Raw genomic sequence first — 61,431 nt, 5'->3', positions numbered from 1 at the left:
AAAAAACCGTGAAATCGTCAAATCCGGTCATTTCTACGCGGTAAGAATTTTCACAATAATGCTTTACAAAATCATCTAATAACATAAACTAGTCTTTTTTAGCGTTTTGTTTTTCCAAAATAGCTGTTGTATCAATTTCCCCCTTACTTATATCAAATGAAACGTCGTACGAAAACGGTCCAAAACGACAAACTCAAGATCCCGAAACCTAAAACCACAGAACATAACCTTACTATGTTTTCTACTGGCTTCCAAATATCCAATCAAAAATTAGGATCATATTCCTACCTCGATTCTTGGGAAAACCCCGAACTCTTCTCCTGAAACGACATCCGATCCACTAAAAGTGTAGAGTTTCTCTTCTGATCCACGCAGTACCCTCCTTTTTGGAAACGTGATGAACGACCGGCGAAGTATTTAGAGAGAAGAGAGAGAGAGAAAATGAGAGAAGGAGCGATAATCGAGATATATATAGATAGATAGAGATAGAAGAGAATGAAATAAATTAAGAGCATTATAGAATAAATCCCTTGATAGAATAGAGAAGAAGAGGAGATGAGATAGAGCGAATGAGAGAGGATAAGAGAATTTTTAGAATAAATCTTTACTTAGCCCTTGAGTATCTAAATAAATACTCCTCCATATATTTATATATAATATCTCAAATATCTTCTCCAAATATCTTCTTCCTTCTTTTTTTTTTTTTTTTTTTTTTTTTGTAGGCGTTAATACAAATCGACAATCCTTATAAGAATTCGTCCACGAATGCAACAAAATGATAACACAAACGTGACTCTACCTTAATCTTAGAGAACTACAGAAGAGTCGGCAGCCACCTCACAAAGCGCTCGCGCCTCGCCGAGAATGTTATTATTCTACCCTAGCCCCCATCGGCGGAGGAGATACAGGGTTACAATGTGATGCTCAGAAGATACACACCCAAAACTCTCCCGAGACCATACACACCTATACCTACTATAAATAATTACATACCTTCCGAAAATAACTGCGGGAACTTCTGGCTGTCCAATTCTGACTATACTCCATTGAACTTCCTCCACTGTATGGTACGCCATAATGACATTCCACTAGCGGTATTTCCCTCGTCCGTAACTGCGAACGTTTACGACCCCCTAATAATCCAGTATGGTACATAACTCATATTGTAAAGTCTATTGATCTCTAGGAGGTTGTAACTCAGTACATGTTGATTTGGATTGGTATTACTCTCAATAAAGGACACGTGTGAAATAAAATCAAACTGCGCATAAGCTGGATCGGCTAAAGCCACTAGCTAAGCCAAACGAACCATCCTTTCAAGGATGTCCAAAAGGCCCCCGACCATACCGAGACTAGCTTCCCCTTCTTCCCGAATCTCATCACCCCTTTCATCGGAGCGGTTCTCAAGAATACCATATCTCCTATTTCAAATTCCAACTCTCGCCGACGAGTATCAGCATAACTCTTTTGTCGACTCTGAGCTGCTTTAATTCTTTCCCTGATCAATGCAACCTTTGCAGAGGTCTGCTGAATCAGTTCTGGACCTAGTATCTGCCGCTCACCTACCTGATCCCAGTACAACGGAGATCGACACCGACGACCGTACAAAGCCTCATAAGGTGCCATCTCTATGCTCGCCTGGTAACTGTTGTTATATGCAAATTCAACAAGCGGTAGATATCGTATCCAAATATTACCAAAATCTAGTATACAAGCCCGCAACATATCTTCTAACGTTTGAATAGTTCTCTCCGACTGTCCATCCGTTTGTGGGTGAAAAGACGTACTGAACATCAATCGCGATCCCAAGGCATCCTGTAAACTTTTCCAAAAACGAGATGTAAAACGCGGATCTCGATCTGAAACAATAGATATAGGAACACCATGGAGTCGTATCACCTCCTGCACATAAAGTTCTGCCAGCTTATTCAAAGAGTAGTTGACTCTGATTGGAATGAAGTGTGCAGTCTTCGTCAATCGATCTACTATAACCCATATGGCATTCTGCCCATGCATCGCCGCAGGTAAACCCGTCACAAATCCATTGAGACATGTTCCCACTTCCACTCAGGGACGTCGAGTGGTTGAAGTGGTCCTGCCGGCTTCTGATGTTCTGCTTTAATCTGCTGACATGTCAGGCACTGTTCTACAAATTGGGCGATCTCTCTTTTCATATTAGACCACCAGAAAGATTCCCTCAAATCCCGGTACATTTTCGTACTACCAGGATATACAGTGTAGAGCGAACGGTGTGCCTCCTCTAGAATAACCCGTTTAATCACGGCATCATTCGGAACGCAAACCCTGCTGCGGAATCTCAGTATCCCATCACCAGAAATACTGAAGTCTGGCTTTAAACCATTCCGAACTCCTTCTATAACCTCAACTAACTTTGGATCCTCTTTTTGCGCTACACGGATCCTCTCTTGTAAGGTCGGTTGCACCACCAAGCTGGCAAGGACAGCCTGATGATTTTCTTCTACCACTTCCAAGCCCAACCTTTCCAAGTCCATACAAATTTGGTGCTGAACTCTAATCGCTGAAACAGACGCATCAACAGACTTCCGACTCAGAGCATCAGCTACCACATTAGCCTTTCCTGGGTGATAGCTAATAACACAGTCGTAGTCTTTAATCAACTCTAGCCACCTGCGTTGTCTCATGTTCAGCTCCTTCTGGGTGAAAAAGTATTTAAGACTTTTATGGTCAGTAAAAATCTCGCACTTTTCACCATACAAGTAATGCCTCCAAATTTTTAATGCAAATACTACCGCTGCTAATTCCATATCATGTGTCGGGTAGTTCTTCTCGTACTCTTTAAGTTGCCGAGAAGCGTAAGCAATTACTCTGCTCTGCTGCATTAGAACACAACCAAGACCCTTCTTAGAGGCGTCACTATAAATAACGAATCCACCATCCCCTGAAGGAATGGTCAGGATTGGAGCAGTAACCAGTCGCCGTTTCAGCTCCTGGAAACTCAACTCACATTCCTCAGTCCAAACGTACCTCACGTTCTTCCTCGTGAGTCGCGTCAAAGGACCTGCTAAACTGGAGAACCCTTCTACAAAACGACGGTAGTAACCTGCAAGACCTAAAAAGCTTCTTACTTCCTGAACATTCTTCGGTCTCGCCCAGTTCACTACTGCTTCAATCTTACTCGGGTCCACAGATACACCTTCCTTGGACACGACGTGACCAAGAAACGTAATCTGCTCTAGCCAGAACTCACACTTCTTTAATTTAGCATACAATTTCTTATTCCTAAGCATTTGCAAGACAAGCCTCAAATGCCCCTCATGCTCTGCAGCGCTCCTAGAATACACTAGGATGTCGTCGATAAATACCACGACGAACCGGTCTAAATATTCGTGAAAGACCCTGTTCATCAAATCCATAAACGCTGCAGGTGCATTAGTCAAACCAAAAGGCATAACCATAAATTCATAATGGCCATACCGAGTTCGAAATGCCGTCTTAGGAATGTCTTCCACTTTCACCTTCAGCTGGTGATACCCAGATTGTAGATCAATCTTAGAGTAGATCTGCGTGCCTTGAAGCTGGTCAAACAGATCATCGATTCGAGGTAGCGGATATTTATTCTTTATCGTCACCTTGTTCAGTTCTCTGTAGTCGACGCACATCCTCATCGATCCATCCTTCTTCTTAACAAACAAAACGGGAGCTCCCCAAGGAGAAATACTAGGACGAATGTACCCTTTGTCTAGGAGCTCCTGAAGTTGTTCCTTCAGTTCTTTCAATTCAGCTGGAGCCATACGGTACGGAGCTTTCGATATCGGCGCCGTACCTGGAACTAGCTCTATCGCGAATTCCACTTCCCTATCCGGAGGTAACCCTGGCAAGTCCTCTGGAAACACGTCAGGGAACTCGCACACTACAGCAATTGTTTCCAACTTATTTTTTTTCAACCGGCGTATCTTTCACAAACGCCAGATACCCTTGGCAGCCATCTAGGAGTAGCCTCCTAGCTTGCAAAGCTGAAAGAATTCGTGGTGTAGAACGCACACACGACCCCTGGAATTTGAATTCCTGCTCCCCTGGTGGTTTAAACAACACCTCTCGCCTGCGGCAATCAATACTAGCATAACTGGCCGACAACCAGTCCATCCCAAGGATGATATCAAAACCATGCATGTCATAGACCACTAGGTTAACTGGTAGTATTCTTCCCTGAATTTCCACAGGGAAGTTATGGACTAACTTACTACACCCGACTGCAGACCCAGACGGCGTAGTCACTACCAATTCATAATCCAACAGTTGCACCTCCAAACCACATAATTTAACAAAATTACGGGAAATAAAAGAATGCGTAGCTCCAGAATCAAAAAGTACTATAGCTTCATGAAAAAACACATAAATAGTACCTGTGACCACGTCACCAGCGTTCTCAACGTCACCAGGAGTCAGAGAATATACCCTAGCCTGGGCAGTACCCCCCTGCTGACCACCACGCTGTGTCGGAGCATTCCCTCTGTATTGCTTCTGTGTGACTCCATCATTCCTCTGCCTCGGACAGTCTCTCATCTGATGTCCTTGTCTACCACACCGCATACAGGCTCCCGTAGACAACCAACACTGCCCCTGGTGTTTCTTACCACATAAAGAGCAATGTGGAACACTTGCGGCATTCTGGGACGTGCCACTACTATTTTTCTTCCATTTACTCTGTCCTGCCCCCGATGAATAATTAGGAGGCGCTGGCCTCTTCTTCGTAACCTAAACCTCTGCATCCTCTAGTAAACACTCCTCTGCTACCGTGGCTTTATCAACCAACGTAGCAAAATCCTGTAACTGCAGAATCGCCGTCTGCTTACGGATCTCGCTCCTCAGACCCCTCTGAAACTTCCAAGCCTTCTTTGCTTCATCAGGAATCACGAATGGAGCAAATCGAGACAGCTCCTGGAACTTGGCAGCGTACTGCTGCACTGTCAGTGAACCCTGCGTCAAATTCATAAATTCCTCCATTTTCGCATTTCTCATTGTGGCCGGAAAATAACGTTCAAAGAAGAGCTCTTTGAATCGGGCCCATGTCAACACTATCGGTATCGGTCGGTGCTCCTCCATCTGCTTTACCGACCCCCACCATCTCTCAGCCTCCCCTGCCAACTTGAACGTGGCGAAGGTGACTTTCTGCTTTTCAGTGCAGTTTAACACACCTAAGATCTTCTCGATCTCCTGGATCCAATTCTCAGCACGAACTGGATCTGTACCGCCCACAAAAGCAGAGGGCTTCAATCTGGTGAACTGCTCAATAGAGCAACCCAACTCAGTCATAGGACGATCCTGCCCTCTATTCGTACGCACTACCTCAGCCATAAGCTGCTGTGCGAATTCACGTAACACACTAGTAGAGTCGTTACCAGCCTCGGGGCCGGCACCCTCACTACTACTGCCACCTATATTGGCAGTGATATCCCTGGATTCCATCCTGAAAACATTTACGAGAATTCATTAGAAGGTAATAGCCTAAGCATCAACTAACACTATCATACTATAGACTCAGTTCCTTAAATCCACATCCTGAATATCGATGTACTCCATTAATTTAACATCATCATTCTAACTCAAGTTCTGCTCTTCCACTTGGAAACAACACCATCAATAGATTGCCATGATTTTCTGAACCCTTCGAATGATCCAGAAAAACACAGAAGTCTGCCAATTGTTTTCATCTCCAGGTATACAAAACAAAACTCAAGGTCATATCCATGTCCTATACCCTGGTATATTCTAGACTGTAACAACTAGCAACTTCTTAGTTTAGCACATATCCCTAACCAGGCAGCATGAATCAAATCATACTTCCGACTGGCTACGGGCTCTGATACCAACTGTAACGACCCGGCCCTTTACACGGACTCAGGTGTCACTCACATACATCAAATACCTATACCTGTTCAAGATATGGAAACAACCCGCCCTAAACAGGGACATACGGGTGTAAAACATACATAATCATGATGTAAATGTCGCGGAAAAACATAAACATCCATTGGGATTACTACTAGCCTTATACCAGAGTTCACTAATACATCCATAATTTACATACATTCGGACTTAGAGTAATCGTCATATTACAACCCTCCAAAAAGGACTTTCATCAAGTTTAGTACAAAAATTTAGATGCTTACGTAAGCTAACCAAAATAACCTCCCTAGTCCTTTTATCTACTAGGACCGACGCACGGATGGACCTGAAAACAAAGGTTGTAAGATAGGGTGAGACACCTCTCAGTAAGGAAGAAGGAGTTACAACAGTGTGTGACTGCATACATGCATATTTTCATTCAACATCTGGAATATAAATCAAATATTTTCAATACAGTAATGCATCAGGTATATCATTATTCATATTACAAAATTCCCACATCTGTCTTTCGACCATTTAATGATTTATCAGATGACCAACAGCAAAATATCCCTATAACCAGTTTTACCCCGTGGCTCGGGTTGTGCACTGGTACTCGTCCAATGCCCTGTTCGTGCAGACACTGCCGAGTACCTACATACGATCCGACTGCCTCCATTGGCCCAATATCAGCCAATGGTTTCACCCTGCTAGCCGACCATCTTGGTACCCACATCGTTTAGTACGTGTGGTTGCACGTGTACATCTAGCTACGATATCGTGCCGTATCATATAACAGTAGTTTATTTCAACTCTGCAAAGAAAGTATTTTTCAACCCTCCCGGGACTCTCAAGCTGTGGTTCCGTGTATCATAAATTCAATTTATACAAATATGATTTTATCTCCCATAATCTATATCAATAGTATAGAAATAATTCCAGCGGGTTCAAATCGGCGTCTTTGCACCTGGTTTACCCCTCTTTGTTTACTGATGCGGCTCGGTGTATCACCAGCCTCTGTTTATCACATTGTCAGTATAACAAATTGAAATTTCATTCCCATATTCTATATCAGTAGTATAGAAAATACATTCATTTTCATTTCAACATATATCACACAAGTTTAATACAAAAACCCGCTAAATGATAGAAATTCAATATACATAGTTTAACTAAATAAATAAAGGAATCGAGCCTCTCCTACTATAGTATAAACACAAATAACGATGTTTGTAAAATTTGGAGATCATACGTCGAAATTCTCGTTTTTACCAAAAACCGTGAAATCGTCAAATCGGCATTTCTACGCGGTAGAATTTCACAAATAAGCATTTAAATCATACATAATAACATAAACTAGTTTTTTAGCGGTTTAGTTTTCCAAAATAGCTGTTGTAATCAAGTTCCCCTTACCTTATATTCAAAATGAAACTTCGTACGAAAACGGTCCAAAACGACAACTCAAGATCCCGAAAACCTAAAACCACAGAACATAACCTTACTATGTTTTCTACTGCTATCCAAATATCCAATCAAAATTAGGATCAGATTCCTACCTCGATTCTTGGGAAAACCCGAAACTCTCCGAAACGACGATCCGATCCACTAAAAGTGTAGAGTTTTCTCTTCTGATCCACGCAGTACCCTCCGTTTTTGGAAACGGATGACGAACGGCGAAGGATCTTAGAGAGAGAGAGAGAGAGAAAATGAGAGAGAGAGAGAGAGAGAGAATGAAAGAGAATAAGAGAATTTATAGAATAAATCCTTGAGAGAGAGAGAGAGAGAGAGAGAGAATGAGAGAATGAGAGAGGATAAGAGAATTTATAGAATAAATCTTTACTTAGCCCTTAAGTAATCTAAATAAATATCTCCTCCAAGATATTTATATATAAATATCTCAAAATATCTTCTCCAAAATATCTTCTTCTTTTTTTTTTTTTTTTTTTTTTTTTTGTGTCAGGTTACTACAGTCATTTTTCTAGCCATCGAGTGTTGGTGGATCTCTATTTGTGATGCATGATCTCATTCATGATTTGGCACGATATCGTGCAGGAAAACTGCATTGTAATCTAACTTCGGACACAATATCATTGGAACATAACGAGTTGTGGAGGTGTCTCGTGATGGAGGGTTGCATGGAAAGAAGGTCCGCAAACACTTCGCTTCATAAAGGAGCTCGAATTTCTTCTTCCCATTATATTCCTCAGGAGTGTATCAAAAATGGCGAGCCTTATTTATCTCACTTTCCTCATCACCTTCTAGATTACAATGCAGTTTTCCTGCACCATATCGTGTCAAATAATGAATGAAATCATGCATCACAAATAGAGATCCACCAACAATCGATGGTTGGAAAAATGACCTTGACCACAATTCATGAAAATATTAACTACCGACATCTTCTATTTGTTTCCCTGGTTTTGGAGAAATGTAACCATGAGCCATCCACAAAAGGACTATCTCCCTCTCCTCAAATTCATAATCCTTCGTGAATAATGAACAATATTCAAAGCAGGTTTTCAAATGTCCAGGGAGATGATAATAATCAATCTTAATGCTGGAACAATTATATTATTCTCCTCAGATAAATCTCATATTTCACTGTTCAATACATCCTCCCATTCGCCATCATTCAATTTATTGTGCAAAAGGGCACCAAGCAATTTTGCCACCAAAGGCAAGCCTTTGCACTTCTTTGAAATTTTCTTACCAATTTATGAGTTACCGGATTGAATTGGTGATTTGAAGCATCTACGATACCTTAACATTTTTAATACTTATATTAGGGAGATGACCAAATTAGTAAGCGCACTATGCAATCTACAAACATTGATATTGAGAGACTGTTTGTACTTTCGGAGATTTCCGAAAGAGATGTGGAAGTTAATCAACTTGCGTCATCTTGACACTAGTGGTGCAATGAGAATTGAAGGCATGCCTTTTTGGGTTGGTGAATTGACGAGCTTGCGAATATTATCAGATTTTATTGTCGGGGAAAAATATAGTGAGTGTGCGGGGATAAGAGAGTTGAAGAAATTATTGCATCTTAACAGATAATATAAAACTTAAGAAGGGAGGAGTCGGGAGCCATCCCATCCCCTGCCACCCACTCTAACTCCTCACAAAAAAATATCAGTAATCCCTTAAGGGAGCTTGGAAGCGTGTCACTGGATGAGATGCACGTGAGAGATGGACACTTCCAAATGATCAAGTATTTAAGAGAAGGTGGCAGCTGACCGCGGGATGAGATACATGTGAGAGATGGACAGTTCACAATTTTCAAGGATAAGAGACGAGGGTGTAGCTGACCGCAGGATGAGATGTATGCGAGAGATGGACATTGACGAACGTCCAAGAACTCGAGTGTCTTCACCTCACCTAGAAAAATGCACCTCAAAGCTGCACAATTATAAATGTGAAGTCGTGTGAGAGTGGGGGTAAACCTGTGTCTGGAAAAGAAACCAAACTTTGACACTTAGAAATCGACAGATATTCAACAAAGGTGAAGGTGTGCAACGATAGTGGCACAGGCAACCCCTGTTGATTCTCTCCTCTTCTTTCCAAGGGAACAAATTCGAAAGTATCATGTATCTCCAAACCTCAAAGGGTATTGAGATGATGGTGTAGTTGTTATTGCTCCATATTAATCTTCTTATATCCTTCGCCATTAACACACAAGAATTCAAGCTTAGGTAAACCAGTGACACTTGAAAAAAATTGTGCAGAGACATCTACTTCTCGAACTTTGTCCGCAACTATTGAGACAAGGGAGTTGAAGCAAACCTTCTCTGTTATCACCATTTTGTCACATCCACGAATAAAAATTGAACAGAGTGAAGGAAAAGTACCTTCAGAAAAGGAAACCACCAATTGACCACACTTTTTAACTGAAAGTACCTCAAGTAAAGGAGAAATATTCTTATTAATGGGTAATTCTCTCACAAGTTTGGGACAGCGCTTAACAATAAGCGATCGGAGTTGAGGCATTACTGCATTCCCTTCCCAAACCTCCCATTCTCCTATACCCTCAAAAATCAACGCCTCCAGTGACTGAAAGGCTGCCATGGATGAGCATGAGGAGGAACTACATGACCGCTGCCCCCAGTAGAATTTTGACCCAACTTTCTTTGCTGCATTCATCCCTACAATGGTAAGTTCCTTGAGCACCGATAGTTTCCCCAGTGAAGGCAACAATGCATAGTTTTGACAATTCTCTAATCTTACTACCCTCATATTTGAGAATACATCATTCATCCAATCTGAAAATCCATCACCCCCATATCCCTCGAAGGTTAATCCTTCCAGCGTTTTAAGAGGCCGCAGCGCCTCCAATATGTCAAGTTCAACACTTGAGTCTAGTGATTCACTGTTAGTATTCCACTATAGCTTTAATGTAGATAAGCCCTCCATATTAACTAAACTGGCCTCCCTTGCTTCCTCAACATTTGTTACATTCCTTAACCTAGATATACAAAGTTCTCCCTTAAGATGCAATAATTTCTTCAACTCTCTTATCCCTGCACACTCACTATATTTTTCCCCAACAATAAAATCTGATAATGTTCGCAGGCTCGTCAATTCACCAACCCAAAAAGACATGCCCTCAATTCTCTTTGCACCACTAGTGTCAAGATGACGCAAGTTCATTAACTTCCACATCTCTTTCAAAAATCTTTGAAAGTACAAACAGTCTCTCAGTATCAATGTTTGTAGATTACAAAGTGCGCTTACTAATTTGGGCATCTCCCTAATATAAGTGTTAGAAATGTTAAGGTACCGTAGATGCTTAAAATCACCAATTCGATCCAGTAACTCATAAATTGGTAAGAAAATTTCGAAGTGCAAAGGCTTGCCTTTGACTGCAAAATCGCTTGGTGGCCTTTTGCGCAATAAATTGAATGAGGGCGAATGGGAGGTTGTATTGAAAAACGAAATATGGGATTTATCTGAGGAGAATAATATAATTGTTCCAGCATTAAGATTGAGTTATTATCATCTCCCTACACATTTGAAAACCTGCTTTGAATATTGTTCAATATTCCTAAAGGATTATGAATTTGAGGAGAGGGAGATAGTCTTTTTTGTGAATGGCTCAGGGTTACATTTCTCCAAAACCAAGGAAACAAATAGAAGATGTCGGCAGTCAATATTTTCATGAATTGTGGTCAAGATCATTTTCCAACCATGGAGTGCTGGTGGATCTCTATTTGTGATGCATGATCTCATTCATGATATAGCACGATATAGTGCAGAAAAACTGCATTATAATCTAGAAGGTGATGAGGAAAGTGAGATAAATAACGTTCCAAATTAGAGAGGTATGCTTCTTCCATAGTCTGAAATGTATGTTGCTTAAACACATACCAACAATCATCATCAGATAAATGGTTCAACAAAAAATGACATCGTCCCATTGCTAATGCAACATCATGGATGCGGGATGTCACTATGATTTTACTTCCTTGTAGTCCAGATTCGAAGGGAGACAACAACTTATTGCAATCCTCATACTTACCATACTTACCATTCCATACATCATCTAAAACAAGTAAAAATTTCTTTTTAGTTAATGCTTCAGTCACTTCAGCTTGAAGTTTATTCAACTCCTTCAAACTAGAGGTAGAGGATTTGGAAGTGAATGACTCAAGAATTGCCTTTGCAATCCTCTTCACATCATAGTCATATGATACACAAACCCATGCTTTGGAATGAAAATGTGCGCAAACCTTTTCATGATTGAAGACATGTGGAGCCAAGGTTGTCTTCCCAATCCCTCCCATCCCAACGATGGGAATTACACCAAATGCCTCACCTCTTTCATTATCGGCTAAGATCGATTCAACTAGCTGGTTTATTTCCTCCTCCCTGCCATAAATATGACGATCAATCTCACAAGATGTGGTATGTTGACTCTTCAAAGCTTCTGGAAACGTTTGATGTTCAATCCTCTCCAAATCAAATAGATTCTTTTGTTCGCAAATATTTTTCAATCGACCATCAATCTCTTTTATCTTTAAAATCATCCGAATTTGGAACGAAATAATACTTGGATCCAAACAAGGAAAACAAGTAGGGGTGAGGGATCGCACCTCGCTGGTAGTAGCTTGGGGCTCGGCCATCAACTTACGCCGCAAAGCTTCAGTAGCGCACTCATCAAGTAGATCCTCCACATCGCAAGCGAAGTCTCTCAAATCTTCTAACTAGGTTTTGAGAGCATAACTTTTGATCTGTTTTTTTTGGCATCTTGGAGAACATCTCCAATCATCAGCGACTTTTTTTCTCATTCGACAATCCGAGAACGAAGTCCCTCTCAGTCTGCAAATTCCAACAACTCTCGGGAGGCAAGTCTGTCCAACAGCACTTTCAGGAACGCACCCAGAAACACCTCTCCCACCGGCATACTGTTAAATTTTCTTCAATCCAAAACGATGATGATCAAGAAGTACGTGTTACAGTGCATCTTCTCAAGGAGCAAGATGAAACTAAGTATTTTTGCTGTGTGAAATTAAGCAATGCGAATGAAATGCATGTGGTGTGGTAAATGATGAGGGGAATTACGGTCACTTCATTTTACTTTTCGAGGAAGATGCAGAAGGACCCAACTACCCTTCTTTTTCTCCCTCCTGGTTTTGATTTTGGCAAATGATGAGGGGCATTACGGTCACTGTGTTTTGTTATTTTCATATTTCCCGCGCTTGCTTGAATTCAGAAATTCTGAAAAGTTCATCCCTGACAAGGGTCTGGGAGGTGCACGGTACTGCCCATATCGTGATTCGAGGATCGCATTAATCGGGACCGTTCATTTTGCCTCGATGCAGGTGTTGGCTGTTACAACATTGCTTTTCATTGAGACGGGACAATTTATTGTTGGGACAACAGTTTTATATGGGGGAATCGAACATGTATGTGATTCCTTAGGATGCTGGTTTTAGACAATGCAGGAATAGTGCAGTGCTAGTATAGAATGGTGCAAGGCCGATAAAGATTTTGTAGTGATTGGCAGTTCTGATTTGTGCCAACTTCATGCTATAATAAAGACCATATTTTTCTCGGATGATCTGATTTGCATTCATTGTTCTCTAATTGTCTGTTAAATATTCTGTGCTTGCTACATTACCAAAAAAATACTTTACCAAGAAGTATTTCAAATCGATTTTTTTTTCCAGTGGAAAAATTAAAGAAAACAGGCATGCATTCCCATCGCCCAAAATGGGTTCGGAAGCCTGAGAAAAACAAGGCTAAAGGGTTGTCTAAATCTTGGTATTCCAAGTTATTCTTATCTTCCACAAATTTTTATTTTTATAAGGTCTCTCTCCTCTTAGTGTTTCTTGTTTCTGATTCTTTGTGCATAATTATGACTTGATGTTTGTCTGACACATCCCTGACTTGGATCAATATAAATTGCCTCAACTTGAATGATAGACCAAGTGAGCGTGGATTAAGATTATGGGTTAATGTTTAAAGCAGTTATCAATAACTTGTTATTTCTTAGGTATTGTTAGTTTACCTTAGTTATTATATATTTCTTGGTCTCTAAATTAAACTTAGATCAAGAAAACTTGTAGTTTTGGACTGCATAATCAGAGTATGGTTTTCCAGTATATATGGTTATATTAGGGGAAAGTATTAGTGCCCCCGTGACCCTATTTTAATGAATGGTACCTAATTTGCCTACGATTACATCTTAAACTTAATCAATCAAGATTTATGAGTCTTTCATATTTGTTTAATTGTCAAACTTATAATGTTGAGTAATCCTGACATTACAAATGCTACTCTCATCTCTCATATCCCTAAGGGACGTCATTGCTCCCATCCTCGAGTCCCATCATCAACTACTTAATGATATTTTTACAAACAAGTGAAAGGCACAACCTAATCACTATCCTCTCAAATATTCAAGAGAGATGGCATTTCCTCATCTCCAGCTACGTTTTCCAATCCTAGGGACTAGGGGTGAGCATAATTCGGTGAAAACCGAATTAACCGGACGAAATTGGCCGGTTCGGTTCGGGTAAAAATTCTGATTCGGTCGGTTCAGTTATAATTCTACAAAATTTCGATTAATCGGTTTCGGTTTGGTTAAGGGTAAAAAAAATTTCGGTTAACCGATTAACCGAATTACTAATTAATTAGATTTAAAATATAATTTATGAATATAAATTTTGCTTATGCAAGCGCATTAAGTAGTTTAATTAACCTATTCGGATTCTTTGTTCTATGGTAAAATATTATTTTCGTTAATAAAATTAATGAATAAGGTATTTAATTAAGTTGGATTTGGTTTTAAAAAAAAATTTATAATTGTATTATATTTCTAGCAATTAATTTTAAATGATTTCGGTTAAAATCGGTTAACCGAATTACCCGAATGGGCAATTCGGTCGGAGTCAGTTCGGTGTCCTTCGTCAATTCGGTCGGTTCGGTTAATGGTATTATTTAACCGAATTTTTCGGTTAATTCGGTTAATTACCCGAATTTAACCAAACCGACCGTTTGCTCACCCCTACTAGGGACTACATGTGCATCAGTTTTTGCCCAATTTATTATTATTTTTAAAATATATTAAATAATATATTTTTTTTGGAAAAATAATTTTCGGAATGACACGTGGCAAATCTCGCTACTTGAGGTAGCAAGAAATAAATTCTTCTGCTTAATAAATTGGGAAATAAATTCTTTTAATATATATTTTTTTAAAATAATAAATCAGGAAATAAATTGTTCTGCATAAAAAATTCTTTTGTGTAACAAATCGGGAAATAAATTCTTTTATGGTAGCGAGATTTACCACGTGTCATTCTGGAAATTATTTTCTCAAAAAAATATTATTTAATATATATATTTTTTAAAATGATAAATCGGGAAATACATTTTTCTGCGTAATAAATCGGAAATAAATTTTTTTAATATATATTTTTTAAAAATAATAAATAGGGAAATAAATTATTCCGCGTAATAAATCGGAAAATAAATTCTTTTATGGTAGCGAGATTTGCCATGTGTCATTCCGAGAATTATTTTCTTCAAAAAGATATTATTAATATATATTTTTTAAAAAAATGATAAATCGAGAAATAAATTATTTTGCATAATAAATCGAGAAATAAATTCTTTTATGGTAATGATGAATTTGACAAGAGTAATAAATAGATAATAAATTCTTGTGCGTATTTTTTTTTATTTATTCTTTTGCTTTTGTTTTGAACATTAAAAAGTTACTCATTAGATCATGTAATGTAGAGAAAACTTTTATTTAAAACCTAGATCAAATCATACACATACAAATTTATTAATCATAATCAAATTATAATTAATTTATACATTAAATGACTTAGAATATATATATATAATATAAAACTTTTGTGATAGCTTTTTAAATACTTAACATTTTATCAAATTATAATTTTAAAAATTACTTAGTTATTATATTATGAAATAAACTATGATGGTAAAAAAAAAGTTTGAACTTAAAATGAGAATGAAATATTATCCATCATTTGTAATAAATTATTTTATTCAAATAATCATAAATTCGTTACTTAATTAAGTTTAATATGAGTTATAATTTCTTTATCTAATAATTTGTCTAAATTATTCTTGTAACTTCTATAAGGCCAGAGGAGGCGAGCGCATCAATAAGCAATCGAACAGCTCCGAAGGAAGATCGTATATATCCGGAAAAACATCATCACCTACAACCACAATATCAAAAACAAAAACACGAAAGAAAAATAATTCCATTGTATAACTGTAACGACCCGAAAAATAATGATATTTAAATAATAAAGATGGAGGAAAATGGAAACAGTAATAGAAGGAAGCGTTCGTCGACGACGTTGCACTTTGGATGTAATAATCCCAATAAATTTTTCCAGACCTCGTCGATAAACACAGGAATTTAAAGGTGGTGCATATTTACATGATTTACCAATTAAAGTTAATTGTTTAAAGGTTATAAATTCTGTTACACAAAAACTCATGTTGCCACACATTGACAATAATCTATTCCATCTTACTGAGAGGTGTCTCACTCTTATAATCTGTTAACATTTTAGGAAATGCAGGGAGCTGAGCTTAGAGAGCTCTAGGCAGAATTAGTTAGTGGAATTTGAAGATGGTGCTAGCGAGACACTAGTATGTATATGTATATGAATATGTTTTATATTACCTTAGGTTGTAGTATTATTTGGTTTTTGGGGAGACATGTGTATATATGACATGATGGTTCTAGAACTCTGGTATTGTATTTAGGGTTTATGTACATATTTCCACTGCATGTTTTATTTGAGATACGGATAGGGGGTTTGATTCCTAGTTGATGCATGCAGTTGATGCATTCAGTTTGATACAGTACGACTACGTCCTAGGGTACGTGTCCTGCGATATGTCTTAGGAAGCGAGTTGGCTGAAAGTCTAATCGGCTGAAAAAGATACCGTGACCGCATCCGGCCTTTACCTGAGTAAGCGAGACCTGGGGGAGGATGTTGCTCTGCGGGTTTGGTGCTGCACTGGGGGATTCTGAAAGGTTCGTCGGTAGCCGAAGTTCCCGTGATATCCAAAATAAAAAATAAAAATAAGTAAATCAAACAAATTTCAACTCAAAATATAATTACAATCATAGTAAAATTCAACCATCTAAAAAATTGCCTTCCGTGTAACACTCATATTTTTATATAACCCATAACACTCGTGATTTTAATGGTATCAAACTAAAGCACAATTTGAGATGATTACTTTTAGAAAATCTATTCCTGTAATGTTTTTTCTTTGAACATATGAATTTTAAATATATGACCTAAAAGTACAAGTCCATAAAAATTTCAAATCTCAGAAGTGTCATAAGAAAAATTTGCCTCATGCTTAATTTTTAATTTGCACCACCTAACCTATCCTAAATCAACTCAAAAGTTGTTTGCAAGAAAGATAAAGAAAAAAATAAATATTTTCTTCCTTTTCCTTTATTAGTATTATTATATGCTTTCTTTGACCTTATTTTTGGCGTAACAACTTGTTTTATTTTCACTTTTAACAATTTTTATATTTATAATTCAATCTTGAATCTTTAGTTAGCACTTTACCAATTATTTTTAAAATTTATATATTCAAAGACTAAGTTACTCTATTCTGTATGTTATCTAATTAGTATCCAAATATTAACATTAATTTTTTTTTTCAGTGATTACAATATTTGAATAATTAGTGCAATCAGGCAAAAACAAGTAAATAATTATATAAATTAAATTATTATGTTTGTTTACTAGTAAGAATAATGAGTTAATTAAATAGATGACTAGCATTTCTCTAACATTTTATTTAATTTATATAATTAAATGGAGTAAGAAAAAAATTAAATAAAATTTTACATAAAAATAAGATAAAATTAAGGAATAAATTTGATTATTTCTACTTATTTAATTAACTCAGGGGAAAAAAAAAAAAAGAGTAAACTGAGGTTAAATTGATTATTCAAAGCAAAGATCTGTATTTGTTTATCAGGTCATCGTTATAATACCAAAAAAGTCAAAAGCCTTTTAGAAATTTCAATACCGTGTCCCTAGGAAGAGTTTTTTCCCATTTTATTATTAATAATAAATAAAATATTAAATAATACTTTGATTGGGAAAAAATTTTCCAAAGTAATGCTCATGTAATCTCGCAGCTTGATGCTGCGAGATTTAAAGTGATGGGCCGCTGGAAAGACGACGTGTAGCAAGGAGAGAATCAAATCTCGCAGCTTGGAGCTGCGAGATTTAAAGAGAATAGCCAATGGGAAGTTAACACGAGGCGCATAAGGGGAGAAAATCTCGCAGCTCCAAGCTGCGAGATTTAAATAGAGAAGCCTCCCGCTGATTGAGTTGCAGGGAACTTAAATGGATGCTGTCGGAGGTGGGAGAAGGCTGGAATGCGACGACAATGACGGTGACGATGGTTGCCGAAGTTGTTTGCAGTTGTGTGGTGTCGTGGCCGGATTTGTTGGTTCGTCAGGTGAGGTGGTGAAGTTGCCGCAAGGGAGGCTGGGCGAGTGGAGCAGAGAGTGGCGGCGGCGGCTACTGTTGCTGCGAGTTGCTGAGAGGTGTGGGTCGTCATCGGAGTTGTAGAGGCTTGAACTGACGGCGAGGCTCGGCTCCTTTAAATCTCGCAGCTTGGTGCTGCGAGATTTTCTCCCCTCCGCCACATGTCACCTTCTCATTGCAGCGGTCAACGAGGTTGAGGTCGGGCTCGGCGATGAGGTGGTCGAAGAGGGTGAGGTTGAAGTTGCCGGGGACGGAGAAGACGTCGTTGACGCCGATTTCGACGAGGTGGCAACCGAGGGTGGCATCAGAGGATGCAATGACGGAGGGCGCTACGGAGCTGTGCATTGTAGTGGCGGAGCCGTTCGGTGGGTTGCCTACATCGCCATTGTTGGGATTGCAGGCGTCCAGCGCGCAGATCTTCGAGTCCATGGCCGACAAGAAATTTTTTCCACGCGTCACCCTAAATCTCGCAGCTCCGAGCTGCGAGTTTTGCTCCCTACCACGTGTCAGCTTTCCAGTGGCTACTTTCTTTAAATCTCGCAGCTTGGAGCTGCGAGATTTGGTTCTCTCCTTGTCACACGTCATCTTTTTAGTGGCCATCAATTTAAATTTCGCAGCATCAAGCTGCGAGATTACGTAAGCATTAATTTAGAAATTTTTTTCCCATTTAAAGTATTATTTAATATTTTATTTATCGTTAATAATAAAATGAAAAAAAACTCCCCCTAGAATTTCAAAAAGTCAGAATGTCGTGCACTCATGATTACCTGGTGCGTAGCGTAGGTGAAGGCGAGCCGCCCCTAGCAGCGGCGCCTTTTGGCGCCCCACTGCCAACATAATGCTCCAAGCGTTGATTTCAATGGAATCTTCCCTTCGCGGTTTTGACATCTTCTCCACACAGAAAAGTGTTTTGTTTTGGTTTTTTTTTTATCCCTGTGTTTTTTGGGTCTCTGTCTGCTCTCCTCTGCTTTGCAGCAGATGGGGAGATATATCATCACGGTTGTGTAAGCGGGAGTAGATATGTGGTGCGATAATGGCGGCGCTAGCGGGTGCAGCTTTGTGGGACGGCGTGGCGGCGCTGACGAAGGCAGCACAGGAAAAGGGCAGCGACCCTCGTGTCTGGGCTGCGCAGCTTTCTTCCACTCTCAGCTCCGCCGGCGTATCGCCGCCGTCCACGGAGGTCGCACACTTGCTTGTCTCACACATTTGCTGGGCCAATAACGTCCCCATTGCCTGGAAGTTCTTGGACATGGCTTTGACGGCCAACATCACGCCGCCAATGCTCGTCCTATCTCTTCTCTCCATCAGGTTTCATTTTCTGCTTCTTCCTCTTCTTAAATTTTATTTCGGGGCTTAATTCTCTGAGCGGGGGTTTAAAGGAGGACATTGGTTCTGTCTTCATGAGCGAACGCTGTGTTTTTCTCCTTCCTTTGCTTTGTTTTGTTTTGTTCAATTCATGGTTTTTGTTTTCAACGATAAAGCTCCCTTGAATTGTTCTTCATTCTACATCAATTCTGTTTAGGATTTCGAAAATTTTCTTGTCCCGGTTGCATAATCTGTAAAATGTTTAAAATATTGCATTTAGTTTATTATTTTTGCATTTAATTTATTCTTTTCTTGTTCAACGACCCTCGGTTTTTCCGTGAAATGGTGAAAGCAATTTCATAATTCTTAGTTTCATAATGGATTTTACTCACTAGGGTTACGTTTAATTCACAAAATATATATTGCTAATAGTAGAATAGAATAAGATGGAAATGAAATAAAAAATTTATGGGGATTTAATATTTTAAGAAAAAATACTCATGCAAAAGCTCGTGTTGTTTGGTTAGTCCATTCAAAATGGAATAAGATAGGAAAATGTCCTATTGTGAAAGTTAGGAAATAATCATTCTCTATCTATTTCATGTTATGCATTCATAAAATTTTTAGCGTTGTTATTTACAATATTATGAATCAAATCCACATATTATGTCTCTTCTATTCCTAGGACTAAAGATTCAGTGCACTATACGTAACCTTAGAAAGTCACCCTGGTTGACGGATTTATTTATTTATCTATAGGGTTATACCATGCCGGCAATACCATCCTGGGGCATACCGGCTTTTTATGGAACTCCTAAAGCGACATGCCTTTTCTTTTGCATCTCAAATAAATGGACCGAATTTCCAAAAGTAAGTTTCCCCATTACCTGCATTCCACCAAAACCCTCACCTTAGCCAAAAAAGGAAAAAAAAAAAAAACAAGAAAAGAGAAATGTTTCTCAAGGTAATTGATTTCTGTTGGTTATTTGTATCACATTATGGATTTCCTTGAACTTGCAATAATGTATTTTATGTTGTAGCTTTTGCAATTTAATATGCATTGCTTTAGAATATTTAAGGGAACTTTATTAGAACTATTGGCATCATATTTTGGATTCTAGTCATTACTGTTTACTAGTAAAGTTAGTGAGCTAAAGAATTATTAATATTCTTTTTTCCCATACTTCTTTCATCTAGTTACTTTGTGTTTTACCCTCTGGTTATTGAAGCGATCTTCCTTTTTGACTTCTTAGTTGAACCCCACCAAGGTTGACCTAAATCAACAAGGGAATTGCCATGTCAATGAGGTAAACTTGGCAAGCGTCAACATTAACAGAGAAATTATTAGGTTAGGGAGCATAATTATGTCACATTTTAGATAACCAATCATATCATTGGATTTTGAATGATTTTGAGTGATTTTAAGAAAAGTATAAATTAAATGATTAATTTTTGGTTCAAAATAGTTCGATCCAAGTATATGATTAGTTGTCTAAAATGTGATGTGGACCATGTGATTGGGATGCCTAACGTAATAACTTCTCACTAGGTGCCACATCAGAAAGGTCAGCCTAACTAGGTGCTGCATTAGAAAGGCCAATCTGACCAGAGACGATGTTAAGTAGGCCTAAGAGGCTAGATAAATAAACCTAGTCTCCCTTAAACAATAGGGGAAATGCCAATTGAATATAGCTAGCCTGGTCTTCGTATTAGAAAGCACAAATTGTTGACATTATTCACACTTTGCACATTCAATGGATGAGTTAATTCCAAAACGTCTCCATAAGCATAGGGTGTTACCAAAAATAAAATGGACACCTAACAAAAAGGTAGAAAACCCACCCTTGGCAAAGGTACTCTATCTAATCTAGGCTCCTCTACTCACAAGATCCTAAGATCTCCTGCTAACTTAGGCGTTGGAAGGCCATCACAGGAGCAACCTCCAACGTCGTTTTGTTTTGCAGGTCTTGGGAACAAACAAAGCAACGAGTCTTGTTCATCCATATTTATTTGCTCAGATTTTTGCAGCATCAATTGGCGCCATCTGTGGGAAACCTAGACAAAGTCTTAGGACAAAAACCATGGTGACCATACATGGCAACGTGCCAACTCTGAGAGGATTGCCTTCATGAAGAAGGGAAATGAAATCCTCTATAAACAAGAGACATTAACAAAGCCTTTTGTGCCTCTTGCCAATGGATGGTTGAGACATGAGCTCAAATGAACAAGCTATCTCAAATGAACAATAAGTAATGGAGAAGCCTCTCATCAGCCTTTAGTTTTTGTCTCCACAAGGGATCCACCCCCTCTGCACAATTTTCAGCCTCATAACCACCATATTAATGAAGGGAGAACTTGAAGATGCTTGGATATATTATAGTCTTTAAGGAGGTGAACATCAATGAAGATTGCCTAAAAGTTGGTGAGTAGCTTGGTGCTGGGATTTGCTAGAGAGGCAATTTTATCCCTAGGAAATTTCTCTTTACCAGTTACAGTTGGGGACTACCTTTGATAAATGAAGTTGTAAAACAAGGATTGACATACAATGTGATATTTGGCCAACCTAATTTGAACCAGATGAGAGCCGATACATCAACGTACTACATGCTGATGAAATTTCCCACAAGAATGGGATTGGGGAAATCGTAGTATCAAAACATTGCTCAACAATGCTATGTTGCCACTCTTGAAGAGAAAGCAGAAGTCCTGGTCATCAGCAACCCAGAATCTCAAGATTCATAACTGAGAAGAGCGTGACTAAAGTAGAGATCTTGATGGAAACTGATCTAAGTCTTGTGAGAAGGAATGAATGGTCCATATCAGATCCTTAAAGATCTGATTAGAACGAAGCTGATTGATTTTCTAAGGGCCAATGTCAATATATTCACATAGTCAGCATCCAATATGGCTAGCATTGACTTTTTAGTACTAGTACACATACTATCTACAACACTTGATTCCATGGTTTAAGATAGCAATAATGGTCAGCGAAACAGTAATGGGACAGCCATTGTGCATGTTATGTAATAGGCAATGGTTACCAGATCGCAAATTTGTTTTGTTTGCATTGGGAAACTTGTAGAAACACACATATTTGCATGATTTGGTCCCCTAGAACGTTAAATACTAATGTTTAAAATGATTTTTTGTAAATTTTAGTCAATCTACATGCAACATATTGCAGCAATTGAATGCTACCTTGGTTTTTTCGAGTTGCTATTTGTGAGAAAAGCCCTATATTGGCTAGTTTTCACGACTAATTTTTTTTATTTTTTATTATAAAGGTAAGAAATCATAAATATAATGAAAAAATAAACATCATAACACATTTATTGTTCATAATCCATAACTTCATACTTTGGGCATGCTTCAAGCTTTGTATTTTATATTACAGCCACATAAAAACATAAGCATGTAAACATAAACCAAGTAGCACATAAAACATGGTACGATCCCGTGAAAACATAAAATATGTTTCATTCTGGTCTCTTCTCTCTCTCTCTCTCTCTCTCTCTCTCTCTCTCTTACTTAAGTCCTAAAACATGACCATACAAAGAGTGTGTAGGATCCTTAGAACTTGCATCTCTCTTATTAGCATGAGTATTTTTAATGGTTATCTTAGTCATTTTGCATTATTGTGTGTTGATGGTATGTTATAAGTGAGAGTTAGTAAGGGTATTATGGTAATTGCAATGCACTTTTACATATATTATAAATGGAGGGAGAGATCTATCATCGTGATGAGGACTTCCATTTCACCCAATTATTTAACATGGTATCAGAGCATGATTGTGAGACCTAAACCCTAATTGTTACAGCCACCATCAAAATCAAAGCCTAAAACCCTAAATGCACTGCATGTATACTATGACAGAAGAATTTCCAGCAGCACTATAGCCCTAAAAAACAGCCAGCAGCTGCCGGAATCCAGAACAGTTGTCGGAAATTTCTTGGGTGGCACTGCCAGTTCAGGTAAACAAAATCCATTATAGAGTTTGCAAAACACAACACCATAGTCACCCACAAACACTGCCTATCTATCTCCATTGAAACTTTTCAGTAAAGTGGAAGTGGTAATCTTACATGGTATCAGAGCTGGCTAGGAGGTCTGGGTTCTGTCTTGTTGCCTGCATTTATTATGGGGCGTTTAAAAAAATTATTTAATTCCCCATAATGGGTATTATTTATTGTGTTTTTTTCTCTGCATGTGCTGCCAGGCTACTCGTGCAGGGAGTGTTAAAGGTTGATATACATTGTTGGTCCACAACCTAATAACTTAAGCTTTTAATAAAGTGGTTATCTAACAAGTATGAAAGCTACTATTAGGGCCACTTCCAACTCCTTCAAAGGGGCTTGGTGATCATTTTTTTAGTTGGGAGATTGTGTGTAGTTATAAGGAGGAAAGGCACTTTGGGATTGGTAATTTAGTGTCTAAAAATACGACCCTTTTGGGCAAATGGCTAGGGTTGTTTCCCTTTGATGAAAACTCCCCTTGGCACAAAGTGATTAAAAGTAAATTTGGTGATAGCTGAATGATTGGGTACTAATATGGGTCCTAGATGTTTCATTGGATTTCTTTGTAGACTTATATCGCAAGTTTACCCTTCTTTTATTACTTTGACTAAGTAGAAAGTTGGGGAAATGGTTCTCATGTACGTTTTTGGGTGGTTTGTTTGATTGTTTTTTTTTTTTTTTTTGGGGGGGGGGGGGGGGGGGGGGGGGGGGTTAAATATTTTTTCTCGTCTCTTAGTGTCTTTCATCTGTTTGTGACACCTTCACTTCTTCTTCTTCTTTTGACTCGTGACTTTAGAGTTTATTGGGATTTTTATTTTAGAAGAGGTCAATGATCGGGAGTTGGAGTAGCTTGCTTATTTTACTGTGTGTTAGAGGGAGGTCAGGTTTCTGATAGGAGGGATGCTAGGGAGAGGGTTCTGGATTCTTTGGATGAATTCTCTTCTGAGTCCTTTTTTTGGCCATCTTATCATGTCCAATGTGCTTTCTATAATTCCATCCTTCATTGCTGTATTTGGGAGTCAAAATTCCCTTCTAAGTTCAAATATTTTGTTTGGTTGGTGGCCCTTAATAGATTTAACACCAACAATCTGTTGCAGATTAAGGGTCCTTTTGAGGCATTGTTGCTAGATGTGTGTATATTGTGTTTTAACAGTTCAGAGACCGTACCTCATCTATTTCTGCACTGTCCATTTTCTTGGGGCATGTGGAGAAGAGTGTTTTGGTGCCATCTTCAGAAGATGGTGGATGAGGTTTTGATTGTTTCTTTTATTGGATTTGAGAAGAGGACGGCTGCTACAACTATGTAGAAGTGTGTGCTCTTTGCAAATATGTGGGGATTTGGTTGGAGCAAAACTCATGAGTTTTTAATGGGAGGAAGCAGTCTCCAAATCTGCTTTGGATAGGATTTGGCATCCCTTTTGGCATTTTGTGCTGGCTGTTTTAAAGGTATATGTTTTGAAGATCTTCAGTGGGACCATAAGGCTTTATTGTTTTGATTCTTCATTTCTCATTTTATGGATTTGTTATCCTTGTCATTGCATATTCTTCTCTTCCAATCAATGAAGTTCTTTTTATATACATATATTTTAAAAAATGTTGAAGCTTGATGTAACAGCTTAAGATTTTAAGTAAATTGGTAATTTAACATGGTACTAGAGCTGGTTACCAGGAGGTCTTGGGCTAGCCTTCTTGCCTGCATTTATTGTGTGGTTTTTAAAAATATTATTGCGTTCCCTATCATGGGTGTTATATATCGTGTGTTTATCTCTCCATGTGTTGTCAGGCTACATGTACGGGGGAGTGTTGAAGCTTGATATACATTGTTGGCCAACAACCTAACGGCTTAGGCTTTTAGGTAAAGTGGTAATCTAACAAAACCTAATCCCTCTATACTCTTTTACACACATCCCGGAGCGACATGTGCACAATTCATAACTATCCTGCACAGAAGCTGAAGTGGCATTTATTTCAGTGCAACATTCTAGCTTTGGGCAGAGAGTTGCAATGATCACAATTAGACCCTTGGGCATTGTTGATACTCATTTTGACCATACACTTTTAATTTGGTATTTTCCTCAAAATTTGGGAATAACCCATATTCCCTTGTTTATGAGAGAACAAAAGCTCGTTTGTGTCAATTTTAGGCTCTAATCCCATGTTCGTAGAGTTAGAGATCAATTTTATGGCTTTAATTAGATATTTATAGCTTATTCTAAGCATCCCTTGCTTAGAATATGCTTTCATTTGTTTCCAAACTCCCTTATCCTTAAATTGTATTTGTGGAAATAAGGGGTTTTTGACAAAGCCTAGCCCTATTTTTTTTATGAATAATGGCCGAGGGAGCTTGGAGAGGGGGGATTACGTCCACTCTTTGAGAGAACTAGAGAGAGTTAGAGATAAAAAGAGAGGGAGGAGCAAGAGAGTGTATGTTAATCTTTTGGAGGGATAGTGAGCTAGAGACAAACAAGAGAGGGGGGGAAAGAACGATTGCAGAACCTAGAGGAGGTCTGAGAGAGTGAACAATAGAGGATAGAGAGAAGAGAGAGAGAGAGAGAGAGAGAGTAGTAGTAAGAAAGATAAAGAGAAAGAAGAGAAGCTCTTGTTGGAAGTTAGGTGGTTCGATTTCTAGAGGTTCCGGTGTGACTTGTTGTGGCTAGCAGTGGCTGGCAAGGTTCATCATGACCACCTGAAGCTCCATGAGGCAGCCGTTGCTTCCTGCAGGCAAGATTGGAAAAAAAAGGGGGGGGGGGGGAAGAACAGTGTTCTCTAGCTAGCCAGAGGCCACCGGAGGCTTTGCCGGATGGCTGCAAATGGAGCTGGAGCAAGAGGGATCCAAGGTGGTGGGAGCGGCACCCATAGATGGGCTGCTACAGCCCATTGTGCATGGAACTCATCTAACGTGCAAACTAGGTCTTTTCTTCATATTTCCTCATTTACTTTCTCTCTTTTTTTTTTTTGATAGGCCAATGATGAAATCCTTAAATTCATTTTTCAAAAATCAAGTCATGCTTCCAAAATCACATCATCTTCAAATAAAATTTTCAAAAACTATCCTTTTCAAATATTTATTTTTAAATTAAAATTCTTCTAAAAAATGGAATTCATTTAATTGCTTTCCCTCCCCTCCCCATTACAAATTTTGGAAATCAAAATTCTATGGCCCCGTTCTTTCCTCCTCTTTTAAATGCCCTATGGCTACATAATAAAGGCCATATGGGTCATCCCTTTTGTCCTAAAACCACAGCATTCTTGGTGTTTGATTTGGGTGCATAAGGGAAATATCCATTCTTTTTTTATTTTTTATTTTTTTTTAAATTTCCTTCCAATTTTCTTTCCTTTTAGGACAAACGTCCAACCAAATGATGAGAACCGTTCTTAGAATGGATGTCGTAAGGTGCCTAACACCTTAATTAGACTCCAGAACTCGCTTGTCGTAGAACATTAGGGTTTTCTTTATTTTTTCCCTTCCCCAAAAGATGAAGTTGTGGCTCTGTTTTATCTTATTCATTCCACCATTTTGATCCTCGCCACATCGCACCTAGATAGAAACCAATGTTGACATGCATACATGCCCAAAGTAAAAAAAACATACAAAGGAAGCTACTCTGCACCAAGTTCCCAAAGGAACCGAGTTATGGGATTGGGAGAGCAATTGATGATGGGTAACTCAACTAAGGTACAGCCTAAATCAACCTGGTTGATAAGTGCCATGTTAGCAAAGTTAACGCGGTTAAATAGCAGCTGGACAAAGCTGGTATGCTCTTCATTAGGGAAAACACAAATTCCGTGCATCAATCTCCTTGCATGAAGAGCCCAAAAATATAAATAGGGGGTTATTCACAGCAATATTTTTTAATTCCCAAAAGGTCCTAACACTTCCATAATCATAGTGGAAAGCCTAACAAAAAGGCAGAAAACCTGTAGCGAAGTTACACAATCTAATTTTAGGCCCTCCACTCACAAGATTCCAAGGATCTCATATTGACTTAGGCATTGGAGTGTCATTGCTGGAGCAACCTCCAGTGTGGTTTTGTTTTGTAAGTATTAAAACAGACAAAGCAACAAACTCAACCATAATAAATTCATCCATATTGCTGCTTAGATTTTTGCAACTTCAACTTCTTTATATTTTATAAGTGAGTTTAAATCCAAGAAGAAAATATAAATGTCTATTGTTCAAATTTCTTGTCAAGGGCCAGCCCTACTTCTTGAACAAAAATGTTGTGATTATACACTTACTTTTTTAGCAACCATCTGGATATGGCTTTGTTAATGGTATAATTTATTTTTATACTCAAGTGGCTGTTCTCTCAGTCAAATAGTAATGACAAGTTCATAAGAAAAAACATTAAAATGTTGTAAATTATACAAACGAAGCTAGGTGACATTAGATTTTTTTTGTTAAAATAATCTTCATTTGGATTAAAGATTTTGTGAGAGAAAAAAGAAAAGAAAAGTAAATATGACAAATTCAATTTTCCATTTTATTTTCTCTTTATATTGAATATGATCAAGAATGAAAATTTATTCAAATATGAATGTGAACAAATATTAAAAAAAAATCTTTCTCATTTTCCTTAACCACCAAACAAGAAAAGTAGACTCCTTGATATTTTCCACTTTAGTGATTGTTTTGAGTAATCTTCATTTGTGGAGTGTTGGCTCAGATAGCTGGTATACATATGAAACAGCTATCATACCCTGCTTTTGCTTACTGTGTGACAGCCATTGCTTGTCTTTTTTAGATGGTTTTCCTCTGCATGCAACTACAATGAATAATTTGGTTGCTCGTGTTAATACATATTTGCTTTCTGATTGCAGGATCATGAAATCTATAGATGAAATTCTTCATCTTTCCCAAATATTTGGTCTTCAGGCTTGTGAACCTGGGACTCTTGTGGTTGAGTTTGTCTTTTCAATTGTATGGCAGTTACTTGATGCATCATTAGATGATGAAAGGTTGCTGGAGCATACTTCAGAAAAAAAGTCTAAATGGCCAACTAAATCACAGGATATGGAAATATGTGGTCATGATAGCTTTAATGAGAAGAGAACTGAACTTCATGAAGGAATGCACAAAATAAATACTTTAATGGCTATTGAGATAATTACAATATTTCTTGACAGTAGAGTAACTTCCAAGATTCTTCACTTGGCACAGAAAAACATGTAAGTACTTTGTATACTGGTTACATGTTTTCATTTTATTTTATTTGGTTCTTTTTGGTTCAGTCCAGCTTCACTCCAGCATTTGTTTTGTGAGGTGGGAACTCGAAAACAAGTTGTTCATGGAGTGGTTGCTGTATTTTCTTATGATATACTGACTTTTGGGTAGCTCTGTCATCTAATAAATCAGAGTAGATTACATCAATGATAAAAGTAAGTTGCCTTCTCATTCTTAGGCCTTCACACTGGGTAGGTTTCATGCAACGGCTGCAACTCCTTGTGGCAAATTCTTTGGTGTTGAGGAACTCAAACCATATGACTCATGAGGCCCTTTTACAGTTGACATCTGATACAGATGACAACCTATCAAGGAAGTGCAAAATGCGTTCACCTAAACAGTTTCATGCTATAATGGCTTCTGGATCTATTATATCTTCTGCTGGTCAGTTTTATGGAGCTAGTGGTTCTGCACTCTGGCTTCCTTTTGATATCTATTTTGAAGACAATATGGAAGGGTTACAAGTGGCATCAATTAGCGCTACTGCTACCCTCACCGGTATAATTCTTTTCTATTTTATTTTTTTTCCAAAGCTTAAAAAATTGTAGCTTTATTTAAAAATTAAAACTAATGTGCCTTTAATTATTTGAATCAGTTTGATTAAACTACTTCGATGTTGCAGGTTTGGTAAAGGCATTGCAAGCTGTTAACAACACCGCGTGGCATGATACGTTCTTAGGTCTATGGATTGCAGCTCTCCGGCTTGTTCAAAGGGTATGAACTCAAATGAAATACTCCTTCAAACCAATGTTTTTTAAGGAAAAGACATAAATTGGGCATTTAACCCTTACGAAGCAAGGCAGGCCTTACTGCATAAACCTTTTGGAAATTAATTTTTTAGATGAAAATATGTAAATAAAATTACATATTTTTTAAAATGAATAAAAAATAGGAAAATTACAAATAAATTTTTAAAAAGAAAAACTACATTGTATACTAATTGTCCATTCTAATACCAACTTGAATTCATTAAAGTGATAAAATAAAAAAGTTCAAAATTTTTATTATCTAAGATTTTTTTTTTCCCTCTAGGAGGTAGGGCTACTCTCATTCAGGCTTGTCTTTTCAGTATCCCACTGTATTTTCTTTCTATTTTTAAAATTCCTGCGGGGGTTTCTTGCAAGATTGAGAGAATTATGAGAGATTTCCCGTGGTCACGGGTAGAGGGTTTTAAAGACCATTTGGTGAGATGGGAGGTGGTTTGCAGGTCTAAACAGAAGGGTTGTTTGAGTCTTGGAAATTTGGTGCTAAAAACACAGTGCTCTTGGCCAAATGGCTTTGGCGGTTCCCACTAGACGATTCTTCTTGTGGCATAGAGTTGTTAAAAGCAAGTTTGGGCTTGATGAGAATGGTAGGATACTAATTTGGGTTGTAGACGTTCTTCGGAAAGTCCATGGAATGCTATTTCTCAGATTTATCACCTTTTTATTCCCCACACTACTTTTTTATTGGGTAGGGGCTGCAATATCTGTTTTTGGAAAGACCTTTGGTTGGGGAGTGTTGTTTTATCCTCCTCTTTTCCTCCCCTATTTTGTTTGAGCTCGGGACAGAATGATTCCATTTCTTTCTTTATTGTAGAGCCGGGTGGTCCTTTATCTATAATGGCTTCTGGATCTATAATGGGATTTTAACTTTTGGAGATCCTTGAATGATAAGGAGACTGAAGAGTTATCCTCTTTGTTGGCCTGTTCGGTCTCTTTGGAAATTGGAAGTTGATAGTTGATCTTGTCTTTGGATCCCTTAGGGTTTTATTCCTGCAAATATTTTTATGAGTTGTTGACTTGTACTGATTTTTCCTTTCCTTTCTATAAAACTATTTGGAAGGCAAAAATCCCCCTATAAAATCAAAGCTTTTCTTTGGTTGTGCTTAATAGGATCAACATCAATAACTTGTTGCAGATTAGGAGGCCTTTGAAGGCTTTCTCCAGATGTCTGTGTGATTTGATTTAACTATTTAGAAACTGCTCCGCATCTTTTCATGCATTGTGATTTTTCCTGGAGGGTATGGAACAAGTTATATAATTATTTTGGAGAATGTTGGTGACAACTAAAGTGTAGTCCCAACAGGGGGGGTGAATTGGGTTATTTAGACCTTTTATGAATTCTTAACCTCTTTTAATTCTTTTAATGAATTCTTGACTTGTTGATTTATCCAATACACAACAAATACTTAAGTCTTTATTCAATTCTCAAAAACAATATTCAATCCACAACCATTCACTAACAAAGTAACCAATTGATCAACCAAACTTTAAACCATTCAACTACAATATATTCATTCAATCAAACATTCTATCAAAAAAGCTTTATAACAATTCTCAGCTTTTATTAACAGCCCTATGTGTATAAATTTGATTTAAGTCTTGTAGTAATGAAATTTGTTTTTTCAATGCAAACCACAACTCAAACTCCCAACAACTCAGAATTTAAATAAACTCTTAGTTAATTTGTCTTTGGGTGTTAACCAATCAACGTACTCCCTTTGAGGTTTTCGCAAAGTATTGATCAACCAACGTACTCCATTTCGGTTTCTGTAATCCCAAAACCAAATTAAACTTAAGTTTATTTAATTTCCAAATTACGCAGTATTTATGATTAAGAAATTAAATCATCCACGCAGTTTATATGTTTGCTGGAAATTAAAGAGAATAAAAGAAAGAGAGTGACACCACAATTTTTACGAGGTTCGGCTTATCCCCAGCCTACGTCCTCGCCTTTGGCAAACTACCAAAGGATTCCACTAAACCAGTTCCTTTCCGGGCGGAACAACATTGTTACACACTCCTTCAGTAGGTTAGAGCTACGCCTTTCCAAGTGATACCCCACACTCCGTCCAACAACGATTCAAGAACCTGAACCGTCTACAAAACCAAAACAATATTCGGTGTACAAAGACACTCTCGAACAGAGCAAATTAGTACAACAATTCAGCACTATAATATATTTCAAAGTAAATAACAATATGGAATGAAATTGAAGCTTAGTGTAAATCTATCACAGGTATAATTTTTGATTGATTGAAAGATTTAGATTTGATTGCTCAATTTCGGTGGAAGAAGATTAGCAAAAATTCAGTTGGAAGAACAGCAAGGTGTGAGCAAGATGGCCTTTTAGAATTCAGAGCACTTGAGAGTATTTAATTGCTGAATAATTTCTTGGTATATTTGATCCTTGGGTTTAATCATGTATTTATAGAATTAAAAGAAATATTTTTGTGTTGCCCAAGTTGCTTGTAATATACCCCAAGTTTTCACAAAGTTTGGTGCCCAAGAAACCAATTTTAGAAACTTTTCCCGGCTGTTAAAATTTCAAAATTTTCGAAGGTCGGGCGCCTATCAAAAAGGGTTAGGTGCCTGCCTAGCTTTTTTAAAGAGGCAGTAGGGTGTCATGCTTCTGGGGGAACACGGTCAGGCTTCTCAGATTGCAAAGTCAGGCTTCTCGGAGAACATGGTCAGACTTCTATCCTGCTGTCAGCTTCGAGCACCCTTCAGTTTTTTGCTCGTAACTTTTTCTATATAACTCCAAATTTGATGTTCTTGGTATCAACCGAAAGTTAAGAGAAAATCCCACAACTTTCATGTTGAACACATTTTAAAATAAGGAGTGTTTGATAGAGAAAAATGTACATCAATGCGGATGTAGAAAAAATAATAGCATTTGGAAAAATCCTATTTTTGGTGTTTTTCATTCCAAAAATAATTTTAACCTTTTTGAAATAATTTTTGACCTTATAAAAATATTTTCCAAGTATTTTAAAAAGTATCTAGGTCCAAGTAATTAACCTAAGAGTTTTATGCAACCATACTGAAATTATTTGAAGTAGTTACATAAAACTTCCTTAAGATTTTAAATCCTTCAACTCTTGAAGTCTTTATGTATGTCCTTGCTTTGAGTCCATCTTTTCTTCAAGCTTTCAATGTACTTTAGGCTTTTAACAAGTTCGCTTTAATATGCATGGTCTCATAATCTTCAAACTTTATTAAATCATCTTTGAATCCATTCCTTGAGCTTCATATGATCATCCTTCTTTGAAATATAAGCTTTTAATGGATCCTTGTGAATACTTGAACTTGCATTTTCATAATTGATTCCTAAAATGTCATCACTTAACCAAATATGTTAAGTTGCTCTTGTTTGTTATCATCAAAACAAGATTTTAAGCTTTGTAAGGCCAACAGTTGGGTTTGTCTAGAGATAGTAGAGGAGTTTTTGACAATTTCTTTTATTGGTTTGTTGTGTCGGGCACCCCACTTGTGCCAAACATCAATACTACAACTATTGCTATTGAATATATAAGAAATTAAAGTAATGTAGAAACTAATAATAAAATAGTAAAAAGAGCAAGACAAGAAATTTACGAGGTTCGGTATAGAATTACCTACGTCCTCGGACGCCGATGATTAATTCACTACTTTTTGACAAAGTACAACTTTTGAGGTGTGTTTTACAAATGAAGAGTTGAACTCTTTATATAGCTTCAACCTCAAATCCAAAAAACACTTCTCTTCAATGTGGGACAAATAATATAAAAAATTCAAAACAACCTTTTATACTAATATGGAACTATTCTACCAATGTGGGACAAAAAACAACAAATCTCCACCTTGACGATAAATTCAACAAATTTTTCAGTCACCAACATTTTCTGGATTTCCACATCATCGGCACCTTCTAAAAATATTCATACTTGCAGGATATTGATCAGGTCCAACAATATTTGAACTTGATTGTTGTCACAATCTTGATCAACATATCTGCGAGATTTTCAGTTGTAGCAATCTTCTGAAGAAGTATCTTGCTTCCATCAATAATATCCGGCATAAAATGAAACCGAACGTCGATGTGCTTCGTTCGTGCATGGTAGACTTGATTCTTTGCCAAATGAATAGCACTCTGGCTATCACAGAACACAATAATGTGCTTCTGAACAACTACCAAATTTTCAAGTAAACCCTGCAACCAAATATCTTCCTTAACAGCCTCTGAAGCTGCCATGTACTCTGCTTCTGTTGTAGACAAGGCAATGGTAGACTGTAAGGTAAATCTCCAACTCACCGGACCATTAGCAAATGTAAAAACATATCCAGTAGTTGATCACCGTTTATCCAAATCACCTGCATAATCCGAATCCACATATCCAACAACACGTTGAACAATAGTATTATTTTTCTCAAATACTATACCAATATCAATCGTATTCATAATATATCTCAAAATCTATTTCACAGCTTGCCAATGTCCTTTACCCAGATCATGCATATACCTGCTCACCATACTAACAGCTTGTGAAATATCAGGTCTAGTATAAACCATTGCATACATCAGACTACCAACAGCACTTGCATAAGGAACCTATGACATATACTTATGTTCCTTATCTGATTTAGGAGATAAAGCCGCACTAAGTTTGAAATGAGGAGCAAGAGGAGTGCTTACTGGTTTTGACTGCTCAGACATGCCAAAACTCTGTACTACCTTCTTCAAATACTGTTTCTGAGACAAACTAACTTTTTCTCTCATTCAGTCTCTGCGATCTCCATGCCAAGTATCTTCTTTGCTTCACCAAGATCTTTCATCTCAAACTCTTGATTTAATTGACTTTTCAACTTGTTGATTTCTTCCATATTCTTTGAAGCTATCAACATATCATCAACATACAAGAGTAAAATATAAAATATCTATTTTGCAATCTGCGAAAATAAACACAATGATCATGTTTATTTCTGATGTACTTTTGACCCATCATAAATTGATGAAATCGTTTGTACCACTATCTTGGATACTGTTTTAAACCATACAACGATTTACCCAGTTTACATACCCAATTTTCTTTTCCAACAACCTAAAATCCACCTGGCTGACTCATAGATTTCCTCTTCCAAATTACCATGTAAAAATGCAGTTTTTATATCGAGGTGAACTAGTTCAAGATCAAATTGTGCTACCAAAGCCAACAAAATTCGAATGGAAGAATGTTTAACAACTGGAGAAAATACCTCATTATAATCAATGCCTTCCTTCTATGCGTAGCCCTTAGCTACCAATCTAGCTTTGAAGCGAACATTATTTGCATCTGGAAATCTTTCTTTCTTTACATAAACCCATTTGCAACCAATTGCGTTCTTACCCTTTGGCAGCTGGGCTAGCTCCCAAGTTTGATTCTGATGAAGAGACTGCATTTTTCCATCCATTGTTCTTTTCCACTTGTCTGATTCAGAGTTCCTCATTGCTTCTATGAAAGTGTAAGGAACATTATCATCCACAACTGGAAGTGCATAGACCACCATATCAGTATACCGGGTAGGTTTTCGAATTTCTCGTCTTGGCCTTTAAAAAACAATTGATTCTTGTTGTTGTGAAGATTTTTGAATTGAAATCTTCTCTTCTTGTACACTATCCCCCACTGTAACAGGAGGGTTATCTTGTGTAGTCTCATTTCTCATTGGGTTTCCCAAAATTGTCTCAACCTACACCTGTTGTTGAGTACCACTGGTCTTCTCTTCAACTCGTGACTCCTTGCGTATTGTTTTCTTCATCATTGCAAGTTCATCAAAAGTCACATCCCTGCTTAAAATCATTTTTTTCGTCTCTAGACACTGAAGATAATATCCTTTGGCTCCTGCATTTATTCCCAAGAATATTGCTTTCTTGGCTCTTGGATCCAACTTAGATTCTTTAACATGATAATAAGCCATAGTACCAAATACATGTAAAGAATCATAATCACTAGCAGACTTTCCAGACCATACCTCATAGGGTGTTTTTCCCCCTATTACAGATGATGGTAGACGATTGATGAGATGACACGCATATCTAACAGCCTTAGCCCAAAACCTTTTGTCTAACCCAGCATTAGACAACATACATCGAACTTTTTCCAGCAAAGTCTGATTCATGCGCTCTGCCACTCCATTCTGCTGTGGTGTATTTCGAACTGTGAAGTGTCGAACAATACCTTCATTTTAACATACCTTCATAAATGGGTCACTCATGTATTCACTACCATTATCTGATCTGAGCTGTTTAATCTTTTGTCAAGTTTGAGTTTCAACTAATTTTTTCCACTTAAGGAAAATATCACACACTTCATTTTTATGCTTCATAGAATACACCCAAACTCTTCGGGAAAAATCATCAACAAAAGTGACAAAATAATGCATATCACCCAACGAAGTCGTTTTTGTGGGCCCCCATACATCTGTATGGATGTAGTCTAAAATACTTTCAGTCTAATGGATTGATGTGCCAAATTTCTCTCTAGTTTGTTTTCCCAGAATGCAATGCTCACAAAATTCAAGTTTGCATACCTTTGCACCCTTTAACAAACCTCGCTTAGCTAATTGTTGCAAAGATTTTTCTCCTGCATGTGCTAATCGCATATGTCATAACTTAGTTGTATCTGAATTTGCATCTTTCTCAGAAACAACAGCTGCTGAGCCAATAACTGTACTATCTTGTAAATAATACAAGTTATTTTTCCTTATTCCTTTCATCACCACCAGCGCACCTGATTTAATCTTTAAGGTTTCATCTTTCAAAGTGATAGTGAACCCTTTAGATTCGAAGGCACCAAATGAAATTAGATTCTTCTTTAGGTTTGGAACATACCTTACATCAGTCAAGGTCTTAATAGTTCCATCTTGACATTTCAACTGTATTGATCATATTCCAATTGCTTTACAAGTATTATCATTTTCCATAAAAACAACCCCAGCATCTAATTCTTCAAAATTAGAAAACCATTCCCTATTGGGACACATGTGAAAGGAACAACCACAATTCAAAATCCACTCGCCAAAATAATGTGATGAAGATGTTCCAACAAGAGAAAAATCTGACTCAGTTCCATCATCATTGGCTATACTGGCATGTGCTTTGCCCTTATTCTTCTGTTGTAATTTAGGGCAATCTTTCTTCCAATGCCCTCTCTCACGACAAAAGTCGCATTCATCTTTAGCAAGTCTCCCACGAGATTTACTTCTCCCATGAGATTGACTCTTCCTTCTAGGCATACGACTCTGAGAACATCCCCTTTTTGTTAGTGCTTCTGCTATTTCCTTGTGGACCCTCTGATCCTTCTTTATGCATTCAGTACTAATCAATGCAGTACAAACAGCATCATAAGTAACTTTATCTTTCCCATACAATAAAGTGGTGGTCAAATATTCATACTCATCAGGGAGAGAATTTAGTAACAATATGACTTTATCCTCATCTTTCACCTATTCATCCAAATTTAACAAATCGGCCAAAATTTTATTGAAAACATTTATGTGGTCATTAATTGAAATACCTGGTTGATACTGGAAGCGAAACAATTTCTTTTTCAAATAGAGCCGATTTTCCAGACTCTTGGTCATAAATGTATCTTCCAATGTCTTCCACAATTTCTTTACAGATGTCTCCCTCATAACACAATATTTCTGATTTTTGGCGAGACACAGACGAATCGTACCACATGCCTGACGATTGATCTTTTCCCAATCTTTGTCACCCATATCTACTGGTTTATCATCCAAAGTAATATCTAGTTCTTGTTGATACAAGATGTCTATCACCTCACATTGCCACATACCAAAATTATTGGTACCATCAAATTTCTCCTCCTCAAACCGAGCATTAGCTATCGTCTTCAATGATGATGTCGAAGCCGAAGGGGTTGGAGTTCGTGTGGACAATGTTTCTTTTACTGCTGCACTAGTTTTTGCCATCTTCTATATATTCAATAGCAATCAACAAAGCAAAAGGCCTAGGATGAATAGTACGTACTAACTATGTCTACTCTGCTTTATCCTATGAAATTCCACTTTGATCAGACCGACCTCCAGGGAGCGACTGAGCCGCAATGGTCTCTGAGCACTCGCTTAGATAAGGTCTTTCTTAGGCATCAAACGTGGAATCAAGGATCCTAACAGAGGAACACCTCCGTATCAACACTATTCAACCTAGCTCTGACAACAATTGTTGTGCCGGGCACCCCACTTGTGCCAAACACCAATACTACAACTATTGCTATTGAATATATAAGAAATTAAAGTAATGCAGAAACTAATAATAAAACAGTAAAAAGAACAAGGAAAGAAATTTACGAGGTTCGGTATAAAATTACCTACGTCCTCGGGTGCCGATGATCAATCCACTACTTCTTGACAAAGTACAACTTTTGAGGTGTGTTTTACAAATGAAGAGTTGAGCTTTTTATATAGCTTCAACCTCAAGTCCAAAAAACACTTCTTTCCAATGTGGGACAAATAATATAAAAAATTCAAAACAACCTTTTATACTAATGTGGAACTATTCTACCAATGTGGGACAAAAAACAACATGGTTTTGTGAGGAAAAGGAAGGAAAAGCATTACGGAAATGTTCTTTCTTTTCTGTATTTTGGGGCCTATGGATGTAATGAAATAAGCATATTTTCTTAGGGAAGAAGTTGTCATTTTTGTTGGTTCAGAAAAAGATTCACCATTTGGCTTCTATTTGGTGTGTGGCTAATGGGAACTTAAAATAGGGGGAGGGGTGCCATTGGCATTCCTTGTTGACTTGTTAGGGCCTGCTGATTATTCTAGGCTGTTTTTTGTGCGTTTTAGTTTTTAATTTTTTTCTTTTTCTAGGGTTACCAAAGTTTATTAAGGAGATGTCTTCTTCTCATGTTTGTACATTCTTAATCTATCAATGAATTTTCTTTGTTATCAAAAAACGTAAAATAAAAATTTCCTAATCAAATCTTACTTGGGATGAATGTGTAAGCCTAAACTAAAAGATGCAAATGACGTGCCTTTTGTACAAATGCATAAGCCTTGATTTATTATGCATTCTCTCTTTTGAGATTTTGTATTCTACACTCTTGCCTCAATGCGTTTTGGGCATCCCTTCATGAGGCAAGCCTTGATTGAGCCTTTTAAACATTGCTTAGAACTCTAATTTGTATTTTTTGCTTCCTGGAAAATCTTTTGAATAATATGATTTGTGATGAGACTCAATTTTTTATTAACTATTTTATTTTCTGTTTACCTCCTGGCAGCATAGATGTCTGGTGAAGGTTCAAATTCCAACAAATCTCTGTTGTTTTTGTTCCTGTGGTTGCTATTTGAATGTTTTAGATGAATATAGACTAGTATTTTCCTCTTCATTTCGGTTCTGATCCAAGTCATATGGTGTGGAATGTTGCAGGAGCATGAATGTGGCATATTTTGGAGCTACCTTATGGGGGGTGCATGTTAAGATAGTGCATAAAGAAAAATTGAAACTAGAACCTTGGTTTTGACCTGATATTCATACTGTACAAGTTTTCCTGAAAATAGGAAAATTAGGATGTATCTAATGATTATATCCAAGTGGCACGTGTCAAAGGATGAAAGGATTTTTAGATCCTTCCCGATGCAACTAATAAACTCAGCAAAATCAAACCGCAGGGGCAGGGGATACCCTTCTTTATAATTTTGAGACGGTTCCTATGATGGAACTGTCCGCATCTGTGTGCACATAATTTGTTTTTCTATTTTACTCAGGAAAATTCTAAATTTCTATTTGAGAAATTTGCTCTACTATTTTTTTTTTCTTGTTCCCTTGCATAGCAGGAAGCCTTGTGGCCCAGGACACATTTTTTTTTTTCTTATTCTGTAATTCTCGTTGTTTCTTTTTAGGAAAGGAACCCCACTGACAGTCCTGCACCTTCCCTTGATAGCCGCTTATGCTTGTTATTTTCTGTTACAACACTTGCAATTGCCAATGTTATTGAGGAAGAGGAAAGCTCAGTGACTGATGAAATTGGATATAGCCCCACTAATCAAGGGAAAGGGAAGCAGGTTCTGGGGAAGTGTCGCAAGGATTTTATTTCAAGCTTACAGTTATTGGGGGATTTTAAAGGCTTGCTGACTCCACTTCCAACTCTTGCATTAGTAGCCAACCAAGCTGCTGCCAAAGCAATGATGTTTCTTTCAAGTGGCACGGTTGAGAGTGAATACCTTGAGTGTGTGAGCATGAATGATATGCCAGTTAATTGTTGTAAGTAATCTTTTGTCTCCTTCAATATGACAGCTAATTCCTTAAAGTCTTTCATTTGTGGGAAAAAATTGGATGGCGCCGTTACACTTGATGTTCAGGAGGCCATCATCCATGTGTGTCCATTAGGTTCTTGTGCAAATAGTCATCCTGAAATTTGATCTCTGAATTTCTTCTTAGAATTGGCAGTTTTTTTCTTGATTTTCTGGAGTGAATTAATGTTTCTGATTTTTGTGATAACCTATTCTTGTTGGTAATGTTGAAGGGGATTCTGTTCTCCTCAATCAAGTACAGGCAGTTGTTGTACTTGTTTTGCAGCTCCTCATTTTTCTGTATTTTGTTCGTTGTTCCTTTAGTTCATTGAGGGTTTTTTATTTTTATTTTATTTATTTATTTCTAGTTTCTTATCTTTGTGTTTTTGCTCAATTTAATATTTTCTGTACCTGCAGCCATTGAAATACAAATTTGGGTTTGATATGGTCATGCTGAAGCCACATCCTATATTTTTTGTTGGGACTGCATGCTTATCTTTGTGGCATATCTGACCTTTTTTAACCCTTACAGCTGGAAACTTGTGGCATTTGATTGTTGAGGCTTGTATTGCTAGAGATCTACTGGACACATCAGCATATATTTGGCCAGGCTATGTGAGTGGATGCAGCAATGAAATGCATTGCAGCATTCCTAGTCAAGTGCCTGGTTGGTCCTCTTTGATGAAGGGGTCCTCTCTGACTCAATCAATGATAAATGCTTTGGTTTCAACTCCAGCTTCAAGGTATGCTGGGACTTGTCATTCTTGAAGTTTGTTTCCTGTTTTACTCTGTTCTTTCTCTTTTCCTGATAATTCATTCCAAACACCTAAGGTGGTACTGAGAAACCCCAACAGAAAATGATTGAATTTGATTCCATTTCTATCATGTCCCTTCCCTGTCCCTCAAGTAAATTTTTCTAGAAACCTTTCTTAGACTGGGGAGGCCTTTTAAGTTCATGCCATTGTTAATCTGTTTTGGGTTGTCTGGTTTTTGGTCTATGCTGGCTTCTAATCCAAAAAAATTATCCCCTCTTAAAGAGCTCCCGTTCAGCTCCAAATCTCACCCCCCCCCCCCCCCCGGGGGTCCTGCCCCTAACAAACACACACACACACAAAGGGCAGTCCTTTTTATTTTATTTTTTTCTCTTCTCTTTTTAGTTGTAAATATCGGTTACTATAAGAGACTGATGGTTTCATCTAATGCATTTGCCCCCACCTAGTATTTGCTTGTTTATTTTTTTCATTCTGTTTTCACAACAATTTAGGAAGGCTAATGTGAATCATTATAAAGATTTTTAAAGGACATTTTCTGGATTGACTTTTATCTTACAGCCCTAAACTTGGGTTGAACAGAAGGAATTTTGTGTTAGGTTATACAGAAGACAAGTGAGAAGAGAGAGGAGAGCGAAAAGAACTGTGTTAACATAAAAAAGGAGAGAGAAGAGAGTGATACTCACTCTTGTGGGAGAGCCAACCCTTTTATAATATTAAAATACTTATTGCATTTACAAAAATTCCCTTCTGAATAATGATTTGATAAATAACCTCACAACTATTACTATTTAATAGTTAACCCCTTTACTAACAAAACACTTATACTTAACCTCCTAAAATTACAAATATACAAATTTTCCCTGCAGTATATCATAGTGATGAGTTGGTATGCATAACATTAATTATCAAAGACCTTGTCCTAACTACATGGCATATTGGTTTAGACAAATGTAAGTGCAATATCACTTTCTTCAGAATCTAGTACCACATCTTGTTGTTGTCCATATATGCTGTATGGATTTTGACTAATTTACACATCCATTTTCCTTCTCAACAATGCTATAACATGTCACGCCCCGAACCTGCAGGTGGGTCCCAGGTGTGAGTTTAAGTAACCTAACCTGTCTCTGTATCAATTTAAACATACATGATACAATACATAAAGGAGGTCTGACCCTGTGGGGTAAATGGATGCCCACATACATACACACAATCATCCATACTCATCCATAATACGCAGTGGAATACAGTCTTTTATACAATAACAGTATCATACCAGAGTCTACACAAGTTAGGATATACATTCCCATAGTACAAATATACCCCGGGTGTCTACAAAAATCATCACGACAACTTGGGTACCAAAACTCGTACCTAAAAGGTACTAGCAGTAGCTACGACACCCCTTGCTTCCCGACACTAGGTTATTACTTACCGCTACCTGAAGGCCTTGAAAATATTGTACGTACATTCGGGGCGAGACACCTCAGTAAGGAAGAAAACAGTTTATATCAGTATGTGGCATACTAGTGTCATTTCACATACTTCATAACACTATACATACGATACAGTTTGAAACAATTCGTATAGTTTCAAACAATTCCATACAGTTCCAGTATTTTCAGAAAAACCCATTCCAGTTCATACGATACCCAACATACATACATACGGTCAGTGTCGTCACACTAGTTCGCAATTACACCAGGTCACCTCGTCTCACAGCGATTACATTGCTACATACGCAACTACGCTGCTACGATCAAGGCCCAATGGTGAATCCATTGACTCATACGCAACTACGCAAGGTCACCTAGTCTCACAGCGATTGCATTTCTACACATGCAAATACGAAGATCTATGACTCAGGCCCAATAATGATTACATTGCTACATACGCAACTACACAAGGTCACCTAGTCTCACCACGATTACATTGCCACATGCAAAACTACGCTGCAACGACTTAGGCCCACAGTGAATCCATTGCTTCATACAATGTAGCATATAGCTCACACCACTTCGGCGACCAACCGGAATTAGATTGGTGATATTTTGCACCCTCGGATATAGAGTCGGACACTCTTGCCTACGGTAGTTAACCGATCCATGGCACAGCGTACGGTAATTAGCCACCATATAGCTGTTTCGGCGTACGGTAATTAGCCGCCACTGGCCGATTTCACAAAACCTGGAATCATTTTGGAATTCACATCCCTATACATTTCAGCGTACAGTAATTAGCCGCCACATAGCTGTTTTACAAATACCTGGAACAAACACATACAACCATACATACCACACTTATTTGGTTTACGGCAAATCATATCATTTAAAATTTAAAGTATACTGTTTATGCAAATATGGATTACGGTCACCTCAATAATATAGTTTTAACACAACGAACAGATTTCCAAACAAAATAGAGATGATACCCGAAATCCCCAATTTTCCCGAAAATTGTAACCCGAAAATTTCGCATTTTTACCCGATAGATTTCCCCAAATAAGTAGCCAAAACATGCATATGATCGTAGCCTACGGGCTTACCAATCTCGATTTCAAAAATGGACTGATATAAACAGAATCCCCTTACCTTAACCCGAATCCCAACTACGAACTCTACGGTCCTCAAAACTACGAATCGAGACTTCAAAACCTACAAACCACAATATAGTACATGCTTACAATCCATACTACTACACATATACTGAATCAGAAATGAAAACCGAGCCTTACCTCGATTTTAGTCCGAAACCCGAAAACGCTCGAAACGGACTTCCAATCCGCTAGAAATGTAGAGAATCCTTCACTGATCCTCGCAGTAACTTTGGATTTACGATTCTAGTGACAAACAGCGAAGCAATCAAGGAGAGAGAGAGAGAGAGGAAAACCAAAACTTAGCCAAGAAGCAACTGACAATATCCTTATAAAGACCTTTGACCCGGAGGATTTCGTCGACGAATTGGTGTCCTCGTCAACGAGGTCTTCTGAGATTTTGTCGACGAGACAACAATTTCGTCGACGAACCCTGATATTTAAATTTTCCCAAACCTCTCGACTTTTCCTCATCGACGAACCTTTGAATTTCGTCGACGAGAAGCCTTCTACCTTCGTCGATGAATTATGGCCTCGTTGATGAAGTCTGCAGAATTCCATTTTTTTACCCCTCTTTTACATAATTAACCCATACAACACAATTTGGGTTCTTACATAACATACATAAATTGATAATTGGAGGGTGATGAGCATTTGATTAACTCAAGATTTCCTAATCTGTAATGAGAATGACCGAGTCTTCAGTTACACCTTTTCTTTCCCCAAGCCATGTATATTAGATTTTTTGTTGGTAAATTGTGCCAGTAGTAATGCTACTGAATTTAAGGTCATGGATTTGATGAAAGCTTAGCAGAGATCGAGAAAGTATATGACATTGCAGTTAATGGATCATATGATGAGAAGATATCTGCTGCTACAATTCTCTGTGGGGCTTCCTTAATTCGAGGCTGGAATATACAGGTAATGTTGTGTATGCTGTTGGGCTTTCCTAACATTATCTTGTAATAATTAATTGATTGATAGTCTCCCCTTTTGGTTTAGAAGTCATCTTTGATGCATTTGTTTCAAGTATATTTTAACCTATGGTTGCAGGAGCACACTGTTCTTTTTATTACAAGATTGCTATCACCTCCAGTTCCTGCTGATTATTCTGGGAATGACAGTCATTTGATAAGTTATGCTTCATTTCTAAATGTCCTACTTGTTGGAATATCATCTTTTGAGGCTTCTCAGATTTTCTCCTTACATGGCTTGGTAGGTTGTACTCCTCAAGCTTCCTTTATTTCCTATGAATACAAAATATCCATAAAAAAGGAACATACATATTAATAACAAGTACACAGAGAAGTGCAACATGAAATTCTCCCTGCCTTGTATTGAGCACAATTACACAGAAAACATTCCTTTTCCCAATTAAAAATTTCAACTTTTGGTGTGGCAGGACAGCTAAGGACAGCAATTCATCTAGAAAAACTTTTGATGCACCCATGCACATGTACACACACATGCGCAGGTGCACATGCACAAATGCATCATATGGATGTTGGAGCTATCATATGACCTATAGTTAACCTTATTGTTGTTATTTATTTATCGAAAAAATGTTCAACTCATTACACTCAAGGAAAACCAATACTAGGAAGTTGGGGCTTCTTTATAAAAAAGGAAGTTCTGTACATAGGTGAGTACAGATGAGACCGTTGTGTTGACTGGGAACTAATACTGTTTCACTTTTATGGGTAGGTCCCGCAGCTTGCAAGTGTGTTGATGCCAATTTGTGAGGTTTTTGGATCATGTGTTCCAAATTTCTTGTGGAGTCTTCCAATTGGTGAAGAAATCTCTGCATATACAGTATTCTCAAATGCATTTATTCTTCTACTAAAGTTGTGGAGGTTTTATCAACCATTAATTGAACATAAGGTGAGAGATAAGCCTTCAGTGGGATCTGAATTCACTCCTGAATGTTTGTTAGTGGTGCGGAACTCCCAATTAGCGCCTTCTGGAAACACAGAGGATCCAAATAAAAGCGGGAGAGTTCGGAGAAATTCAACTCCTCCATATATGGAACCTATATTTATGGAATCTTTTCCAAAATTAAAACACTGGTTCCAGCAGAATCAGGCATGCATGGCTTCAACCCTCTCTGGTCTTGCTCATGGCACCCCTGTGCATCATATTGTCGACAGGCTTCTAAATATGATGTTCTGGAAAATAAATAGAGGTGGTCAACCTTCTACTCTTCCCCCTTCTAGAAGTAGTACTTGTTCTGGCGGGGCGGAAGATGCTTATCAACTCAAGTTACCTGCCTGGGATATCCTAGAAGCTATACCATTTGCCCTTGATGGCGCTTTAACAGCTTGTCACCATGGGAGTCTCTCTCCACGTGAACTGGTTACTGGTTAGTCCATCTTGCTTTGGGAAGTCTTAATGCTTTCTATTTGGTTTCATTTTTTATGCATGAAAAACCAAAATGATAGAAATGTCTTGAATTTGACCTCTCCCATTACATGGTTGAGAGAGGATTGAATGTGATGGTAAAAATTTGAGTTACAGCAAAAAGTTCTACTTTTGAATCATATTTAAGTTAATCTACAAAAATCTCAAGAACCTACAAAAGTTGGTGTTTTTCTCAAATCTTCATACTGTACCTCCAAATTTGCTCATAGCATGCTTCTCTCCCTTTGCTTTTCACTTATCTAAGAAAAAAGAAACTCTGCTTTCAAATGCTAGTGAAGATTAAAAGGTTTCCCTAATTGTGGTACATTTTGTTTGTTCGCTTTTCTTTGGGTGCGTGGAGTGGGGTGGTGAGGGGAGAGGGCAGAAGAAATGTACTTACATTATATCCTTTTGTAAGCTTTCATCAAGATCTTCCAAACAACAAACCCTGCAGAACAAATGCACTCATAGCATGTTTTTAATCGTCATACTGTACCACTCAGCTAACAGAATGTTTCCCTAAATTCAGCAGTATCCTTTTGCAAGTCCAATCTTCCTACAATATAACCCAATTTTCACTTATCCCAAAAAATGGGAAAAAAAAAAAAGGCTTGCTTTTCAAACTATGGTGCGATTGAAAAGGTTTTCCTAATAATGGTGCTTTCTTTTTTTTTGGTTGGAGAGTATGCTGGTGATTGAGGATGGCAAGAGAGAATAGAAGAGTAGGAAGAGAAAATAGGGGAGAGAGGATTTGGGGGAGAGAGAGAATTAGGAAGAAGGAGAAGGAAGGAGAACAGCGCATGATGGAGAGAGGCATGATAGAAACTGAATTCAGTTGACAACTGCCTGACAGATTGTTCCATTACACATACATATTACTTGTAATAAACTAGCCCCACCTTAAAACTAAAAAAAAAATACAAAATAACTTCAAAATAACTGAAATATCCAAAACAATTCTAAATTAACCGAAATTCATAAAATATCCAGATTTCCAAAATTACTCCAAAGCCTAATTTACAGATCTAGGAGTAGAAGATGCATGCCTAACATTCCATATGCGATGTGCATGGTCCGTCATCAACTACTGCATCTGAATTTGTTAGTTATACACGTTTAACACATGAGTTCATGTTTTACCTCTTCTTGAACTTTGGAGAAATTATGTACTAATGTTGGTGTGCTGATGTAAGAGTTCTGCATTTCTTAATATCTCAGGACTAAAAGATCTTGCTGATTTTCTTCCTGCATCTCTGGCAACCATTGTAAGCTACTTTTCAGCTGAAGTAACTCGGGGAATATGGAAGCCAGCTTTTATGAATGGAACTGATTGGCCAAGCCCTGCTTTAAATCTATCTGTGCTTGAGCAACAGATAAAGAAAATCTTAGCTGGCACTGGTGTTGATGTCCCACTTTTTTCTGCAGGTATTTTCCCTGTGATTAAATATATTTCATATTGTCAGTATTAGGGAGTTCTTAGGCAGGTTTGATACACGGGTGATCAATAGCTTGACCCTAAAACTTAAGCTACTAGGTCTTGAGCCCATTCATGTATATAAGCACCCATCCTCTACTTAATTTTACACTGGGGGACAATCCTCACGAATGCAATTTCCAACAATCTTCCCCTCACTTGTGTGTCTCTATTACTCCTTGAGCAGGAATATCTCTCTTTTAGACCACTACGCCTTACGTGCCTTCAGTTGCAGTTTAGGCACCTAAAAATCAATTGTACCTCCCATGTTTTGACCACATTCAAATCCATCTGTTATTGGCTTCAATCACACACTTAGTCCTCCAGGCTCCAACTGTTAACACATCAAGAGAATTTGCTCTTGCAAACGAATTTATAATTTTTGCTTGCCCAAAGTTACAAACCATTCGCTTTGATACCATTTGTTAGCATCAAGGAATCCTCACACAAGCTTGACATATCTGAGCAAGCACCAACTTGACTTAACAGTTTAGGCAATTAGGTCTTGGGTCCATCCATCAAGGAATCCTCACATCCATGCATAGTGCTTCTAAAGCAAAGAATTAAAAAGGTAGCTCTCACTGTTGGCGCAGAAGTTGCATTACCAGTACATGTTTGACCGTCCAGTGTATTGTCTGTCTTTTAAATTGAAGGAAACCATATAATATACAAAGATTGGAAAAAAAAAATAAAATTAGCGCACAATTTGTGGAAGGTTAATTGAATTAGAATTCTATTATTAACAAATCTTAATTATTGACTTAATATCCTCTCATAGAGATTAAATGCAGTGGATAGAAAAATTGCTGAATGTTTTTAGCACTTAAATAATTATGAATCAAGCCCTTACACCCACTGATCTTTGTTATTGAGTGCATATTCTATGCTAGTCTTGAGCATGAAAAATGTCATTTTCTGGTGGTCAGTGCTGCGTGTAGTCTTTTCATGCATTTAATAAAGAATGCTTTCAGTACGATTTAAATAGAGAATTTCTTAGGGCTGAAACGTGTTCTGGGTGCAGGGGAAAGCTTACCAGCTACACTTCCTTTACCGTTGGCTGCACTTGTAGGCCTCACATTAACCTACAAACTTGATAGAGTCTCCCTGCCCTTTGTGGATTTGTTTGGCCGGTCCTTGCATGCCCTTTCAGTAACTTGCCTTTGGCCATGTGAACCAATCATTACTGCTTTATGGGCCCAGAAGGCGAAGCGTTGGAGTGACTTTCTTGTGTTCGCTTCTTCTTGGGCTGTCTTCCACCACAACAGCAATGCGGTTGTGCAGCTCCTTAAGACCTGCTTCTCATCCATTCTCAGGCTCAAGGCCTTTCCCATCTCTAGCACCAGCAGTGGTGTTGTGGCTACTCTGCTTGGTCATGGGTTGGGCTTGCCTTTCTCTGGTGGAATTTCTCCTGTTGCCCCTGGAATTCTTTACCTCAGAGTGCACCGATCTATCAGAGACGTGATATTCATTGCTGAAGAGATTGTCTTGCTTTTAATGCTTTCTGTTAGAGAGATTGCAACCCATGGGTTACGATGGGAACAATTAGAGATGTTAAAGAAGATGAAGTGTGGGATGAGATATGGGCAGGTTTCTCTTGCTGCAGCTATGACGCATGTCAAGCTTGCGGCTTCATTTGGGGCTTCCATAGTTTGGATATCTGGTGGATTAAATTTGGTCCAAATTTTGATCAAAGAAACCTTGCCTTCTTGGTTTATGTCAGGCCATGGGTTAGAGGCGGTCGAAGGGCAGTCTAGAGGGATGGTTGCAAAACTGAGTGGTTACGCACTAGCATACTTTGCAGTGTTTTGTGGGACATTTGCTTGGGGCGTGGACTCTACATTGCCAGCATCAAAGCGGCGGCCAAGCATTCTTGGCGTCCACTTGGAATTTCTTGCAAGCACACTAGATGGAAAGATATTGCTTGGTTGTGATAGGGCCACTTGGCTAGCTTATGTGTCAGCTTTTGTAAGTTTAATGGTGGAATGCACCCCAATGTGGGTGTCGGAGGTGGATGTAGATGTGTTGAAGAGGCTGAGCAGGGGATTGAGGCAATGGAATGAGGAAGAATTGGCTTTAGCCCTTCTGGTAATTAGGGGTGCTGACACAATGGGTGCGGCTGCTGAGCTGATTGTGGAGACTAGTGTTTGAACTTGGTCAAATATATTGGTATAAAATGGTAGTTTCTTGCTGTGCAGAATGGTTATAATGCACGCCATTTGTTGTAAATTGTTAATATGGAAAGCACTTTTGCTTAAGCCATTGTACAATTCTGTAGAATCATTTTTCATGAGTACTACAGTTTGTGAAGTTCACAATGAAGTGGCATAAATTTCAATATAGTGCATGGCTTTCATTTGTTTGCAGTTATTGTTTGTAATTATTTTGTTTAATGAAACAAACAGGGATACAAGGAAAAAAATCTTAAACTCAATAATCTATACCATTAATAAAGCTTACTAAAATAGCTATCTTTCTGTATATTCAACAATGGTGTGCTGCCATGGTTTATATTTTCACCTCATTGCATATACTAATGATACTAACTCATAACTCAATGTGTTTTATAATAGAGTAAATTATATGTCAAGATCTTTGGCCAGGTAATGCAAATGGCGATGGGCAAATATTTTTTCCTTTATGTTTTGGCAATGGCATTCTAATATTGCCAATTAAATATTATGTAAAAGATTTAAAGCAATTTTAAGAAAGATGGTTAATAATATAATTTAACATAACATGAGCAAAATGCATGCACATGACTAGTAATAAAAAAGAAGAAAAAAATTGAGTGATACTGTGGGGTACATATTAAAAAAAAAAATGAACCTGATTTACATGGTATGCTTTCCAAAGTTATAATAGCCAAAACATTTTCAAAGAAAGATTCACAATATGGGGAAGATGACAAGAAGGGAAAAACAAGGAAAACTCAACCCTGTTTTGTACCATTGTCATTTTCCATTTTATATTTTTGTTTCTGTGCACTGAAGAAGTAGATTATAAAAATACATTTGTTTATATTGTCAGTTTTTTATTTCTATTGTTGGTTTTTTGTTTGTAAAAAAATTGAAAACTAGATTTTATGCTTTTCAATTGTCTTGGCAACCTATTGTTAGAAATTTTAATATTAGGAAAGAATTTTTTTTTTTTTTAGACTAAATCATTCATTTTATACACTTTTAAATTAAAATCAAAATAAAATAATCATATGAATTTAAATATAATTGAAATAAAAATATACATACATTTTTTAAAATATTAATAAAACCAATTATAAACTATTTTTACTATATTTCAATTGTCACGTCCATTAAAATTTTTATTGTAAAGTAAATTTTGAAAGTATAGCAATTAAGTAAAATAATTATATTAATTTTTGCTTTTATTATAGTATTTTTTTTTTGAATGTGCATTATTTTGTAATTTTATTATTTTAAAAATATTTTTATAATATTATTTGATATAAAGATAAAAATGAGCATTTTCTAATTAGGTTTTTAATTTATTTTAGTTTTATAAATATTAACCAAATAGGTTGCTAGTTTCTAGGTTTTAATTTTTATTTTTGGTTTCTGATTTTGATTTCTATAATTTTTTTACAATGATACCAAACAATATCCTAATTTTAAAATAATTTTTTGATAGATTAGTGAAAAAAAAAAAAACAAAACAAAACAAAAAAATCTTTTCTCAAATAAAATTAAATTGAAAAAATAAAGACCTTTCTAAAGGTATATTTTTTGAAAGAAAGAAAAACAATAATTGGCAATTTAAAACTATTTCTTGTGAAACTTAGAATATACTTTTTAAATTTCAAATTTGACTTTAGTATAAAATAAGCAATATAAATTTTACTTTGTTCAGTCCTTATATTTGATTACCTGCTTGATGGGTAGAATAGTATATAAAAATATGTCATTTTTCAAAAACAACATGAAACAAACCTTATTGAATTTATGACTTATATTACTGAGGAAGACAGCATGGTGAAGATAGCATGGTGTGAAAATAAGAAGTTGGGCTTCAGGATAAAACCGTTGATAAAATTGTCGATGGTTATAGTGAATACATCGACGGTTTGTTCTCTGTCTGAAATTATCGCAACAACCACTGACGGTTATCTTGGAATATATCGACGATCTGCTCTCTATATTAAATTGTCGCAACAATCGTCAACGGTTATCTTGGTTTTTATCGTCGATTTTGTTTTTGTCTAAAACAGTCGACGATTTGTCCTATAACTGTCGACGGTTTCCAATCTATTAAGTTAGTTATTTGTTTTCAGTATTTGTTTCTTGTTAGTTAGTAGTTAGTCAGTTTGTCAATTACCATTTTATGTGTATATATACAAGGTCTATTGATGTACATGTATGTATGCAAGAAATAATACAAGTTAGAGATTCATTTTTTTCTCTCCAAGATTCTGGTTTTCCTTCTTTGTTTCTTGCAATGTATTTCTTCCTTCATTTTGATATGGTATTAGAGCAAGGTTCTCGTTTTTTGATTGAAGATTTTTTCAATCCATATTTTCTTCATCATGGAGAAAGCCCTAGTTCAATCTTGGTTTCTCAACCTTTAAATGGTGAGAACTACTATACGTGGAGCATATCAATGTTGATAGCTCTCAATGCCAAGAACAAGACGAGTTTTGTGGATGGAACATTTTCTCAGCCTGAAGATCAGTTTGATCCATTGTACATTCTATGGTTCCGTTGCAACAACATGGCCCTTTCATGGATCTTGAATTCTACATGAGAAATTTATGTCAGTGTTATTAGCACTTCGATTGCAAAAGAAGTTAGGAGGAATCTAAAAATCATATTCACACAAGGTAATGACCCCAATTTATTTCAACTTAAGAAAGATCTTGTTTCATTAGTTCAAGATCAATCTTTTGTTAGTTCTTATTACACGAAGTTGAAAGTTGTACAGGATGAATTTTTTACTGTGAAACTAATTCCTAGATGTTATTGTAATCCGAGATGTTTTTGTGGAGCTTTAAGAACAATGATTGAGCAACATAAAAATTAAAGCAATATGTTGTTCAATTTTTGATGGTTCTCAATGATTCTTTTACACATATTCGACGGCAAATTCTACTCATAGATCCAATGTCATCCATTGATAGAGTTTTATCTCTCACTTTACAAGAAGAAAAGCAAAGAAAGGTGGTGGGATCATCCTTGATGATTGAAATTGTTGCTTTATTCAGTAAGAATGTTCATAGAACAATGGCCAAGAATTATCAAAAGTGTTATGAATTGTGGCTCACATACTAAGTGGATAACATACACAAAGGGAAAGTATAAAGGAAATCAAGCAGCAACAGGGGAAACCATCGATGGATTGGCTCTAACCATGAATGGTTTGGAGCAGGATTTTCAGACAATTGCATTCTGTTTGAAACCATCGACAGTTTGGGTCAAACTGTCGACGGTTTTGCTCGGGACACCTAGCGCAAATTTCAAATTTTGAACAATGGACATTAATATGGTTAGGGTTTGGAGGGATACCTAGGAACTCTATTTATATATCTTATTGGATGTATTTAGAGTAAGATGGTTGATAATTGTTGAGAGTATTGTTGAGAGGATTGTATTGTTCTTGTAATTTACACACGAAGATAGTGAATCCTTGTCATTTGCTCCCGTAAATATAGGCATTGCCAAACCACATAATTCTTTATGTCATTGTAATTGTTATTACTTTCATTTATTTGTTGTGGTTATGAATTATTTGTATATTCACCATTAAAATGTTGCATTGTGTGTTTGATTCTTTACATACAAATATACATTTCGCTGTGCATATTTGGGGGGTTTTCACAATAAATTGGTATAAGAGCATTGTTGTAATGGCCTCTGGATCTTCATTTGTGAAATTTGACGTGGTCAAGTTTGATGGAATCGGGAATTTTGATTTGTGGCAGAGAAGGGTGAAGGTAGGGGAGGCAAAACGTATTCATGGGCGGGGTCTAGGCAGGTCGAAAATGAGTTGGGTTATAAACGAGTCAGGTTGTAAACGGGTCGAGGTTAAACGGGTCACAACCATGTAAACCCTAACCCACTTATTTAATAAACGGGCGGGTCATGGGTTACCTGTTTAAATATATAATTTATTTATTTTAAATTTTTTTGAACATTTCATATAAAAACAAAAAAAACTATAGGCTGATATGAAGAAGTGAAGATGAACACAACCATACCAAACCACAATCTCATTCCCTACCTAGTTGGAGCCCAACCCGCTCCTCTTAATCATCTCGTAAATCCTCCCTGCCGATTCCGCCTATCTGCGCCAAGCACCGCCCAGAGCACCTGAATGATGCCCTTATCATCACAGGGGATCGACCCTTCCCCCACCGCTTCCAGATCACATATCAGACGACGTACAGAGAGAGGTTGTACGGAGAGAGGTCGGTGCGGTTCCAAGGCTCCAATCGGATGACAGAGAAAACTTTAGTGGCGAGGCCGCACCGGTTCTGCCGGAGGAGCTCCTTGAAGGCAGCAATGAGGTCGGATTTAACGTGGCGGGGAAAGCTCTTGGAGAGGATGTCGAGGACCTTCACCGAATTGAATTGGATCTGGGGGCGCGGTTTAGGGCTTAGATGGCAAGGATTGCTTCGGATTTGCCCTTCACCCTTTTCCCCTTTTCGTGATCTTCATCTGTTCCGCCTTCCTCTTCTCCTCATCCGAAGGCTCACATGATTTGAAGTCAGAGTCCACTGTAACAGTGTTACTTAATGGGTTATTTGGATTAAGAGCCAAATAAATGGGTGACCCAACCCGAACTTGGGTTGACCCGTTTATAAACAGGCAAATCACAGATTGACCTATTTATAAGTGGTTTGACTTGCATAAATCCGAACTCGTTTTAAACGGGTGGGTCATGGGTCACTCGTCAAGTTTCAACCCATTTTGCTACTCCTAGGTGAAGGATCTCTTGGTGCAGCAAAGCATGGTAAAGACTTTATACAGAATTCAACCAAAAGACATGGATGAAGCAAGTTGGAATGAATTGATGGCAACGACAGTATCAATCATCCGACTGTGTTTGGCTGATGACGTGTTGTATCATGTCATGGATGAGGATTCTCTCGTATCAGTTTGGCGAAAACTGAAAAGTTGATATATGTCTAAGGATCCGTCAAAATTTGCAAATATAGTGGAAGGAGACTCAGGGAGCAGTGACGGTGATGTGCTATGTGTTTCATTGGGTTTGGAGTGCCTCACGGATGATTCTTGGATCTTAGATACCAGATGCTCTTATCATATGATGGCAAATAGAAAATGGTTTGACACCTATAGGTCAATTAATAATGGTTGTGTTTTGATGGGAAATGATATTTCATGCAAAATAATTGGTATTGGAAATGTCAAAATCAAAATATAAGATGGTGTTGTGGGAACCAGATGTTATGTAAGGCATGCACCGGGTCTAAGGAAGGATATAATTTCATTAGGCACTGTAGATTATAACATATATAGTTACAAGTCTAAAAGTATGGAAATAAAAGTCTGTGAAGGCGACTCGATGGTGATGAAAGGAGAGAAGGTAGCTGAAAATATATATACATTTCAGGGTGTTATAGTTGTAGGTGGAGTTGCAGCTGTAGAATCTCGGGTCAGATGTTCTGTGGCATATACAATTAAGCCATATGGATGCCTACATGTATCCAGATGGTTGGGGACTGGTGAGGATAGCATCACGGGGCAGACATATATTTTTCGTGGGTGTATCACAATCTCATGTGGCACAAGCCTGATGTGCTTCCCAAGTTTAGCTTGTGCTTAAAGTGTAGAACTAGACTAGGAGAGAGATCCTCAGGTCATGCATTGGGACTGAGTATGTTGGTTTTGTTCATGGAGTTTTGTGAGTAGGGCATGTTATATGCAAGGCTTGCAGGAAACTTCTTGGTGAAGTCTATGAGTATGGCACGTTTCTTGTGTGACTGATCACTAAAGCTATCACTAGATAGGAGAGTTGCAGGTGAATTATGAGCAAGTTTTGTGGTAGACTACTCGGGTGTGAGTGGATGTCCACTGGTGCACTATTCTAGTGATGGAGGATCTAGACTTGGCTTTATGTTTGGACAGTACATATCTTTCTAGGGTATAAGAAAAGTGGGTGCAAGTTGGGCGATCCTATGGCAAACAAAAGGGTGATCAATGATATGACTTTTGGTGATAAAGTCATGGGGCATTGTACTCAGGTAAAGGAAGAGAAACAAATGCCAGAAAATTGTGGCAGTAGAAAACATGTAATTTAGTTGGAGTTAGATACTCAAGGCAGAAATGTGGAGAGTTCTATCTCGGGTTAACATGGTCACAGTATGAATGGGCATGTGATGTCGGTAGAGCTACTGACTCAGGGTAGAGATGACATTGTTCATATTGTAGAGAGTTTGATGGGGATCAACATGCCTTACTCATTTCCTTTGCATATATGCTGACACATTGACCACCTTCAAATGTCCCCTATTGTTCATAAATATTTTGTGGGTACACGTGGAGTTATTTGAAGACTACTTGAAGGTTTTCTGTACGAGAAGAACCCGAGTGAAGTATTAAAGCAAGAAGACCCATGTGGGCCCCATAAGGCTCCATGGGCCCCACACGAATTTGGGCCCCCTCCATTGGCATATGTCTTAGATTTAAGTTGTAATATGTTTAAGTCAACTTAGCTTGCATGTGTGTGTTTAGTAAGCTATGAGTGTATTAAATGTGTCTAGTAAGTTGTGTATTTATAACCTTTGTCTCTCATGCTTGTGTTGGAAGTGTAAGCTAGTTATTGTCTTATCTTCCCTTGCTAAGTCTTTATATATCTCCTTGTAAGAACTCATATAGTAGCTGATATTGAATTGAAAGAAATCCTTTGTTGAAGCTTCAAAGCTTTGTGTCCAATATTAGAATGTGTAGTGTGAGGCTACAACATTCTCTCCAGAGATCAAGTGGTGAGAGACCACTATCTATCCAGTGACTCCATCTCCATCTCCATCTCCTCCCTCTCACCCCCCATGGGCACCACCCAAAATACACCCCACGACCACTTCCCGTAGACACCCACAAGACTATTACATCTACACTCCATTGCTGCATTTGTCTTGGTGTTTCAAAGCTTGCACGAAGGACTTATGACGTGGTCTAGCTCGTGTTGAACAACGTCAAGCCATCCAGCGAATCTCTTGGTAACTTCAGTAATTGTTTGAACCCTTGCTTAATCTTGTGTAAGCTTTTCTTGAAAATATGAAATTCCATATTTGAAAAGCACATTTGAACCATTAGATTTCAATATTGATACTTGCTAGTTAAAATCAATTGTATGAATATTAGCTTGGTAGCTTAGAACTTGTAATATTGACTTTGAAAGTATCATCTTCCACATAAAACTAGACTCCTTGATCAGTAAACACTTGGGACTTGTTTTCTGGACAACATCATACACCTTTACAAAAATCCAACAACATGTGAAATGAAGCATGATTTATGGTGTGTATGTTTAGTTAATTGAAATCTTAAACCAAAGTGTTTTGAGTGTATGTACTTGTGTGAGGATTAAACCATATGACATAGGTCGACCAATCTCGTTCTACATCAGAGTTTCAACTCGAGAGACCAGCAGGATCACAGTGGGCCCATGTGCACTATTAGACCACGGTTTAGGTATAAATTTGGCATTTGGGTATTTTATGCATTCATTACTACCAGTAGCAAGTTTCCTAATATTTTTCAAGTTTCCATGTACAGAAAAGGGAAAAATAGAAGGATAAGTGTTACGGTGGAGGAAATGGAGGTATTGCATGAGAACTAGGTGTGGGAGTTCGTGAGGCTTTCAGTGAGGAAAAGGGTGATAGGATGCAGTGGAGTGATGTATCTTTTGTGTGTGAATGACTTGTTATTGGCTGGGAAGGCTTTGATTGAGGCTAATGAGTTGGGAACTCTATTGAAAGATTTTGACATGAATGTATTGGGTACGGCCAAGAAGGGTCTTGGTTTGAAAATTCACATAGATAGAGTTGTAGGGAGATTAGTGTTATCTCAGGGTGGCTTTGTGGATAGAGCTGTAGGGAGACTTTGTTTGCCACCTCAGGAGGAATCTATGGATAATTGATGTGAAATGTCTACTGCTCGATACCCAAGGAGGGGCTGTGATGTCCGAGATATGTCAAAGGTCCCCCATGAAGATGCAATAGGGTATTTTGGTAGGCAACAAGGTGGATCTTTAGTTATGAGATTTTTTGAAGACTATGCAGGGGGCTTTGGTGATAGAAGGCTTGCAGCAGCTTATGTATTTACTATTGTGGGAAGGCCTTGTTGGAAGCCTAGTGTGCAGTCTCAGGTTACTGCATCTAAAACTGAATCGAAAAATGATGGTAGAAGTCGAAGCTGCCATCAACAAGTTCAAGCGGAGTTGCTTGGATTTGATATTTGTCTCCATTGCTAGACGGGAGGCGGTCCCAACCTAACATCCCAAGTTCAAGGTGGAGCAATGGGTTCATGTTTCGATTTCTCTTAAGGGCCGTGTTGGAATTGGTGTATTCTCAAGAAGGGGGGGTGGTGATTTGGAATTTTAAAACTTTTTCTCCCGGGTTCAATTTAACCAGCAGCAGTAATACACAACATAGAGTCTTTCTAAGAAAATATCAATTGCGCAGATAAATATAATATGCGAAAATTAAATCGTGCATAGCATTCAAAATCAATTCAATATAACATACATGTGTATGGATATAAAGTGTAGAAAATTAAAAGTAGACACATGATATGTTATCGGGGTTTGACAAATATTGCCCACATCCCCACCTCAAGCTAACAAGTAAGAGGATTCCACTATGGTTGCTCACTTTCAGGTGGAGCGGCACCTAATACAACACCTTAACATGATTGTGCACCTAACTTTCCTAATCGGATCAAAGCCAATCCGGGACTATTCATAGGGTTAGTCTCCCTCTTCCGATCATACGTCGGGAATTCAACAGATAATCAAATGTGTACAAATAAATGCTTTTAGTACAAGCTAATGTGTATAATATGAAGTTCAAATACACTCACGCGTGATATGAAATATGAGCCCAAGTGAGTATGTGATTTTCTAAAAATTACTTAAGCACTCTTTGAGTTAGGTGTATATAATAAAGCACTTCAAAGATTTAAACCCTAAAAATAATTTTCTCCCAAAAATAATTTTTCAAATAAAATGCAGGAGAACCTAGGGTTTTTGCTTTCAAATGATTTTTCTCAAAATCAATGTATATGAACTTTGATAAAAATGAAATATGAAATATGTGCACTTTAAAGATCTAAAGAAAACTTCAAAGGAAATCTCCAAAATATATTTAATAATAAAGTGCAGGAAATCTAGGATTCAAGCTCAAAAAGGATTTTCCAATAAAACAATGAGTTTTGAAATCTTGCAATAGATGTGCAAGATTCACAAGCATAGAAAGTTTACTCCCAAAGATATTTATCAAATGAAAATATGGGAGAGATCTTGGATCCACTCTCTAAAGATGAGGTGAAAAATGTATAAACAATTGAGAGTAAATAAATTATGAAATCAAATATATGAAATATAAGCCCTAAACAAATGCTCTCTTACAAGATGATTTTGCAACAAAAAAAAAAATGATGAAGAGAGTAAGAAATTTTTGCTTGAAAGTGTAAAAATGGGAGAAAAAATTTGAGAGAAATTTTATGCTAATCTCAATGCTAATCTAAGCAAATGAACCTATATTTATAGACATGTGAAGAATTGTGTTAGTTTTGGTGCAACCTTAAGAGGGAGGTGAATTGGGTATTTAAAATTTATTACCTAGGTTTACTGGTTTTATCAACAGTGTAGTACAACCAAGGGTCAATCTACGCAATCAACAAATAAACATACATGTGCTGTAAAAGTAAAGTGTGAGAAGTAAACAATACACGTAATATGTTATCGAGATTCAGCCAAATTACCTACATCCCCACCTTGGCTACACCAGCACAGAGATTCCACTAAAACTCACTTAACAGGTATAGTGGCATCGGTTACAACCAGGTCAATTCAGGGGGCTGACCTTAACCAACACACCTTACCAGGATGGTGCACCTAACTTTCTTGATCGGGTCTAAGCCAATTCGAGACTATTCAACAGGGCTAGTCTCCCTCTTCAAGCCCGTGCCTGGAATACAACCAATCTGTATAAAATTTGTACCCGGAAATATGCTTCTTCACAAGTAGATATGTGCACCAGTACAACTTTATCAATATTGCAAGCACGAATGATATGTAAATATGCTCGGTGCTCTAATGTGTGCTAAACACTCAATCAAGTATAAATTATCAGTTCAGATCTAGAGTGTATATCAAAGCAAGATTCGAAACACAACACGTGAATAATACAAAATAATATCAGGGTTTCAAGTATGCTAAGCAAGTTGATTGAAACAATCTCAACAAGATATTTCAATATACAAAGCACAATGAAGTTGTTTGAAAAACTAGCTTTTGAAAAGGATTTTTGCACACAAAAATATAGGTTTAGGTGTCTTGTAATGACAATGCAAGAACCACAACCTTCTAAGTATTCCCACACAAGATTTATCAAGTAAAATTGGTGGAAGAACTTAAGGTTATACTCTCAAATAAAATCAATCAAACAATTTACCAAATGAGAGTATTAGCTAGTAAGATCAAGCACAATCAGCTTTGAAAAACTCACTACACTGGAAAGATCAAGAAATATGGAGTATATGAGTGTTTGGGAGTAGTATAGGCTAAAATAGGGTTTTAGAAGTTGAGAGAATTTTGGCCTTAATCAAAATGCTAATCCTTTCTAATTATAAAAAATGAATAGGTATTTATAGGTAAGGAGAATTTTTGGACCATTGGGGACACAATGGGAATAATTAAATTTATTTTAAAAGCCATTAAGAAAATTAACCTAGTTTACTTCATTAAAAAATCGATAAAAAATATTTTAACCAGTGAGGTTCAGGTGCCCGTCCTGAGGTTCGGGTACTCGAATAGACTCACTCAGAAAATCAATTTTTAATGGTTCGGATGCCCAAAGAAACGGTCGGTCGGCTGAACAAAAGGCAGTAGCATTTTTTTCATAAATTCGAGTACCCGATTCCAAGTTCAGTTAACCGAACTAACCAATTCGGTCGCCCGAGCCCAATTTGAACGAGATCATTCGGTAGCTCGAGTAATTGAAAAGTGCTTTGACACAGGTTCGAGTGCCCGAGGAAGATACTCTCAAATCAGGTTCGGGTGCCTGAACACAAAGTCAATATTTTGACTTGTTTGGTCGCCCGAGCCATTTTACACGGCTTAGGTTAGGTTGCCCGAACCCTCTCAACATTTTCAGTTAAGTTCATTTTTAGCCAATTTAATTCCCCTAATGTGAAGAGTGATGTTGGGGACTTCGTGTACTAAAGGTAGGTACCTAAGGTCCAACTAGGATCTGTTATGAGCATACCTCCCTAACATGCATGATGCATATTATTACAAGCCGCAGGGTGTACAATCCATAATAAGTACAAATACAATACAATTTTTTTCTTTCTTTAGCACAAACACCGCACGCCATCATTGTATGTCTTTTAGTCCGAATACACGTGCACAGTGAACCTGCATACAAACCTTAGTACAACCATCAGTACCAAGAGTATTTGTCATGATCCAAACTTGGTGTGACCTATCAGGTCAACAATCTCCTCCTTTTTTATGATGACAAATACTTTATGCAAAAGTGGGTACAACCAAGAAAGGCTCCCCTTGACTTTGTGCATAAAGATAATTTAAGCTCAAACAATGAATTGATTAAATATTGATTAAATTTTACCCACACTTTTGCTTCTTCTCACCCTTTTGGCAACGGCAAAAAGGGTTAAGGGATAAAAAATGAAGGCACAAGACATCATTTAGATACAAAAGATATATTGGGAGGATAAGAAAAATTGGCAGCATGTCGTTTGAAAATAAACCATTCCCAATCATAACTTTGTATCTAAGTGACCTGATTTGAGTTTCAATCAACAATATATAGCACATTTCAATCAATCAACTCAAACAGTCCAATATGATCATGAATTATTACTTTTAGCATCTAAAAAGATAATATAATCATATAATGCACAATAAATGACAAAGTATGGAGTATAGCAATTTGATCACACAAACTATATAATGGTTATTTAAATGATTTAAATGACATGAAAACAAGGTTAGACTATAAGCATACATGAACCATTACAATTGAAACATATCATAAGACTTGTGGAAAATTTGGGTTAAAAGCACACGACATATGATACCAAACAGAAGGTTTGAGCATAAACACAGTCTAACTAGTTCACATGCATTTTTATGTGAAGTTACATGAACCAGTTATTCAATTAATATATATATATATATATATATATATATCCCCCTTGATATTTGCAAAAAGTACTGGGGGTGCTTGCCGAAAAAGAAACTTTAATTTTAAAACAAGCAAGCAACATTTTTCTGGATTGTCAATTAAGCACATACAAGAATATAACCAGAAAAATCAACCATAAAGATCCTAAAGATATCAGGCAATTCAAAACAAGGATCATATGGCTACACAGCTGATTATGGCAAAACAACATAGTTCAATTTAAAAATTTTCAATCTAACCATTTTATTCAAGCATATGCCACATTTGATTCAACAACATATCTAAGCTAAAAATTTTGTGAGGATAATACGATAGGCATTTTAATT

At 37.4% G+C, this 61,431-nt stretch overlaps 4 protein-coding genes and 1 long non-coding RNA gene across 8 annotated transcripts in view; 1 reads left to right on the top strand and 4 right to left on the bottom strand.

Moving 5' to 3' along the window:
* Positions 1–1,076, bottom strand: part of LOC131156040 (uncharacterized) — a 22,390-nt gene extending 21,314 nt beyond the window's left edge. The window contains exon 1 of the mRNA XM_058109490.1: positions 994–1,076. Coding sequence (XP_057965473.1) covers positions 994–1,076 — 83 coding nt within the window. The remainder of the gene's footprint in view (positions 1–993) is intronic.
* A 3,348-nt stretch (positions 1,077–4,424) lies between these two features.
* Positions 4,425–12,369, bottom strand: LOC131155220 (uncharacterized). 3 transcript variants are annotated; one of them, XM_058108200.1, is made up of 6 exons: positions 11,958–12,369; positions 11,595–11,733; positions 7,425–7,550; positions 7,282–7,345; positions 6,153–6,214; positions 4,425–5,449 (listed from the first exon to the last, which is right to left on the bottom strand). In XM_058108200.1, the coding sequence occupies exon 6, from the start codon at positions 5,446–5,448 to the stop codon at positions 4,738–4,740; it is 711 nt and encodes a 236-aa protein (XP_057964183.1). In that variant the 5' UTR covers position 5,449; positions 6,153–6,214; positions 7,282–7,345; positions 7,425–7,550; positions 11,595–11,733; positions 11,958–12,369; the 3' UTR covers positions 4,425–4,737. The 3 variants fall into 3 exon arrangements, with proteins under 3 accessions (XP_057964183.1, XP_057964185.1, XP_057964184.1); XM_058108202.1 differs by lacking the exons at positions 7,282–7,345; positions 7,425–7,550; XM_058108201.1 differs by lacking the exons at positions 7,282–7,345; positions 7,425–7,550; positions 11,595–11,733 and having other exon boundaries at positions 11,958–12,187.
* LOC131156038 (putative disease resistance protein RGA4) lies at positions 9,499–11,987 on the bottom strand. The gene is made up of 2 exons (XM_058109489.1): positions 11,233–11,987; positions 9,499–10,234 (listed from the first exon to the last, which is right to left on the bottom strand). Exons 1-2 carry the CDS (start codon positions 11,985–11,987, stop codon positions 9,499–9,501), a joined length of 1,491 nt encoding a protein of 496 aa, XP_057965472.1.
* A 6,410-nt stretch (positions 12,370–18,779) lies between the features above and the next one.
* On the top strand, positions 18,780–49,036 carry LOC131155218 (mediator of RNA polymerase II transcription subunit 33A-like). Of its 2 annotated transcripts, XM_058108197.1 has the most exons (12): positions 18,780–19,193; positions 19,950–20,060; positions 28,026–28,373; positions 28,607–28,926; positions 29,051–29,142; positions 39,075–39,435; positions 39,997–40,207; positions 43,637–43,751; positions 43,884–44,045; positions 44,535–45,189; positions 46,446–46,652; positions 47,723–49,036. In XM_058108197.1, the coding sequence occupies exons 1-12, from the start codon at positions 18,919–18,921 to the stop codon at positions 48,847–48,849; spliced, it is 3,984 nt and encodes a 1,327-aa protein (XP_057964180.1). In that variant the 5' UTR covers positions 18,780–18,918; the 3' UTR covers positions 48,850–49,036. The 2 variants fall into 2 exon arrangements, with proteins under 2 accessions (XP_057964180.1, XP_057964182.1); XM_058108199.1 differs by lacking the exon at positions 19,950–20,060.
* LOC131155219 (uncharacterized) lies at positions 41,471–53,445 on the bottom strand. Its single transcript, XR_009136768.1, has 4 exons — positions 52,930–53,445; positions 42,972–43,076; positions 42,829–42,891; positions 41,471–42,503 (listed from the first exon to the last, which is right to left on the bottom strand). It is a non-coding gene; the product is annotated as an uncharacterized LOC131155219 (long non-coding RNA).
* Between the last annotated feature and the right edge of the window lie 7,986 nt (positions 53,446–61,431).

The sequence above is a fragment of the Malania oleifera genome, chromosome 5 (genome assembly GCF_029873635.1).
Source record: "Malania oleifera isolate guangnan ecotype guangnan chromosome 5, ASM2987363v1, whole genome shotgun sequence".
NCBI classification, from domain to species: domain Eukaryota; kingdom Viridiplantae; phylum Streptophyta; class Magnoliopsida; order Santalales; family Ximeniaceae; genus Malania; species Malania oleifera.
Note: the sequence above shows the minus strand (reverse complement) of the source record. Positions and strands in the feature narration are given on the sequence as shown.

Bases quoted from the DNA above. Each gene is read 5' to 3' on its own strand.
- LOC131155220 (XM_058108200.1), bottom strand. From the start codon at position 5,448: ATGGAATCCAGGGATATCACTGCCAATATAGGTGGCAGTAGTAGTGAG.
- LOC131156038 (XM_058109489.1), bottom strand. From the start codon at position 11,987: ATGGCCGAGCCCCAAGCTACTACCAGCGAGGTGCGATCCCTCACCCCT. The intron at 10,235-11,232 runs GTATGTGTTTAA...GAATACTAACAG, and splicing joins TTATCTGATGATGATTGTTG to TGAATCACTAGACTCAAGTG.
- LOC131155218 (XM_058108197.1), top strand. From the start codon at position 18,919: ATGGCGGCGCTAGCGGGTGCAGCTTTGTGGGACGGCGTGGCGGCGCTG. The intron at 28,374-28,606 runs GTAAGTACTTTG...TCTCATTCTTAG, and splicing joins CACTTGGCACAGAAAAACAT to GCCTTCACACTGGGTAGGTT. The intron at 46,653-47,722 runs GTATTTTCCCTG...TTCTGGGTGCAG, and splicing joins TGTCCCACTTTTTTCTGCAG to GGGAAAGCTTACCAGCTACA.